At 41.5% G+C, this 63,378-nt stretch overlaps 1 protein-coding gene across 1 annotated transcript; it reads left to right on the forward strand.

Moving 5' to 3' along the window:
• The first annotated feature begins 2,928 nt into the window (after positions 1–2,928).
• On the forward strand, positions 2,929–48,904 carry LOC149322687 (transcription factor Sp7-like). Its single transcript, XM_089509040.1, has 2 exons — positions 2,929–3,079; positions 47,611–48,904. The coding sequence occupies exon 2, from the start codon at positions 47,644–47,646 to the stop codon at positions 48,892–48,894; it is 1,251 nt and encodes a 416-aa protein (XP_089365166.1). The 5' UTR covers positions 2,929–3,079; positions 47,611–47,643; the 3' UTR covers positions 48,895–48,904.
• Positions 48,905–63,378: the final 14,474 nt, after the last annotated feature.

The raw sequence follows: 63,378 nt of genomic DNA on the forward strand, positions 1-63,378 counted from the left end.
GACTCAACAAAAGTGTTAGCTCAAGATTACAGAGGAATTCCTCAAAAGCCGTTACAACCCAGCTCTAGTATACAAACCAAGTCATGTTTCAGGCTGCTGCCACACTGCAGAATTAATGCAGTTTGAAACAATCTTAATTACCATGGCTCCATCCTATGGAATCCTGTGATTTGCCATTTGTTGTGGAACCAGAGCTATCTGACAGAAAAGACTCAGTATCTTACAATGCTACAAATTCCAGAATTCCATAGGATGGAGCCATGGCAGTCAAAGTTGTGTCAGACAGCATTAATTGTGCAGTGTAGATGCAGCCTCAGACAGAAAACAAAATGACCCTCTCTTCCCTCAAAGTGGTTGAAGTGCATGGGGTTCAATGGCTGGGATCTTTCCCTTGGCTACTTGCTATTAATTCCAAACACTTATTTGTGATACATCTTCCTCAGTCACAACACATTAGATAGGTTATTTAAAGGAATTGCACGAGTTCATTGTATTTTTCCTGAACTAGGGAATGCTTCACATATCTCATAAAGTGGACTAGAAAGAAAGCTCAAGTCATCATAAAACATCCATGCATCTGAAGAAGTAGACCAAGTTTATGAAAACTTAAGCTACAACTCCTTTTGCACAGTCTCAAAGGTGCTACAAGATCCCTTTGCATACTGATATTCCAGACTAACATGGTTATGTCTCTGTATAATAAAATTATTATGTTCTCAGGGTGCCACCAGGGTTGTTGGTTGGTTGGTTTGGGGCTGGTGTCCATTTTCATGCTCCCTCCATTATCTGACACCTGGAAAACCTTTACCTGGCTATAAGGTTGTCTCTAAGACTCTCTGTCCTCCACTGCTTTACTCAGGTATTGCAGACTCATGCCTGTGACCTCCCTCATTGAATCTAGCTATCTGGCATGTGGTTTTTTGTCTTTTCTAATGAGCCTTGCCTTCTCATGATCTGTTCAAACTATGGCAGCCACAACTTGATTATTTTGGTGCCAAGGGAGATTTCAGACTTGGTTTGTTCAAGGACCTATTTGTTTGTCTTTCTAGCTGTCCACAGTATCCTCAGCACTCTTCTCCAGCACCACATCTCAAATAAGTTGATTTTCTTTTTATCTGTTTTTTCACTGTCCAGCTCTCACATCCATATGTGGCAACAGGGAATTCTTAGTGAAGCTCAAAATGGAGAACATTTTCAAACTCTTCCTGGACAGGAGGTTGAAGTATAGGATATGTCCTGGAAAAGGAGGGTGGCTGGTTACTCTGCTCCTGGACAGTCCTGATTTCGCCTCCTTTTCTTCCTCCTGGTGCTTTCTTCCTTTTCATCCCTCTCTTTCCCCTTTATCCACTCTTCTCTTAAATCTGAGGGAAAAGGGGAAAAGAAAACTCAAATCTGGAGAAGCTGATGGCTCTTCTCCTCATTTTTCAAGAAAAATGGAGGACATTACAACTGTCAAAGCTAAAAGTACTCATGGCAATATAAATTAATGCTTCTTAGTCATGCTCAAAAGGGGATGACATTTTTGAATTTCTCCTGGACAGAAGGCTGAAATGTAGGACGTGTCTGGGAAAAGGTTGGTCACCCTGCTCCTGGACAGTCCTGATTCTTCCTCCTTTTCTTCCTCCTCCCAGTGGTTTCTCCCCTTTCTCCCCTCCCCTCTTAAAATCTAAGGAAAAGCGGGGAAAGAAAACTCAAAATCTGGAGAAGCTGAGGGTTCTCCTTTTCCTCCTCCTCTCCATCATTACTTTTGCTCAGGGGACCAGAGGTCATAACACCAAAATGTGGAACATTCAAGAAAAAGGGAGGACATTGTCAAAGCTCAAAACACTTCTATAAATGTACATTCATGCTCCTTAGTCCTGCTTCAAAGGGGAGGACATTTTGGAATCCCTCCTGGACAGAAGGCTGAAAGGGAGGACATGTCCTGGGAAAAGGAGGAGGCCTGGTCACTCTGCCCATTGTAAAAGCTTAGAACACTCACAGAAATGTCAAGTTGTGTTTCTTAGTCCTGCTCAGAATGGGAGGACATTTTGGAAGCCCCTCCTGGACAGAAGGTTGGAAGGGAGGACATGTCCAGGGAAAAGGAGGGCGCCTGGTCACTCTGCTAAGGGCCCATTGTAAAAGCTTAGAACATTCAGCCTAGCCATGTATAGTTGTGTTTCTTAGTCCTACTCCAAAGGGGAGGACAATTTGGAATCCCTCCTGGACAAGATGCTGAAAGAGAGGCCATGTCCTGGGGAAGAGTAGGATGCCTGGTCACTTTGCCCATTGCAAAAGCTTAGACCACTCAGCCTAGAAATGTAAATTTGTGTTTCTGAGTCCTGCTCAGAATGTGAGGACATTTGGAATCCCTCCTGAACAGAAGGTTGAAAGGCAGGACATGTTTGGCAAAGTCCTGGTGTCTCTTCCTCCTCCTCCTCCTCCTCCTCCCAGTGTTTTCTCCCCTCTTCTCTTAAAACCTGAGGAAAAGGGGGGGGGGGAAAGAAAACTCCAAATCTGGAGGAGTTGAGGGCTCTCCTTCTCCTTCTCCTTCTTCTCCTCCTTGCTTGCCTCTCCCTCCTCCTTCCTTGGCTCCCAGAGGGCCCTCAAAGGCTCCCAGACTGTAATTAGAGGGTGGATCCTGCAAGGCAGAGGAGCTCTCTTTCCCCTCACAAACCCCGTCCCTTCTCAACTCCACAGACCAACTCCTTTTCTTTCTCTTTCCCCCTCCTCCCTTTTTCTTTCTTTCTTTCTCTCTCTTTCTCCCCCCCCCCCCTTTTTTTTTTTTTGGCTTGCCTCTTTCCTTTCCCCCTCAGAAATCTGCTGCAAAGCCCTGAGGCTGGGACAGGGATGGCATCCCCATGGCCCCTGCTGCTGCTTGAGGTAATCTCTCTGCTTGAGAGACAGACAGACTGCGGTGGTCGTGGAGGACCTGGGCTTTGAGATATCTAGCCATATCTAGAGATAGACAGCTAGATATATATGCATATATATATATTTATATCTCCCACCAAGTGGAAGAAAGGAAAGCCCAAACGGCCGGCCAAGGTGGGGGGGAAGGAAGAGAAAGAGTGAGAGAGGAACAGAAAAAGAAAGACAAGTAAGGAGTGATTTATTTCTCTTGCAGCTACTTCCTCCTCCCCTTCTTCCCTGAACCTCAGCTTCTCCTCCTCTGGCCTTTCTGAGCTCTCCTCTGTCTAGCCTTCTAGATAATAATAATAATAATAATAATAGTGTAATTAGGGAAATGGTAATTGAAAGCACCAGGGATGACTGGAGATGGAGGTAAGTTGGCACACATCAAAAAGTCTCCCAAGAGACCAAGGATGGCTGAGTCTCCATTTTTCTGAAAATGTCCATGGTCGAGGGTTTTGATGTTGCTGTGTGTTGTGTGCCTTGGTTTCTGGTTTATGGCGAGCCTATCATGGGGTTTTCTTGGGAAGGTTTCTTCAGAGGGGGAGTCTTCCATTGCCTTCCCCTGAGGCTGAGAGAGTGTGACTTGCCCGAGTCACCCAGTGGGTTCTATATGGCAGAACATGGCAACCCTAAAACAACTCTATCATGGGGTTTTCTTGGGAAGGTTTCTTCGGAGGAGGGTTTGCCATTGCCTTCCTCTGAGGCTGAGAATGTGTGACTGTCCCAGAGTCACCCAGTGGGTTTCTATGGCAGGGGAAATGAGAATTTGAGGCACCAGGGATGACTGGAGATGGAGGTAAGTTGACACACACACACACAAGTCTCCTGGAGGTGTGGAGGGTAGCCAGAAGAGACCAAGGATGTTTGGGTCTCACTTTTTCTGAAAAAGCCCACTTGGATGTTCGAGGATTCTGTTGTTGTTGTTGTTGTTGTTGTTGTGTCTACCTTCAAGCCTTTTTGGACTTAGGGCGACCCCTATCACTGGGTTTTCTTGGCCAGATTTATTCAGAGGAGGTTTGCCATTGCCTTCCCCTGAGGCTGAGAGAGTGTGACTTGCCCAGGGTCACCCAGTGGGTCAAGGGATCTTGTAACACCTTGGAGACTTAATAAAAGAAAGAAAGAAAGAAAAGTTGGCCAGGTGAGTTTTGGATAGCCTTGAGCCTCTTTCCTCAGTTGATTCTTGTAGGTTCACTTTGTGAGGAAGGGATTGAGACTCTCTCTTTTCCCCTTCTTTGAAAAACCATTATTTCATTTCCGTGTGTATGTTTTTGCTACCCGTCCCTCCTTCCCTTGCCTTGATTAGAAGAACTAGCTACAAAGGTTTCCACAAACTGAAGAGGAGTTGTGTTGCAGAGAAATTGACTTGTTTTTGGTCTTAATTCCCCAGCCCTGCCTTTGGAGGGTGGCTTGAGAAATAGACTGGAGAAAACCAACTTCTCAGCCACTGGATTCGCAAATATTTAGGTTTCGGTTGAGGACAGAATCCCAGTTCAGGGCTATTTTCAGATTTGTATGGGCCGCAGATATTTTCTTCCTTCCATCCAGCTGTCCTGTTTACAATCTTGTGCCTATTAGAAAAGGAAAAGGAAAAGGAAAAATAAGACACAGACATGATGTGTGGGATTTGAGGGTTTGAAAGGGTTAAGTTGATAACTAGCCATTTTAATTAAAAATGAGACTAATGGGACTGGAAAATAAAATTGCCACTTCAAAAAGTGGCAAATTGTTTGAAGTTTGGGGTTGTTTTTTTTAAGAAAAAGAAAGAAAAAGCATTCTGAGCATACAGGATGGAAATAGGTGCATTAATAAGGTCATGTTCCACATTAAAGAAAAGCCCAGAGACAGACGCCACTTCCTTCAGGGTAAAATGCGCAGCTTTGGAAAACTGAAAGGTGGAAGCAATGGTAACTAGTAAAGTAGTGGGATTGGGTTGTGGTTGTACTAAAACAACAGGCAAGAATTTGAGTGTTAGATCATCTGACTGATCTGAGCAAGAGGACTTATATTTGCACCATAGAACTTGAGGTGTTTGTATATGTGTTTGTTTGTGTGTGCATGTATAGATGTAGATAGATATATGAATATATTTGACTGTATATGGGTATGTGTGTGGATAAATTGTATCACATGAAATGACAGGAAAAAAAGGTTAATCGAAGGTTTCCTGCATGTTTCAACATATGCATGCACAAACACACACAAAAAGGAGTTTCTGGGAGATATCACACAGCAACCTTCCCTCTGAATGTGTTGGACTATGGCCCCCATGACCCAGCATGGGAGTGATAGGAGTTGTAGTTTATCACATCCAGAATGTCCCAGGTTAGGGAAACAGGCACCACATAACACATGCAGGAGTTCCGTTATAGTTTGCATGATTATGTTAATATGTGAGTGTGCTGCAATGCATGATCTAATTGACTGAAACACCTTTCTGCCTACCTGATTTACAGAGACTGTTCTGAGGAATCCAAATAGTGATTGCTTCTGTAGAGTGCCTCAGAGTGTTCCAGTGTATTCTCTAACTAATATTTACAACAGCCTTATAAAGTAAGCTAGCATTATTTTATCCCCACTCTGCAGACAGGGAATTTAGGCTGAGAGAGGATGGCTTTCCTAATGCTGAGGTAAGATTTGAACTGGCGACTTCTTGGTTTGCAGCTCAGCCTCTTGCCCCTTTGATTCCACAAGCTCCCAGATGAAATAGATCATAAGATTTAATAGTGAAAGGTCCAAATGGGAATATAAAACAGCAGTGCTGAATGGGGAGCCTGCAGGCTGCATCCAGTCCATAAGGAGTTTATCACACTGGGGCTAAATTCAGCATTAAAGAGAGAGTAAAATGCATTTAAAGCATCCCGCAAATAAAGCAAAAATGGCAAGTAATTGCGCGAATGACTACCACACGCAATTGCGCAAATAAAGTGATATTAGAAATGCATTGGTGCTGAAATCTTGAAAGTAAAAAGATAAACCCTAATGCTTCTTTTTGACTACTTTAATGGCGGGTTTTGTGTGACGTCTTGTGAAATTGTTTTGTGTAATTACGCAATTTTCCCAGGATATTCACAGGATAAACTCCTGATCTCCTTCATATGGTAAACTCCATGTGGGTTGCATGGTATGTTTGTCTAAATTTGGCCATTCTTATTTCATTAGTGCCTGTAGCACCAGAGTGGTTTTTACTAGAAAGTGGAACTGTACCATTGCAGTTGAGCAATTATGTTTTGAATAGAAGCTGTTCACTGATTTTTTAGCTCACCCTCTATAGCCAATCTTTACCAGATTTATGTTCTTATGGGGAGAGTCCATAGCTCAGAGCATGTGCTTTGCAAACGGAAGGTCCCAGCTTCAATCCATGGCATCTCTAGGTATGACTAAGGCTGCTGCTACACTGCAGAAATAAAGCAGCTTGACCGCACTTTAACTTCCATGGTTCAGTGCTATGGAATTCTGGGAGCTGTAGTTTGGTGAGCCACCAGAGCTCTCTGGCAGGCCAGGCTGAATACTTCACAAAACTACAAATCCTAGAATTCCATAGCACTGAGCCATGGGAATTAAAGTGGTGATAACAGCCTAGGAAAGCATCTTACTTGAAGCCCTGGAGAGCAAGTACTTTCAGCCAGTGTCAATAATGCAGTGGTCAATGATCAAAGCTGCCCCTACTCATATGCAGACTAAGACTTAGGTGGTCAGGTGCCGGATGTGGTGTGGAGGGGGCATTGCTGGCTGCCCCGTGGCTGTGTGTTCTAGGTAGGCTGCCCTGCACCAGAGCTGGGGACAGTTACATTTTTCACTACAACTCCCCAAATTCCCAGCTAGTGGCTATAAGGAATTCTGGGAAGAATAGACCAGCCCCTTCCATCTGGGATAGTAGGGGATGTTGCCCAATCACTAGTGTTGAAGTGGGATAGAACTGCTAGTCTGGTCAGGTTCTGTAACTGGAATGGAGCGGTCAGCCATTTTGTCCTCCTCAGGCAACATAAATTTCTTCATTGGCTCCTAAGTCCAATCCAGTATGAAGCAGCTTCCTATGTTCCTATCTAGATATCGAGAACTACAATTCTAATGCATTTTTCTTTTAATTGCATGTTAATATACTGCTGTAATCTGCTTGGATTCCCTGAGATTAAGCAGAATACAAATAAATACTATTATTATTATTAATGGGCCCTTGAGGTTTGGTCCTAAGACACACACACACACACACACACCATGGATATCAAAACCCATGGATACTCAAGTCCCATTACATAAAGTGGCACAGTAAAATGGTATCCATTGTATAAAATGGTGAAATCAAGGTTTGCTTTTTTGGAATTTATATATTTCTAAAATATTTTAAAATGATGGATGCTTGAATCCATGGATAAAAAATCCATGGATATGGAGGGCTGACTGTATATTGAAATCAATTATGTTGGAGTAAGATCTCAGATAGACTAAACTGCCCTTGTTGCGATGAAGTTAGAGTAGCTATAGCTGATATAGTCCAAAATGGCTTTTCTCCATTGATCGATTCTGGTTAAATTTACCCACTGTTTAAGGAGGCCTTGCTTTAGTGGAGGCAAAGTGAAGTAGCTCCTCTTTGTTCTTCAAAGATTAAACCACATTCTCTGTAGTTATAATTCAAACTGAAATATCATGAAAAAAGCTCTGTCTCAACTATGCTGATTTTCTGACAGAAGACATTATTCTCTTTCCCATGTTTAGGAATAGTGTGGCTTTTAAAAAAATAGTAAACACGTGTGGGGAAACCATAGAACGAGAGGATGACATCTTTAGTTTTTCTTCCCCACAATCTCAATCCAGAATGGAGGGACTGCCTCCTATCAGTGCAAAGTTACTTTGAAGACAACAGCTTTCAGAATCCTTCAATCGGCATCATTTTGGTCATGCTGGCTAGGAAACTGGGTGCTGTTGCCCAGCAAAGTTATTTTTCTAAGGTCTGATCTGATTTATAATGGAAGGGGAAACTGCTATTTGGTGCTACTCATTTAAAAAATTTTGGTGATTGGGAAACCATCCCCTAGCACAAGGGGTTTGATTTGACATCTCTTTGGGGAAGGAGTGGGATGAGAAAAGAGGTGAGCCTACTCATTCCCAGCATGCTAATGGGATTGTGCCACATAGGAGTTAAGAGATATCTCAGAAGTGATGGTGTCAGATTCACTTTCATTTGCTTTCTTTGTCTTGTTGCTCTCAAAAATCAATGGGGTTCGGATGCCCCAGCCATGAGATGCATGAAGGCTTTCTGTTTTCTATAGCGACATTGCCACCAGCAGCCTGCATTGCTTTGACCATTGTGTGCATCTGCCTGGATGTGGCTGCAGTAGTTTTTGCTCTGCTATGGTAACTTCCCATTGAGTACTGTTGTCTGCATATTCTGGAATGCACTGCTCCCCAACTTGAAAATTTGTAGCATTTTTAAAGAACACAGCAGCGGCAGCAACTTAAGGGAGATATTAATGGTTCAGAAATGACCAGCCCACCCCTTTTTATAATTGACAGTTTTCTTAAGAAGCAAAAACCGGCACAGGTATTATGAAGAGAGGACAACGTGATTTTTAAGGCAAAAGCCTTTCTGATCAGAAAACTTTCATTACCAGGAATCACATAAATGTAGTAAATAAATGAAAATAATTAGATTAATTGCACACACACACACACACTCCAAATTTGGATGAAATACATACAAATACACACATACACACACAGACGGATACAGAATGCTATTTCTAATCATGCTATTTTTATTTGTGGATTTTTGTCTTCTGCCCTGGAAACTTATTGACTGAAAGAATAAAATATCTGTAATAATTACAAATAAAATAAAATGTCATTTTTTCCATCCTCATCTTTTCCCTTCCTCCTCATAACACTTGAACTTGGGATCATCCTATGAAATTGACTTGTAGGAGATTCAGGGTATATAAAAGAAAATATTTCTTTACATGATGTATAGTTAAACTATGGAATTCACTACCATAAAATGGCCACCAATTTGGACAGCTTTAAAAGAGTATTAGACAAATTCCGAGAGGACATGGCTGTGACTGGCTACTAGTCATGAGCCTTATATATTACCTCTAACTTCAGTGGCAGTATGCCTCTTTATACCAGTTTTTAGGGAAAACAAGCAAAAGGATGCTACTGTTCTCATGTGGGCTTCCCAGGAGAGTCTGGTGGTTGCCCATTGTGGGAACAGAGTGCTGGCCTAGATTGATCAGAGATGCCCAGTGCCCACTGGTTGCTGGTGAAGTTGAGGACAGGCTCACCAGAAACAAAGGCAAGGGCTCACCAGAGGGAGAAGCAAACAGAACCCAGCATACTCCTCTAGAAAATATAACTACATCTTAATGAATCCAGCAGCACCTTTAAGGCTAACTGGGAAGAAGAAGTTTCTGGCATAAGCTTGTGTGGATTCCATCCACTTGATTAGACTGAAGCTGCTGCCAGACTGCAGAATTAATGCAATTTGACACTGCTTTAACTATAATGGCTCCATCCTATGGAATCCTGGTATTTGTAGTTTGTTGTGGCACCAGAGTGATCTGACGGAGAAGGCTAAATATCTCACAAAACTACAAATCCCAGAAGTCCATAGCACTGAACCATGGCAGTTAAAGCGCTGTCAAACTGCATTATTTCTGCAGTGTAGATGCAGCCAAAGTCCACAAAAGCTTAAACCCCAAATTTCTTCTTCCTAACTAGTCTCAGAGGTGCTACTGGATTCTTTTATTCCTTTTTATGCTGAAGCAGACTAGCACATCTATCTCTTTGCATACTAAGCACTTGCCACTAGTAGTTGGGAGGCTGTGGTAGAATCTGTAAGCTGTCCAAACAGTAGGATATACTTGCCTGTGGTCTGATGCAACAGGTCACCTGATTCCTGTTCTCTCCTAGCTATATGGTGAATCCACTCTGGATTTTAGCCTTAACCTTAAAAGGTTCTGGAGCTTTTTTGGAAGTTAGAATACTGCCCCATGGATAGCTCCTTTAAAGTTTGGACTAAAACTCAGAACACATTGACTGTCGCCTGACATGGAAGCCTCCAGCTACCAGTAGTTGTTCTTATTTTCTTGTGATACATGTGTGCAACTGTTTCCTGGATGTAGCTTCTGTGTGAGGTTTATTTGAAAGCAGGGAAGGAAATGTAGTGGTGGTGATTTCATCTGCCCTTCCAGTGCATTTTGTTATTAGATAACTTTTGAGAGAGATCTTCAGGCACAATTACAATACATTATTTTGTTGCAGGTGCTATGGTCTAGATGGTATGGTCTAGGTTGATAAGGGGGGGAATGGATATGGGAGTTGTGAAACCTGGGTGGTGGTATGGAAATAAATATCCAGAGTGTTCTCACTTGCTGGACAAGGCAGAGAAAACTAGGCATTATCTGCCCTGATTCTATGGACTGAAAGGGGAAATTTTGATTTAAAGGAGTGAGAAGCCATGAGAGTCTTGTGATCTCCTATCTGTTTGGGGGCAAAATAAAATTGGGTTAGCATCATGCTTAAACTCTATTCTGAGGCTCACACTGGCAGGATGGAAGAGAACTGCCAGTGTAGCTCAAGATGGAAATTAAGTGATTTAAAGGTTTCTGTGAGCCCAAACTATGCACCCACCAAGGAGGTTGCCCAATGTGTCCCCGAATAACTAACAGTTTTGCCTCCGTCAGCTGCTATTGGGGTCACACCATTTCCCCTACTTTCTGCATAAGGTGTATTGGAGTGTTCCATCTTCCTTTCCTGATAACAGAGACTAGCAAAATGTGTGTGTATTTGTTTGTGCCTTCAGGTCCCCTGTTGACTGATGGCAACCCAATACATTTCATGTTATTTTCTTAGGCAAGGAATACTCAGAGGTGGTTTTGCTAGTTCTTTCCTCTTAAAATTAGTTTACAGTCCCTCCCATTCATTGGCCATCTCCCATCCAAGTAGTAACTCTCCCTCAAAAGGACTGCCTGGAGGCATCTTTGCATGAACCACTACTCCAGGAGATGCTTTTCGTTAATCAGATACAGTATCTTTGGGAGTGAAATGTGTCTCCAGTTTTAGTTTAGAAAACAAAAGCTTGCTTCCTTTATCAGATGTCTGTGAAACTATGAGTTGCCTTCTCTGCCAGGGCTTTGCCACTGAGTGGTTTATCCTTTAGTTTGTATTTTAGTAATTAGTCATTGTGCTGGCCAAAGTGAGGACAGGAACTGAGGAAAGCTATTCTGGAAGCAAGTCCTGCTACCATTCAGGAGCGTTTAGTTCTCAGCTAAATATTAGGCTGTTCATTAGTTGTGCTTTTTTTATCCACTAATTAATTGCCATTACTGTTCCTGGCATAGTACAAGGACAAAGTTTGATGGGCCCCTGCCCAACATTGCCATATGCCTTCTGTGGGTCTTTGCTGACAGGTCCAGTGCTTTACAGCAATCATTGAATCACCCAGAAGATGTCGCCCATGCTTATGTCGCTAGACAATTCCTGCTTATTGGCATTGAAATGATTAACCTGTGTTGTTGTTGATATAGTGGCATTCTTGTGGCAGCCACCATGGAGATGCCCCTTGCAACAGCGTCAGTGGTTTGAGCGTTGGACTGTGACTCTGGAGAGCAGGGTTTGAATCACTCCTCAGCTATGAAAATCCACTGGGTGAACTTAGGCAAGTCACACTCTGTCAGCCTCAGAGGAAGGCAAAGACAAACCCCCTCTGAACCAACCTTGCCAAGAAAACTCCCACCTTAGGGTTGCCATAAGTCAGAAATTATTTGAAGGCACACAACAACAACAACAACAACAACAAATCTACAACATGATGTCTATAATGTGATTGTCATGCACATCACCAATGTCTCGTGCATCTCCACACAATGTTTAAAATTCCTTCCTAATTTACTTTCTCCTATTTTCTCCCACCCACCCCCCTTTTCTTGGAGCAAAGTGTAACACTGCGTGCTGTACTTCAGCTTTATCCCAACTTTCTCCTGATGTGTCCCTTATAGAAATGCTAAAACATGAAAAAGCTGAAAACCTAATAATAAGAAAAAATACAATTAAAAAACTTATTTGATTTAAATGCCACTTGAATTTTTAAAAGTGAAAAAAATCATTTTAAACACATAACCATAAAGTTTAAAAAACACATTCCCCCTGTAAGCAGTTAATTACTACACACCCTTTTTAATAGAAAGGACATTGATTGCTGGCATAAAGAGAACAGAGAGGTGGCCTATCTGGCTTCCCATGGAAAGAAATTCTACAGTCTGGGAGCAGCCACTGAGAAGGGTCTCTCCTGTGTCTCACGAGATTTGCCTGAGATGGTGGTGGGATCAAGAAATAAAAAACCTCTCTTGAAGATCTTAAAACTCCAACAGCTTCATATGGAGAGACATGGTCTTTCAGATAATCTTGATCTAAAAGGTGTCTGGAGCATTATACCATATATACTTGATTATAAGTTGATCTCGTTTATATGTCGAGGGAAGGTTTGGGGGCCAAAATTATGGATTTTCATATAACCTATGTATAAATTGAGGGTAAAACTTAGGGGCATGTGGCAAAGAATGTAAAGGATGAAGAAAAGGAAAACAATGCCAAAGAATGCCCCTATTTTCCCGCTCAGGCATTCAAAAAGGTCAGTAGTGGCACTGCAGTGAAGAGAATAGAGGAGGTCGGTGCTCCTTTTAGGCTCTGTTGGAATCCTTTTCGCTACTCTACTCAGAGAAGGAGATGGCTGCTATTTTGATAAGTGTTAAGATACAGTACTTGCATGGATAAGTAGAACCAAGGATTTTCGGGTCAATTTTTTTTATTAAACGTTCTAGACTTATACATAAGTATACAAGAGTAGGTCATGACTAGCACTTTGACTTGTGCATAGAAACAAATTGATAGCCAGTGAATCTATTTCATTAAGGGAGTTGTATATATGTTTCAACAAAGGACTTCTATGTTGCCTGCAATCTGATTTTCTTTACCATCCTCTCATTCACATGAGTCCTGTGCTCATCTGCTGTGAAGGTTCTCCCATTCTCACAAAGCATAATTTGAGTAGCAGAGGAGGGCTGCAAAGCAAGGATCTGATCCACTAATATTGTTCATCTCACTGGTAGACGACAAAAGTTGCTCAATAAAACTCACCCTCCATTTCCTTCTTGCTTTCCAAGGCTCAGTAATCCTTGTTCTGCTTAACAACTGTGCATATGCCTTCTAAAGCTAATATTATTATAATATTACAATATAATAATATAACAATATAACAATAAAAAGAACATGGTAGAATATGCAACAAAGGTAGTAGTAATCTTTTTGCTGGCTTCTTTCTTTTTATACATTTCATCTATTTAACACTTAACAAAACATTTTCATTTCTTTCAGAAAGACTAAATACATTATAACAAACAAATTCCTGTGTCCAAGTGTGTTTAGAATTGATTTCTCCAAAATTTCATAATGTGTCCAGGAGTTCAGTTTTTTAGCAAGCAGTTTACAAAGACGAGTCACCTCAATCTGTGGTCCTCTTAGATGGACTTTTAGTTGCTGACATACCCAAAGGTATATCCTCCAACCATCCTGATTTAGCAGGGACAGTCCTGATTAATCCTCTGTTGCCTCACATTTTCAGCTACTTTTAAAATGTCACAGTTTTGTTTTCCTTCTTTCACTTTCCCCTTTGTCCTCAGCTTACCTCAGTTGCTGCAAACTGACTTCAAAGTGCAGAAATAGTTTGCCCTCCTTTATATCAGCAGGGGAAAAGGATAGGACAGAATCTTGCTCTTCCCAAGAGGCTCAGGCAAAAGCAAACTGCTGCAGTTTTTCCTAGTCGTGTGTTTTTCCTTATTAATAACTTTTGTCATCTTGACCACACTCTGATGTCGCTTGGCCACACTTGTCCTCTTTTCCACCTTTTAACATTTTAAAAACAGCTTTAAAAAAGTAGAATGACAAAAATTAATCAGGACTATCCCTACTAAATCATGACAGTTGGAGGAGATAAACGCTGTCTCTAATTCTGTGTGTGTGTGTGTGGGGCAAACAAAGTGCCAACATGCTTCTTATCCTTGTTGCCATTTCCTGTTTGCTGAATCTTTGCACCCAACCCAGAAAGAAAGGGTTGCAAAGTCAATGGAGGGTGCTTGACTACTTTTCATGCATGGGTCACTGCATATTTGCTTAGAGAGAGCAGGACAGGCAGTGACAAAATGAAAGAGGGAAAGCAAAGAGATCAAAAGGGGGTCCGGAGGTTTAAAGTGTCTTTCCTGCTAAGCTATGAGCCTTGCAGTGTGCCCAAAGAAGGTGCCGCATGCAGCAGGGAACTAGGCACTAGTGTTTAGGTAAAGGATATATATATATTTTAAAAAGCAAATGTCTTGCCAGTTTTAAAATTGTCCCTGTTTTTATTTGGGACAGATAAAAGGAGATGCTTCTTCACACAATACATGGGAAAACTGTGGAATTCTCTGCTACAAGAAGCAGTTGGTATGACTGTCAACTGGAGGTCGTTAAAAGGGGATTGGACAAATTGGAAGATGGGGTTATCAGTAGCCATTGGTCAGGATAGTGATATGTGTGTGTGTCTATGTATTCAAGTAACCCCATGAATTTCTTGGGTTTTCTTAGGCAAGGAGTACTCAGAGGTAGTTTTTCCCATTCCTTACTCTGAAATATAGCCTACAGCCATGGTGGTGAACCTGTGGCCGTCTGTGGCACCTGAAGCCATTTTTGAGAGTACACGGAGGGAGGGGAAGAGGAGGAACAGGCTTTTATTAAACCAACCAACAAACAAGAGCCATCCCTATGGGGGAGAAGCCTCACTGCTGCTCACTGAAACCCAGAAGTGATTGGATATTCTGAAGAAAATGTCTTATTATTTGCCCTCACATTGGTTCCAACATATGACACTTATGAATGAAAGACCTCCATGAGCCCCTGTCATCAACAGACTTGCTCAGGTGTTGCAAACTGATGAAAAGAGGGATGTACATTCCAGTGTCCACCAAAGTTGCTGCAGTGTCAAGGGCAGCTAGGGTTGGTTTCGAGATGCAGATATAAATTCCTATGAACAGTTCAGCTAGAAAATGTCTCCCAAGATTATATTTAGGCTTTGTTCTTTTTTTCTTTCTTGCATTTTATCCTGCATTGATATCCTCAGACAAAAAAGAAGGGGGGTGAGAAAGACTTAGAGTAACTTATATATAATCAGTTTTTAACATTCAATCCTTTCCAGAGACTTACAGTCAAAAAAATAAAGGTGACAAAGAGGAACAGGGGAGAAGGAGCAAAATGAGCCTGTAAAATTCTGGGATAGTAGTACAGTGGACTATATCACTTCAGACAGCAGGGGAAGTGTGCAATTTTTGAATGGTCTCCTGCATATAAAAATAAACACATAACTCCCTGTATGTTTAAAACAGAAACTAGCACCTAAGGAGGAAAGGTTCACAGCCCAGCCGTTTCATTGTTGTGCTAGTCTTCCATTCACAGGGACAGTTTGTTTTGTTTTTTAAGAAAAGGGAAAAATTTTAACATCAGTTCCCTTATTTGGCAAGGTGCTGTTCATTCTGCCATGTCAGAACTTTCCCCACTTTATTCTGAGGAATGTATGGACTACTTTGAACTTGCCTTCCTGAAAGGTTTAAAGATATGATGGGGGCAGCTATTCCTTTGGAATGCTTTGGGTAAATGATAGCCCATCTAGTCAGCAGAGCCATCTCAAAATCTGTTAGTTGAATCAAAGGGCATGATGGCTGCTCTTAATCTATGAAAAAGACTGTATTTTCATCTCAAACCTTCAACTGTGGTGTTGGAACAGTGCCCACCACCACATTTGAGGACAGCAGGCTATGTTAGCAGGTGCAGGGCAAACACACTTTTGTCTTCCAAAAAATGGCAATATTGTGGAATATTGTGCCATTTGCCTCACTTTGCCTAATGATAGGGCTGGCCCTGCTACTTAAGGGGACACTCCCCCCCCCCTTTAAATACTGTCGTTAAAACAGAGGGTTGTGGTTTAGAAAATAATATGGAAGGAATTAGAATTGTGCACTTAAGTGTCCTGTGTCTTTTTTCACTGGATTTGGGAGATGTGATTGGTGCTATGTTAAAGTTGTAGGCATATATCATTGTGCCAGTTAGATAAGAAATAGAAATCATAAGCAAGGGCATTTCTCTCGAAGTGAAAAGCAAGTGTATTTTTCAAAGAAAAGTAAATAGTACCTTTTAGTACTTCACTTATTCTGGCCAGTACAGGTCATATGCTAAGTCAAGTGGGTTTTATTTCCTGGCTGGGTTTTCCCGTGTTAGAGAGGATTACTTTTTGGACTGCAACTCAGAATCTCCACCCAACATAGGGATTTGGGATTCTGTGAGTTGTAATTTTAAAAAGTAATATTCCTGAACTGTTCTCTAGACAGATGCAAGTGAGAGGGGAACCTCCAATTCCTGTCAAATGGATAGACCTAGGTCATCCACATTTTCTTAATTTTTTACATTTTAAATTTGATTTTTAATCTACTTGCAGGTAGAAGGACATTTTCTCTGAAATGAAATTGATTAGCAGCATATTTATTGGGGAGGTGTTTTTACTGGTTTAGAGCATGCCTTCTGCCGTTATTTGTTTGGCTTATTTGCTACCATAGTCATCTTATAATAAATTTGCTCTCTGCTCGTGCACACTGTACTCTTAGTTATACAGGCTGATCAGATTTGGAAGCTAGTATTTTAGGAAGGAAAAAAAACTTTGGGAAGAGGAGAACCAGCATTGTGTAGTGGAGACCAGAGTTCAAATCCTCACTCGGTCATGAAAACCCACTGGGTGGCCTTGGGCAGGTCACACACTCTCAGCCTTAGAGGAAGGCAAAGACACTCACACCCCTAAACAAATCCAGCCTATAAAATCCTGTGATAGATTTACCTTAGGGTTGCTCTAAGTTGGAAATGACTTGAAGACACACAACAACATTTTGGGAAGAAGACACTTTTTAATCCCTTCCATCTTTCCTCAATATCGTTATATTCATTCTTCCTGAAAGTAACTTTTCAAGGGAAAGCATTAAAACATGCATTCTGAAGAAGCAACAGTCCAAGCAGGGCTAGGCTCTGCTATATTTACGAATGGGTAGTTTGGTTTTTATTTCATCACGTAGCATCTTAAACACTAACAATTTATAAGGCATAAGATGTTGTGGACAGCAGCACACTTCATTAGATCTGCTCCTGATGTCTACAAAAGCTCATGATTCTTTAATATGATTATTTTGTTATTTTTGTTGCAACAGACCTACACAGTTCCCTCATCCCCAAACTTTCTTCACATGCAACATAAAGACCTGTTAAACCATTATTTTTACTCACTTCTTGGTAGTCCTATTAAGCGATTGCCTATACACATCCTATAAACGGTTTTCACTCACCATATTTGAATAGCACCGTTAGTCACACTATACTTTTGCTTTTCTGGGCAAACTGTGCCTATAGTTATTCTTGACTTTTATTATGTATCTTTATGTTTCTCTTTGATCTTCATCAAGATATTACCTAAGAGTACAGCTTTCATTTAGCCACTTAAATAGTCCCCTCTCTCCTTTTGTCAAAGGAGCTGGCAGTAGCTGCTGTAGCATCCATGGCTAATTATTCAAAAGTGATCTCAATCAGAGGTTCTTTTGTTAAGTAACTTTGTTCCTTATAATCATTAACAAAATCATCTTTAAAAACATGAAAAAGGGGGAAAACTATCATGGACTCTTTTTAATGAACATGGGGAATGTACAGCATCATTGTTGTTTTTAAAAAATCTCAAGCTTATGGTTCTATGGAATTCACTTCTGCATGATTTTGAGTTATATTTTAGAGGAAGGAACTAGTAAAACTACTTCTGAGTATTCTTTTCCCAAGAAAACCATATAAAATCCATGGGGTTGCCATAAATTGACAGGTGACTTGAAGGCATATACACACACACAATATACTTTCCCTGGATAACTCTTACCAAGAAAACTGTAGGGTAGGATTACCATAAGTCAGTGACATAACAACAACATTATAAAATATTTTGCCAAGGAGGCCACCAATTCTGTGGAAAATAATTGCCTGTTTGATCTTTAATCTCAGGAGACTGACTACTGTCTCAAGAGACCTGATTTATGGAAATGGCAATGAGTAAATCTATGGAAAGACATTGATCAAAATTCCATTTTGTTTGCTGGATTGTTTAGCTCATCCCATCCTCTTGTTTGTCTTGACTGAATTAGAATGGCTGGAGTGCTGCATAATTCTGTCTACTAGGATGCAAAACCTTTCTTTTTCCACAACAGTAGCTTGTCCCCCCCCTTCCTCCCCCACAAGGCCTCAGGGTGAGCTGTTTTTGAAGTGGAAGGGAGTTTCCATAACAATTTGCGATAAAGGCACAAAGGTCAGCTCTCCAATAGCAGGGGTGGGGGGAGTAAAAAGGTTTCAATGGTGTAGCACATGGGCCTTAGATGCACATGATATTTTGTTGTTCCCGTGTGCCTTCAAGTCGGTTCTGAGTCAGTGAACCTATGACAGGATTTTTTTCAGCAAGATTTATTCAGAAGAGGTTTGCCCTTAACTTCATCTACGTTTCTTCCTTTACGCTTTGCCCCACACCTTCCAACAGGCTTCCATGTCTTAGCAGGGATTCAAGTCCAGGCCTCCCAGCATCTTAGTCCAACATTCAAACATCTATATCATGCCGATTTTTATTTGATATTACAGTCCTCAAATAATGGAGCAGGTCATTTTCCCCTGTGCTTTGGTCCAGTTCAGCATTGACAGTCTTCTGTGTCCCGACAAGCAGCAACTGGTAATTCCACCCTTTTTCTGAGAGTGTCTTCTGGTTCACCTTTCTTTTGATTTCTTTTGGTGGAAAGCTCCCGGCTGTTTAGGAGGTCAAAGGCCAAAATGCAGGTGTGAGCCTTTTCTCCTCATCCCGCACCCCATCCTAGGCACATCTCCCTTTGATCTTTCTAGTGAATTTCCCAGCACAAAAAAAATCTCAAGGAATTCCTGTAGGAGCAATGATACTCCCCATTTATGTGAGTGTTTTACAAGCACTATGTCATTGGGTTTCTCGGCTCATGGGTCACAGACCAAAAGGGAGTCAACAGGATGTGAATTAGGATGGCAGTTGTATTACGTTTCTCCCAGCTCCTTTGACTGTGAGAATTGAACAAGGTTTTTCAACAACAAGAGCAACAACAACGACAGATCTAGATTCTAGGCAAGGGTGGGGATTCGCCCTTGTGTTTGCCATACTGAAAACTGAAAAGGGTTCCTGTACCTTTAATGGTTGTGTAGCAGAGGAAATTTCAGCAGGTTTTGCTTGTCACAAAACCAGGTAACATGCAACACCTACTGATATACTCTGAATGGCTGCCCTGCCCATTATTTATTTATTTATTACTACTCTGTTAACTTACCTGTAATTACACAGAATAAGGAAACATAAAACTGCCATGAAAAATGGCAAAATTCAAATATTCCCCCTAGCAGTGGAATATTTTAGTCCTGATACTTATTGATATAACCTGCCTAAATACTCTAAAGGAACCAGATGCCATCTGATCTTGGGAACTAAGTAGGATCAGCCCTAGTTAGTATTTGGATGGGAGACAACCAACAAATACTAGGTGCTTTTATATTTTATAGGAAGGAACTGGTGAAATCACCTCCAAGTAAGGCACACAATAACAAGAAGAAAACCTTATAGGGCCATCTTAAATTGACAGGTGACTTTAAAAAGGTAGAAGTAAAGCTTTCCCCTTTGACAGGATTGCCTAGTCATGACTTAAATGTGCACACACACACACACACATAAATAGAAGGGAATCTGAGTTTTTAAAAGTTACTTTTTGGATTAATTGCTTTTTTCTCCAAACTGTAATTTCAGAGTCTTGGGCGGGATACATACCGCCATATAGTACGTATTGTATACGTACTAGGGTTAGGAAGGGGCAGTGCTTCCGCACCCCCCTAACCCTAGTACGTATGCAATACGTACAAGATGGCGGCACCCCTTCCACATGGGCGCCGCCATCTTTATGTACTGGACGCATAGCGTCCAGACGTGTCGCGGCGCCTATGACGTCGCGAGTCCGCGCCAGGCGCCTCGCGACGTCATAGAGGCGCCGCAAGAAGAAGCTCCGAAATGGAGCTTCCTTTTTGCTCCGCGCGGGAGCCGCGCGGTTTGACTGCTGCAGCTCCCGCGCGGAGCAAACGGCGGCGGCGGGGAAGCGCCGCAAAGCGGCGGTTTGTATCCCGCCTTGGAATCTGGTCACCTTGAAGAAGACCTAATCTTAAGAGCTGTTTCTCATACAATGTTTTCCTGTACTGAAATGATTTATTTATAAGACGTGTAAATTATCAAGAAATCAACATTTTGAGAAGCTAATCTGCCCCATTCTTAACACATTTATAAAAATACAACAAAAGCTCAGGTTTTGCAGCGACTTGTATTACATACACTTCAAGGAGATAATAATGTAAAGGTATCACAACACTTCCAGGCACCAACAAGATACAACAATTCATGATGGGCTTCTGGTGTTTTTTTATCACCTGTTGTTGTTGTTGCTGCTGCTGTTATTGTTGTTGTTGTGTACCTTCAAGTTGTTTCCAACTTCTGCTGACCCTAAGGTGTTTTCTTGGCAAGATTTGTTCAGAGGGGACTGCCTTTGCCCTCCTCTGGGCCTGAGAATGTGACTTGGCCAAGGTCACCCAGTGGGTCTCCATGACTGAGCAGGGATTTAAACCCTAGTCTCCAGAGTCAGAGTCCAACACTCAAACCACTAACCATACTGGCTGTCTCCCAGCTAGGAAATGAGTATCACTCCCACCCAGGAAGTTGTCATCTGTATCACAGAAAACGGTAAGGAGACAAGCTCCATGTGCTCTGAGATGATCAATTGTTTGTTAGAATAGTTCTTTTAGAAAGCCCAACATGTTTCAGCCTCAATAAGAATGGGTCTTTTTCAGGGATTGAAACCAAAATCACTTGAGTTGAGAACACTCTAGTGTTCCCCAGTGATCAACTCCAGTGATTTTGATTTGAATCCCCGAAAAAGACCCATTCTTATCTAAAAATCTATCTAAAATTGTACATAGGAGGATGCCACCATCCTATCAATATTTTGAAATTATGGGCCAAGATAGACTGGCAAAAAACACTGACTCCGAGGTGGGGGCGTGGCATATGCATGGCGCATGCACCGATTCTGCCCCCAAGTTGGCATCATGCCGCCCCACTGATCACACAGCAGGCAGCATCATGGTGTTTCTGCATTGCAGCGTTTACACATATTACACCACAGAAACGCCAAAAAACCACCACCATGGTGTGGCTAAGGCACCTTTTTCCTGGTGGAAAAAGGAGTGGCTTTCTGCTGCTTCTTTTTGCACCACGAAAATGCTGGGTGGGAGTGTAGCATGTGGTTGCCGCAGCCCCAACCCAGCGATCAAAGGAGTGGCATTAAGCCACTATTTTATGGCCATCTGCTTTGACCCTATGTATGTTTTAATTAGGCATTGGTAACACTAGTGGTTCAGTTCTGACAATCTGTCAAACCTAGCAATTAACCAAATTCAGAAATTCAAGCTTCAGTAGCTAAAACTCAGAAAATCTTTATTCAGTAAGTATAGGTTACTATTACTAGAGACATTCATTGTCAGAACTGAACAGCAAGCATTAGCAATGCCTAATTCAAATACACATAATTTCAAAATATTGGCAGGCTAGTTATTCATCACATACTCAAAACAACGTTGGTTCTCTCCTTTCCCATACAGCCCTCTGCCCTTCTTGTTCTTCCATTCAGTTTCTTCCCAGCTGAATTATCTTGGGTGTTTTGGTCTATGCTTGCCACCTCTACTTTATCACACCACCTGTATGATAACCATTCATGCTTTACTTCATATCCCATCACCATACCTCAGCCTGCCCCTAAATTTATGGCAAGCAAGATGCAAAAGCAGCACGTGATAAATGCATCCAACCTCATCTGATTGTGGAAGCTAAGTATATACCTGTTAGTACTTGGAAAGGAGAGCGCCAGAGAATAATACCATGAATCTCAAGGCTGGATAAAGAGGGAATTCTGACTGATGCCCTGGAGAGCCACTGCCAGACTGAGCTGATGTTACTGGGTCAGATGGGTCAGTGGTTTCAGTATTTTTATTGTTGTCCTGTGCTTTCAAGTCAACTTCTGCTTAGCACAACTCTAAAGCAGAGCTGTCACAGATTTGTTCAGAGTGAGTCTGCCCTTGGCTTCCTCCACAACTGAGAGAGTGTGACTTGCCCAGACTGATCCTGTGGGTTTCCATGGCTGAGCAGAAATTCAGAGCCAGGTCTCCCAGAATCCTAGTACAGCACTCAAATCACTACACCATGCTGACTCTTCTCATAGTATACATTAACTTTCTATATTCCTAAATTACACCAGAAGACCTCTATGGATGAAAAAGTCTCACTGCCAAAAAAATCCCTCTCCCCACTTCCTGGAGAGCCACGAAGAACTTTGTGACTTGGGGCAGGGCTAAAACAAAGCTTGGGAAAAGTAGTTTATGTGGCAAATGGTGGCTAGGAGATTCTGATGTTGTAGTCCAAAACAGAAAGTTTCCCAATCTCTGGGCTAAATACATCAGCACTCAGTACCTGTATTGTTAGCTTTAAGTGTTGACTTCAAGCTAAATAAGGCTAAAGCAGTGACAGAAACTAGGTAGAATCAATTACATTTGAATCTGATTAAGACCAATATTGGATGGATGGATGGCTATCGGTCAACATTTCATGATGAACTCAATTCCAGAATTAAGTTATTAACTTAGGGGTCAAACATACTGGCAACCTGGAGCGGCCTCTGGCCTTTCTAGCCCTAATCATCCCCTGATTGTCCCAGGACCACTGAAACCAGATGTCATGGTCCTGAAGCTGGCTGCTACCATGATCCTAAATGGGCCACCGGCGAAGAGTGGGTTTTGCCGTTCATTTTCTGGCTGGCTTCGGACCGCTTTAGGCAGCCACAGAGCAGCTTTCGGCCAATCCGGGGGCATGCGTCATTTGCACATCACACCCCCGAACTGGTGGAAAGCTGCACTTTTTGGCCCATGTGTTTTGGACCTATGGTAAGTTACTATTTAGTTAAATGAGGAAAAGTGCTAAAGGCCCACAAAGTTTATGTGTTCCAGCCAGTTATTTACTCACAGTATAGTTCACTTGAATTTCTGCAAATCTATAAACTATCAAGTCTGTGTCAAATTGCCCTTTATATTTATGCTAAATGCCTACCCTAAAATATTTCCCAGAATGAAGTTGAAAGACACCATCCATGATTTTACGTTTCCAATATAAATATGCCTGAATTGGATTTTTTTAGTTTATTAATGATTAATGAACAATATTTAACTTTTTCTACAAACTTATTATCTCTGGGACTAAGGCTTGAAGCAGATGAGCAGCAAGGAGTGGTCTCTGGCTGCGATCGGCCCATGACTGCAGTGACCACACCTCAGTCCCAAAGCCAGCCGCTGGCAGGAGCGCTTTTTGGCCATTCCTTTTTCCAGTGGCTTCTGCCTCAGAGTGGCTTCCAGCCACTTTGGGGCATGCCTCATCTGAATGCCACATCCCCAAAGTGGTCAGAAGCTGCTTCTTTTTTGCCTGTTTTGGGCCTAAGTGATTAAACCACATTATTGGTAGTGCAGACATCAGCTATTCATGGTTCTTTTTGGTCCAGGAACAACAGAGCTGGATTTCTAGCTTTCAAAGCATGCTAGAGTCCTTCCTCAGTGCTTTGTTGTGAACTGTTGAGACTCTTAGCATTTTCTTCTCTCATTTTTACTTCTCAGACTGAAAGGAGACATTGTTCCTCATGTTTGTCCCCTTGCCCAGTTTTATAGCTATTGAGATGTGGTAGCCATCCACCTTCTCCAAAATCAGATTCACCCTCCTCCTAGTGCCATTGGCTTTGCTATGATTCGAAGTGGCCTATTTTTATGCTTCAAAACCAGCAAAAACACAACACAAAATAAATAAAGTCTGTTTGTACAGGGCAGATTTGGTTCCCAAATACATATATAGTGGGAGTGCAAGGAAGAAAGTTTGTATAGCATCCCAAGACAACAACAACAATGCTGACAGATTAAAACTATTCTGCCAAACTTGTGGCACCAGGCTTGTATGAATAAGACTGGCACTAAACCAACAAGAAGGTCACCTCCCAGGAGAGTCTGGAGCAGCCAGCACGATTTTATTGATCTTGTCTGTGGTGAAGGCAAATGGACACTAATTCCCCCCCCCCCCCCAACCCCACCGCTTAAAGCCCTGTCTCCACTCACTGGGGATCTCGAGTCTGGGATGGGCTTTCTGTCTCCTCTCTTGGTTGTCTCAGAGTCCAGGAATGTCTTCAGGACACTGCAGAAACCCACAAGCTAAAACTAACTCACAAAAGTGAAAGTGACCCTTGTGAGAATCGTAACTGGCTCCACTGCTGTTTTGGCTTTCCAAAGAAGGAGGTAGGGCCTGACCAGGGTCTCTTCAGATCTGTTGGGCTACAACTTCCATCATCTCCAGCAGGCATGTTGGCCATGCTGAGTGAGGGTTGCTGCCCAACACCTCTGGAGGACACTAGGTTGGAGAAGAATAGCCTAGATCCAATATTGCTCTCTCTGTGTTTGTCTATTTCATTTATTTTACTTGCTGCTCAAAAGAATGCACAGCCAGGGAAAACACAGGTCATCTATTCTACCCCTTCCCCTTGATGAGGACAGAAATTGTAGTGTCTCTACGTTAGTGCAGGATGCAGCTGCAGTGACCCTGGCAGTTCTGCCTCTGCTTACATTTTTCCAGCAAAGGAGAAGATTTGGGACAACATTTGCCTGTGGCTCATTATCTCTAAGAGTAAGAGCCCCAACATTTTCAATTTTCAATCTGATACTGGAATAAGCATTCCTCCAATAATTTCAGCATGAATAAGAGCTCCCAACACAGAGAAAAAAACAGCCCCAGGATTATTATCAAGCATTAAAATCCTTCTGAAAAATCATATTTGTTTCTCAAAAAAAGCCAGAAGAGAAGTCCTTTCCCCCTTGGTATTCCACAATGTGGAAGTTGCTAGCATTAAGATGGGATCCCTTCATACAGTCTTAGATGAGGGGAAGGCAAATGGAGGAGGTTGTGGGGGACAATTTTGGCTGCCAAGACTCATGGTTCTACCATTTTCCAAAAAACAAACTTGGAAGTGGCTAGAAGCCCACTCCTGTTTTTGAATTTTGTTTTTAATTCCTTGGGTAGTGGGGGCTGTGGTCTTGTTTTAAGGAAACCTTGAGGTTTCCAATGGGAGAAATATTTAACACTGATTTAAAAAAAGAAAACATTAGTGGAGTGGCATTTAGGCAGGTGCTTGGGAGCTCCAGCAAGACTCAGGAAGGTTGCATACATGCAACTCATAGGCCTCATGCTCCCCCTCACATACCTCTTATAGAACTTTAGCTTCCATAAAGCATACCCTGCAATATTTCATAGTTAAAAACTGTTGAAAATCAGAGTGTGGTCAAGATGACAAAAGGCATTAACACACAAGCTAGGAGAGGCTGCAGCAGTTTGCTTTTGCCTGAGCCTACTGAGAAGGCTCCTACAGCCTGCCCTTCTTATACACAGATTTTTTATACACGGATTCAAGCATCTACGGTTTGAAAATGTTCAAAAAAAGTATAAAGTTCAAATATCAAACCTTGATTTTCCATTTTTTATAAGGGACACCATTTTGCTATGACATTATATTTAATGGTATTTGAGCATACACAGTTTTTGATATACACGGGGGATCTTGGAACCAAACCCCAGCGTATAACAAGGGTTCATTGTATTTTGTACTTTGAACTAAAGTACTTTGTACTTTAGTTTCCAGCAACTGATGTACACTCAGGACAAAGGGGGGGGGGGATCGGGATATATTAAAAGCAGATAAAAAAATTGGATGTCAGAAGTTTAATCAAGACTACTAAATTGAGACAGGTGTGAGATACAGATCAGAATTCTCGGTCTTTGCCTTCCTTTTACATTTCCAGGCTATTTTTTGTTTAATACAGATACTTTAACATAAGGTACAACTGTTTGTACATATTTTGACATGTTTGTTTATACATATCTCCCCCTCTCCATCTATTTTTTAAAAGTTGCAAAACAACTTTGTATAATGCAAATAGTGATGTATGTTGACTGCTGTCAGAGCAACTAGGCAGTCTTCACAATGGTCAGTTTTTTCCAACACCGGAAAATGTAATGTACAAAAGAACGCTAATAATTGCTCAAGGAAGCAGATCAAATTCTGAGTGGTCAATAGCTTGTGGAGAGTGCAAGGGGATGGATCGTAACGCTAACCATAATGACACATTCCACTGTCCTTTCCAGCTGAATCTACTGAAATAAAAGGAATCAAGCCATAAGATAGTGATCCGCAAATTTGGGTTCTTAGATATTGTTGGACTATATCTCCCAGAATTCCCATCCAACATGGCCAGTAGTCAGGAAATCAGCATTTAGTGAGATCCAACTTTGGGAGCACAGCTATAAGAGAGGGGAAAAACCCTGAGACTTGAAGATGTTCAGATGAAGAAATTGCTACATTTATGTGCACTGAAAGCCACCATATACTTTATACAACCAATGACCCCTCTAACTGAGTTCTGTTGACACTGACCAGAAGCAGTTTGAGTGTCTTTCTCATCCCTACTTGAGAAGCTAGAGGATGTGACCAGAACCTTTTTGCTGAAATTTTGGTGTCTTGATATAGTTAACAACCTTTTTCCAAAGACAGATCTTGATAGTGCTATTTTCCAGAGCGTGGAAATGTTATTGCAAAAGCTAATTTAATCTTACTTTTTAAAAATAAAATAAAATTTTACCTAAGAAAGGTAAAATAATTTTAACTAAATAGTTAAAAATAATCATTTAAAAATACAACACATACACACACACACACATTTCCCCCTAACCTTTTTGGAATAATAAGTAAATGTTACTAACCATACACATTAAAAAAAAAACACCTTTCGTATGTTTCCCCCTTTGTACCTTTGTACATTTTTTAAATATGTAAAATAAGTAATTATTACTCATAATGCATTACTTCCAAGCTCTATTCTGTTTATTGCATCAGTAACAAAAGTACATTTAGCCTTAAATGCTATAGTGGGAAAGCTGACACTCCATGGTTTCTAAAAGGTATTTGACAAATTCGTGGAAGACAGGTTAACCACTGTCCACTAGCCATTTGCCCAATGGGACTGTTTGAAGCTGAGTATGTCTTGTTTATTGATTTAATGATGTTTTTGTATACTGTTTTAACTACTTTACGGTTAGTATGTGGGTGAGTCAACCATTTTATGAACCACACTGGGATAACTATTACAAAGAATGGCTCATTCATTTCTTTGATAAACAAATAGATAAAAGTACAATCAGTGTTCATGCTTCAGACTACCAGAAACTGAAGAGAAGCAACAGGGAAAAGCTGTTACCCCTGTATCTTGCTTGTTAGCTTCTTAGAAGTAGCTGGTTGTCTATTATTAGAAAGAGAAAACAGGAGTACATTGACCTTTAGTTTAATCCAACTGTTCTACAGGAATATCAGGTGCTGCCTTGGAATCTGTGAAGCTTTTATTGTTGCTCTGATTGCAAAACAATGGACACATTTCAGATTTAATTTAGTTATAGTGATTTTCATGGTCATTTTGGATTCGGAGACCTCCAGTCTTTTTCTCAACATCACACTGTCACAGATGACTGATGTATGCAGTAAGTCATGTGTCATTTAATCCGCTACATTAAATTAGTTCAGTTTCACAATGTCTCTTGTACAGATTTTGCACAGTTTCCTAAAATAATAATAACAATAATTTATATTTTCCCGCCTCTCCCAGATGGATCGATGCGGGATCACAACCTAGTATAAAATACAATACAAAATGAAACACAGCAATTCAATAAAATGCATAAAAATTAGCAATTAAAACAGGGTATCATAAGGCGACAGTAGAGCAAGAATGTACTCATCCTGTTCAAGGAGGTGGATCTGTGTCTTACATGAAATCAGGTGGGTATGCTTGCCGGAAGAGCTCCGTCTTAACTGCCCTCCTGAAAGTTTCCAGGGAGGTAGTAAGACAGATCTCTTCCAGGAAGCTATTCCACAATCTTGGAGCAGCTATAGTAAAAGCTCTTTGGGAAGTTGAAACACATTTGGTTGTTGTTACTTCCAGCAGATTCTTCCCCGTTGTTCTAAGAGTGTGGGGTGGTTTGTATAGGGAGATGCGTTCCCATAAGTAACTCGGGACCAAGCCATGTAAGGCATTAAAGGTAATAACCAACACCTTGTATTGTGCCTGGAAGCAAATTGGGAGCAAATGAAGATCTTTTAAAATTGGTGTTATATGGTCAAAATTTCAGTTTTCCACTCTTTTGTAATTTTTTTCAACTCAAGCTTGTAAAAACTTAGGGGATGGATGTTAGACCTAATATTAGCTTGCTCTCCAAATTTCATCAATATTGATTAAACATTATAGCTGGAAGTGCAAACCTCTGCAGTTAAAGAGCTTCTGCTTGGTTTTAGGGACAACCAGGAAGTATTATCATTTGACTACAGTCAGGATTCAAAATTATTTATATTTATTAATTACAAGTATTTATTAGTTGCTTTTTGGTCAAGTCTAGAGCATATTAAATACTATAAATAAACATTATAAATAGTAATAAACATACATGTTTGTCTCTTTGTCTGCCTGTTACACCATACAAATCTACAGACTTGATCAGAGAGTCACCAAACTTGGTTGTTATTTAATCATTAAATTCAAATGGAACCAAAAGGAAAATAGTAGTAAGATTTGAACCTGATTTATTAGCGGCTTTGGATAGCCCCTAATTTAAAAGTTTGGATTTCTGTTATTTTTGTTCTAGGTTGCATCTATTTATTTATGCCAACTTTCTCCCAACATAGAACCAAGTTGGCTTACTAAGGCTAAAAACAAGATAAAATAAAAAGCTGATAATAAAAAAAAGTGAAACTATAATTAAACAGTCATCACATTAAAATACCATTAAAGTTTAGAAATTGTCATGTTTATATTCATATCCCAATTTTCCCCAAAACTGGGACTCAAGGCAGCTTACAATTAAAAAAAAAATACAGGTAAAAACATACAAAAAGTAGACATTAAAATTGGATTAAATTATTGACGATAACACAGTGATTTAAAACCACACTTAAAAAGATAAAATGTCATTAAAAGCTGAAAAGCAATTAAAACAAGTCAGTGTAAAACAGTAGAGCACCCTCAGCTCTACTGTATAAAACGCTGACCCTCCGATTGTCCTGATTTGACAGGGACATCCTGATTACTTCTCTGTTGTCCCACTCTTTAAGCTCCTTTTAAAACTGTCCTGCTAACTCTCTGCTCCTCCCAGTTTCCTTCTTTGTCTTCAGCTTATTTCAGTTGCTGCAAACTGAGTTCAAAGTGCAAAAGTAATTTGCACTCCATTAACTCAAGAGTGGTGAGAGAAATGGAGGGGTAGAATCTTACCTTCTCAGTAGGTTCAGGCAAAAGCAAACTGCTGCAGAGTCTCCTAGCCTGTCTGTGCTTCTTCATTAATAACTTTTGCTATCTCAACTACGCTTTGATATTTATTTATTTTTTGGCACACACTTCCCAGTTTTCATGTGTAAAATATTGAAAAATTTGAAAAACATAATAATAAAATTAAAAATACATCACACACACACACACAATAAAAGTCTCTCTGCAACCAATGAATCTTTAAAATACTCCTTTATTTAAAAGGTCTTTGTCTTCTGTGAACAGGGATTGCACAGGCTGGGAGCAGCCACTGAGAAGGCTTATGAGAAAGCTTTATAACTAGATTTTGAACAAAACTTGTGCTAGGTTGACATCTCCAACGACATGAAAGTTGGAAATCTATTAGCAAACGTTAGCTGTTGGAAGAGGGATTGTTGGTTTTGATATATTTTGTTTGGAATGTGGTTTGAAAAGCATTGGAAGGGTTTTAGGTACAACCAGTCAAACTTCTGTTTTCTTAAAATCGCAGAGCAAGATTGTTGATATCGACCCAGATGATGCCTGGTAAATTTCCTGGTAAAATATATACAAATATTATTTAAAAACATATTTAAACTCATTTCAAAAGCTAATTTTGAAAACCAGAGCAGAAAGAAGTCCCACAATCAAGGTATTCCAGTTAAAACACTCAAGCAAATAAATTCCCATCACACACACCCTCCTCCCAAGAACCTGGGAAATCTACCAGACTGATGCAGATCTATACAAAACTCAACAATTGTGTCTCCGTGTGTGTGTGCCTTTAAGTCATCTGTCAGCATATGGTGACTCCATGAATTTCCTAGATGATGATGATGATGATGATGATGATGATGATGATGATGATGATTAGACCAGATAGAGATAGTTTGCCATGGCCTTCCTCTGAAGTATAACAACAGCACCTAGTATCTGTATAATTACTTTCAGCTATAAGCCCTTATCAGATGAGTCTGGAACTGGGGGTCTTCAGCACTGGGCGGTTCGAATTCACGTTATTTCTCACAATACCATCATACCTGGGAGCCCCTCCGAATTGGCATGATTCAAATTGGCCAATACGCATTCGCGCGAAGTGCATTCAGTGCAGAATGTTTTGTCACACCAGTGCTCAACATGAGGATTGGCCGATTCGTATCAGCCCCCTCGCACATGCTCAGTGGTGCCCTGCATGGGTTGCGACCTTAAACGCTTCCGGGGTGAAAGGGGAGGTCACGTCATGACAGCCCGGTAAACAGCTGGAGAGCCAGCTCATGCACATTAACAATCGCGATACAACGTGCCCTCTCTACATTCCTCTCTGTTTCCTCTCTACATTCCTGCTTGGTTTTAACGTTACCATGACCTTCCCTTGCAACAAATTAGCAATGCCCGGTTGTACGTGTGTGTGTGTGAGTGTGTGAATATGTATTCTGAGGGGGGGGGGAGGACCAGTTCCAGCGGCTGTCAAAGAGGCTGGATGGCCATCTAAGTAAATGGGGATGCTTTTTTCCTCCTCCTCCTCCCGGCTTGGGAGCCAGCATAAGCTGCATCCCAAGAAGGGAACAGGCGCGGGGCCGCTAGAATCGCGGTGATCGCCGCCGTTCCAGCGGCCCCCGCGCCTCTTCCCTTCTTGGGATGCAGCCTATGCTGGCTCCCAAGCCGGGAGGAGGAGGAGGAGGCTGCCGGAACCACGATTCCAGCGGCCCCCCGCGCCTCTTCCCTTCTTGGGATGCAGCTTATGCTGGCTCCCAAGCCGGGAGGAGGAGGAGGAGGCCGCTGGAACCGCCCCCCCCCCTTCCCTGGAACCGGCAAGAGGAAAGACCCACCGGAAGTTAAAATTGGAATCTGGGGGTCTTGCGATGGAATTCAGGATTGGGTAGTCACACCAGAGCCATTCGCACTGAGATCGAACAGAGCCCCAATCCAGGATATTGCCAATCCCCTTATCAGCGCACTGGCCAACACGCTCCAAAAAGAGGAGCCAGTACGCATTCAGTTCGGCATCTCGCGCATTCACGTGAGTTCGGATTGGGCCATTCGAATGCTGGTATGATGGTATTGTGCGAAATAACGTGAATTCGAACCGCCCAGTGCTGAAGACCCCCAGTTCCAGACTCATCTGATAAGGGCTATAGTTTGGGACTAACATGTTATAAGCACTGGATAAAGTGGGTATTCTGATGCTCAGTTAATTCAGTGCTAGTCAAAGTGATGGTACATGGACATGTGCCAGTCCATAAACTATTGGTTACTGGTCCATGGTAATTTTCAGGAAAGAAAGAAACCCTTGTAGTCAGCGGGCTCAAATATGATGCTGGTTGCTGGCACATTGGGGAGGACTCTGATGCCCCCATCAGTTAATTTAAGAAGCACAGTAGGTTGACCAACAGCCACAAACTTCTCATACCTTCTTTGCACAGCCCTGCTAGACTCCTTTGAGAGTCATATAAAATAATCCTTAAACTATGGAACAAGTAAGACTTAGGATAGGGGGAGCCCATTTGAGCTGCCTTCTCCAGATTCTTTTTACTGCAAATCCCATCATCCTTCACCTTTGGCTATGCTGACAATATGGGAGTTGTTGGTGCTAAACATCAGGTGGGCTACTATTTAACCAGGATCACGATCTAGCCTAAGTAAAGGACATTTCAGCCCGTTCTGTAGTTTAAGGAACATTTTATACGTACTGGTTAGTCTTTCCACAGTACATTTCCACTTCTATGTCCTCTCCCCCCAATTCCTTGTTCTTTTGTCTTTTTCCTACTACTTTATGCTGTCTCATTAGAGCAGGGATTAGAATCCTGCAACCCTCCATGTATTGTTGCATTGCAAATCCCAGCAGCCCTAACCATCATAGCCAACAGTGAAGAATGAGGGCATTGCAATCCAATGACATCTAGAAGATCACACAGTTCCCAATTCTACATTAGACAGGGAATTGGTTGGCAGAGCAGTGTGATCTTGTTCTTTTTAAACATGGCAACCAATTAGTGGGTTCTAATAAACATTATGGATTGTTGTTCCATTATGATTGTGTGAAAGAACACATATATACATTTCTCTCAGTGAAATCACTTTAACTCTAATCTTCATTGAATCATGCCCCTAGCTTTCAGAAATGTTTTAAACTTGTTTTGACCCTTATCAAAACATTCATCGACAAAGTTTTCATCTATGGTTTTCAAATGGCCTGTATCTTTGTTGGGAGAGATGAGCTCAAAGGATGGGTCTCATCTGAACTAGACTCGCCGCACCCTAAAACCACTAGCTTCAAGTAAGAGTTTGAAACACATTTTAGCAATACACACAACACATTTTCTAGTTTACTGCAGGCTCTGTTGACTTGTTATGTTTGGAAAGCACATCATATACTGTCGGCATGACCGGAATCCTCATAAAACAGCCCCAGCACAGAGAAAAAGAGAGAGAGAGAAAGATGGTAAAAACCACAAATAATGAAATTTGAAACATATAAAAACACAGTTTCTAAGATGGCAATCTCTCTTCAGTAACAAACAAATTCGGAGCCAGCTACACAAGGAGCAGGAACAGAAATTATGTGCTACTGCTCCAGCTGGGTAGGAATCTGTGCTTGACCTCAAGGCAAATCACTGGCTGCTTTTTGCAATATTGGGTGGATGACTCATTGTGAGACTTGTATCCGTAGCTTTTAAAAGCATATGATTCTATGATTGAGGCTACAGAAGAAATTGCCACTGGAGGGCCTTGTGTCCCATTCTCTTGCCATTTTCTGCCACTCTCCAGTCATCACCAAAGTTCTCTGTTTGCTATCTAGTAACCCTAGTCATTATTAAAACTGAGACAAAATATCAACAAGGATTTAAAGCATGACAGATTTTCAAATGTTGGCTAGTCAGACTTGGTGTGTGAAATTTAGACTTTGAAAATCTAATACAAATTCTGAAGTAACGAATTGCATTTCAAAATGTAAGTGCTTTATTGCAAATTTGAAGGTACCTCTTGGTTCTGTTTAATTTCGCAAGCACTGAGCTGTTATATTACTGTCCAGAAACTTCAATGGGTTCAAAATGCAGTGGCCAGAATGCTGACCTGGGGCTGGTTATATGGAGCATATAACTCCCTTGTTGAAACAGCTTGACTGGCTGCCAGCTCATTTCTGGACACAATTCAAAGTACTGATCATGACCTATAAAGCCTTGCACGGCTTAGATCCAGAATATCTGAAAGACCATATCTGCCCATACCAACCTGCTAGAGCTCTAAGATCCTTAGGAGAAGGCTTTCTCTTAGTCCCACCACCATCCCAGGTTCGTCTGGTGATGACATGAAAGAGAGCCTTCTCAGTGGCTGCTCCCACCCTCTGGAACTCCCTTTCATGGGAGGCTAGGCTGGCCCCCTCCCTGTTTGCCTTTCACCAGCAAGTAAAAATGTTTTTATTCCTGCAGGCTTTTAATATATGATCATTGTCAGGGGGGCTTTTTAGAGGGGTGTGTGCTCTACTAATGTTTTTAACTTTGGTATGTTTTATTTGATTTAATATTATTGTAGATCATTTTAATTGTTTTTACATTTGTATTGTAAAGTTTTTAAAACTTATTTTATCTGTGAGCCACTTTGGGTCCCTTTCCAGGAGAAAGGTGGCATATAAATTACATAAATAATATTTAAAAAATTAAAACATTATGAAATGTTTAAAGATGTCAACTCTTGACATAACCCACCTTAGGCTGAAGGTTAATAAACCTATAAAGATCATGAATTCTTGGCTCCTCCTCCTCCATTTTTTCTTTTGTGGTTATTCTGGGATTACCATCCCTCTTTAGATATGTGTACAACATATCCTCCACCATTTCAGAGATTAAACCTGGGACATTTGTACCCAAACAACAGCAAAGTGTGGTCAACATGACAAAAGTTATAAATGAGGAAGGTAGGAGAAGCTGCAGCTGTTTGCTTTTGCTTGAGTCTGCAATATTCTGGTTGCACTTCTCTCTCCTGCTGAATTAATTGAGTGCACACTTTACACTTTGAACTCAGTTAGCAGCTGAGAATTCAGCTCTGAGGACAAAAAGAGAAAGTGGGAAGAGAGAGAAATTGGGACATTTTAAAAGCAGCTGAAAAAGTGGGACAACATAGGATTTCATCAGACTGTCCCTGCCAAATTGAGATAGGCTTTGATACAAGTGACCAACCTATAAAATACATAACATGAGGGTAGAAATTATGTGTTTTAAGGACATGTTGGGTCCTCCCCCTCTCCCTCCATAATGTTTAATAGAGCTTACCCCCATGTCCTGACAATTTTTTACCTTTCTTTACCTTTGCTGGTGGCAGCTTATGATGTTGAGTAAGAGCAGGGAAAATACACAGTATAAAAATGTCAGGACTCAAGGGACATATTATAGAAAAGGAAGAGTGGAGATTAAAAATGGAATTTACATTTGTGGTGCTGAAATGCCTGGGAATTTCTTGCTTTTGTACACTTCTAAACTTTTAAGTAAATTGTTAGTAATGTATCAAAATGGGTTTTTAGGATTGTAAAAGTGGTAAAGTGAGCAAATACGGGTCATGGCAATCATCTTTCCACAGTATTTCTTTAGTTCTGGAGTTTAAAGAAACTCTCTTGAGATCATCTAGTTGTAAATCACCATGCACACCAATACCCAGGGTATGTGCTAAAGTAGGTACTTGAGAAAGAGCCTTTGGTGTAGCTTTTTCTAGATTATATATTTTATTCTTCCTACTGTTTTTAACTGTACATTCTCTCAAGTGCTCACTTGGTGGAGAATGTATTTAAAAAATTCTATAGTCATAAAGAAATAAAATGGAATTTTGTTGTTCTCGTGTGCCTTCAAGTTGTTTTCAATTTATGGCAACCCTAAGGCTAATCGAACCTAGCATGGGGTTTTTCCTGGCAAGATTTGTTCAGAGGACGTTTTCTATTGCCTTCCCCTGAAGCTGAGAGCATGTGATTTACAGGTCACCCAGTGGGTCTCATGACTGAGCTGGGAATCAAATCCAGAGTTATAGTCCAATACTCAAACCACTACACCATGCTGACTGACTGATGGCGACCCTAAGGTGGACCTATCATGGGGTTTTCTAGCAAAGTTTGTTCAGAGGTTTGCCACTGCCTTCCACTGAAGCTGAGAGCATGTGAGTTGCCCAAGGTCACCCAGTGGGTTTCATGGCCATGCAGGGAATCACACTCTGGTCTCCAAAGGTGCAGTCCAATACTCAATCCACTACGCCATGGCAGCAATTTATAGAAGTGGATTTCACATTTGTTGTTAACTGAGTTGACCCCGATTCATGGCAACCCTGTGGGTGAGACATCCCCAAGACCCCTTGTCCTCCACTGCTTTGCTTAGGTCCTGTCTCATGACCTCCCTGATTCAGATCTGTCCATCTAGCGTTAGGTCTTCCCCTCTTTCTACAGCCCTCCTCATCTCCTAGCATTATTGTCTGGTTGATGCTAGTATAGGAGATTGTGTACAGCTTGCACTGCCTTCTAAGGGTTCCCAGGCCTGGCCCCTCTCATCTGGTCCTCAGTGCAAGGGGAAGGAATCTCAGGGCAAGTCTACTACCTTAAAATGTATGCTTTCCTCACTTGTTAGACATGAACAGATGTACTGTGCAAGAGAGCCTAAATACCATAAGGCATCAGATCCCATCTGACCTTGGAAGTTAAGTAGAAGCAGGACTGTTTAGTACTTGGATGAGGAACCACTCTGGGCTATATTTCAGAGGAAGGAGATGGCAAAACCATCTCTGAATATTCCTTGCCTAAGAAAACTCAATGAAAGGTTACTTAAAGGTACACACACACTTATACAGGGTGCAACTGTGGTAGAGTCTTAACATATTCATGACATCACCAGGGGCTGCCCCTTGTTATATCACCTTTGTAACATCATCGCTTGCATCTTTCTGACATCACAAGGAGCCATTGCTCAGGTCTGAGGCTTAAAATCTTAGGGCCTGAGACAGTCCTATTCCACATGTGAATTACTTTTCTTTCTCTTTAGCTTCCTCCTTCACCTCTTCTGGGGTAACATTAATTAAGTCACATTTGCCCCTAGGAGAGGAGTGTGAGTGGAAGGAACAACTAATTGGTGGGAGATGCAACATTTAAGATAAAATCTGGTTATTGTCAACCCTTCAAGAAAGCAATCCAGTATAAATGGGACAAAATAGGTTTCCATATCACCACTTAACTTACAGCTAGCAAAAAAGTAGCATTCTTTTGTAAAAAGCTGAGATATAAATTCAGTAACATACTGACAAGATTTCACAGAAAAATGTGACATACGTGGCCTAGCAACTTTGGAGTGTCATCAAGATGGCCAAATGTATGAATGAGGAAGAACACACAAGCTAGGAGAGGCTGCAGCAGTTTGCTTTTGCCAGAGCCTACAGGGAATAGCAAGATACTGCCCCTCCTCCTCCTCTTTAGTTAACTGTGTGCAAACTCCTTTTACATTTTGAACTTAGTTTGCATCAGCTGAAGGAAGGCGAAAGGAGAAAGTGGGAGGAGGAGAGAAAAACTGGGCCATTTTAAAAGCAGCTGAAAAAAGTGGGACAACAGAGGAGTAATTGGGACTGTCCCTGCCAAACTGGAACAGTTGGAAGATATTCAATAAATAAATAAATATCGGAAGGCAATTAATGCATGGGTGTCTTTGGAAGGTATGTGTTGAATTAAATAGATTCTTAGAGATTCTTTTTCCTCACTGAAATATTCTAATTCCATGATTAAGGCATCTCCTGTATTCATCCCCAAAAGCTTTTCAGCACAAGCTTTGGTGACAAGATAAATGGACCTCAAGCAGTGAAGCCTCTGAATGATTAGTTGGGAACAGGATGCCTTTGGGGTTTGGATTTTTCTTTAAAAAAGCGGCACTACATGTCAGAGTTGGCAAACCCCGTCCTCCTTCTAAAGCAGCAGATTAAGAACATGAAGGGAGTAAATGAAGAGGAAGTTGTTCATGGAAGGGAAAGAGCAGGATTTAAAATGCCACAATGTAATTCAATTAAAAAGTCCATTTAAAAAAATCCTGAAGAGATTGAAAACAGGAGTTGCTCCAAAGCCACAATGAGCTTCTGCATACAGATTTCCAGACATCATGAGATGTGAAATAATGCAACATTCAAAAGCAAACTTTAGATGGGGTTAACGGGTTAAGCTATAAAGTTATATCTCTCCCCCACGCACCCTGTATTTACTGTATGCTAGCCAGAGCTCAAAAGTAACTAATTACAAATAACCAGATACCTGTTATTAACTCCCTTTTCCAACAGTGACAGTATAACTACATTACATAATTTAATGAGATAACTTCACTCCTTTTGTGGGCTAATTGTAGATTTTAATTACTTTTATGGTTGTGGGGGCTCACTAAATGAGAGAGGAGGAATCATCATATGGTTAAAGTGCAATTTTGAGCCGTTGCGTCCTGCTGTATTGAGGGTGTTGGTCTGGTAGATGTGAGGAGAATGTGTTTTATAACACAGGTCAGCTGCATTTAAGAAAATAACTTTCCAAGCTTTGGCAACACGGAAACATTTATTAGTGGATATTGACAGAGAGATGGCATTCTCAATAAACAAATGAAGCAAAATTTCTTTCTTTCTTTCTTTTCATGCTTCTCTTTCCAATGAGCACTTCAGGCAATATGCAACTAAAAATGATAAAATAATAGAATACAAAATTGGAATTTCACATTTTTTCCTGAACTGCCAGAAGAGCAGTATTAAATATTTAAAGTTCAACTAACTAGTGTTGTCTTAACCAGCTACCTAAAGCAGGAGTGGAAGAAGGTAGATTGGGACTACTGGTAAATTTGTGGGTGATCTGTAATAAATTGGCAAGAGTATTTTACTCTTACTTACTCTTAAGAGTAGCAGCAAAGAAATGAATTTTTCCAATTTAAATTAGGCTGCTGTAAGGAAGAAAACTTTCAGCAGTTGATGTTGTACTGAAATCAAATTCTGAGGCTCAGAAGGAAATATTTCATTCTATGCATTTATCTAAGTCTCCCAATATATGAAAACCAAGACTCATTTGGCCAATCAACATCAGAATGTGATCAAGATGGGAAACATTATCAATAAGGAAGAACGCGCAAGTTAGGAGAGGCTGCAGCAGTTTGCTCTTGTCTGTGCCTGCTGGGAAAAGAAAGACTCATGCTCTCTTACTATGTCTCCCTTCTGAGTTCATTGAGTGAAAACCACTTTTGCACTTTGAACTCGCTTTGTAGAGGGAAAGTGGGAGAAGGACTGAGAAAAAATGGGGCATTTTAAAAGCATCTGAAAAAGTGGGATGACAAAGGATTAATTAGGCCTGCCAAATCAGAACAGTTGGAGAGACTTTATGGCAACCCATAGAACACAAGAAAATAGGCCCAACAAATTGCCCCATCCCTAGTCTAAAGGGCAATAAAGGAAGATGCTAGATTACTTTCTCAGGAGAAAGAAGAGGGTTCCATGAGCAAGTGCTAGTATCCAAAAAGCCTTGTTTTGCACGGCTAGCATTTTCAGCACTTTAGGCAACATCAGAGAATGCCTATGAACATAAGGAGAGCCGTGTTGGATCAGTCTGAAGGCTTCTCTAATCCAGCCTCTTTTCCTTCCTGTGGCCAGTCAGATGCCATTGAGAAAACTGGCAGCAAGATGTATACATGCAAATGTATTCTCTGTGGTCCTCCTGACTAGCAGTGAATTCTTCAATGTAAGTATGTGCTATCCAGTCCTAGATGATGACTGCAGATTGTGGGAAAACTCATATGGAGGAAAACATTATTTTAGATAGGCAGGCTTAAGATATTTTGCTGGTGACAGTGGTGGAGGACAAAATGGCATCCCAGTCCTCATTCAGAAAATGACTGGATCACCATTTGAATAGTGTCAATAAAATACAGGGTTTCCTGGCTGAAATTTGGAGAAGGCTCCTGTACCTTTAATAGCTGTATAGAAGAGAGAATTTCAGCAGGTGTTGCTTGTCACACAATCTGGTAGCAAGCAGCTAAGGTCCAATTTAATAAATACCTACTAGGATTGTGAAGATGACAATGTGAAGATTTCTGGCATCCAGTTGCAAGTGCTGCAGCCTAACTTCCTCCTCCATATTTATTCTTATAGTTGCCCCTGCTGCACCTTCTGACAATTATTTTTACCTTGCTTATGCTACTACTATGTGGTTCTTACCTGTTGCTATTAATAAAGTAATGGCTGTACTACACCATGTGAAGGGCTGGTTCATCTTATCTAGGTCCTGTTCTGACTCCTACATCTATTAAATAACACTACATTCTTTCTATTGATATCTTACTTAGGGAGATATACATGGGGTCAATTGCCAAATATTAGGGCCTGGAGAACATCCAAGTGCTGACCTGAACCAGCTAGAGGTAGCTGTGGAAACCCTGTGTATGTGTCACAAAGCTGCTTTCCTCCTCCCCCTTCTCGATTATGGCTGTAGCCATCTTGAGGGACAGTGCAAGTGAAGACAAAGTGACAGAAAATATTAGGAAGTATCAGTGGTGATAGGTGTTGTGGGAACAATTTTCAAATAGCCTGACAAAACATCTTAATGAAATCACCCTAGCACAATAGCACAGTTAAGAAAAGTGGCAATGCTTGCAATATGTCATGTTATACCTCACTGATTCCTAAATCCAATTGATTGATTGATTGATTGATTGATTCCTAAATCCTTGGACACAGCCAGAATAATTGATGGTGCATATCCTCCACTCCATAAAACCTGGTAGACTGTGAAATCTGGCATCATTACAAAGAGTGGATCTACACTGTAGAAATACCACTTTTACTGCCATGGCTCCCTCCTACAGGATCCTGGGATTTATCGTTTTGTGAGGCACCAGCATTTTTTTATTGTCAGAGAAGGCTTAAAAACCTTGCAGGATTTCATTCAGGAGCCCATACAATGGAACCACAACACTGAAAGTGGTGTCAAACTGCATTATCTCTATAGTGTAAATGCACCCTTAAATTTCCATTATGATCAAAGATCAGACCAAGATATGGAAACTCTATAACTATTTCAGTTTCCTCATTGTTTACACTGAATTTGTGTAAATCCTCCATGATCATTATTATTTTTTTAATGTTCCACAGTAAGCCTGCCTTTGCACTTTCCTCTTTGATTTTCTTTAACGATTGCTAAAAATCTTTGCTGTTTTCTGCCAGTGCTATGGTATCATCTCTATAGCTTGGATTGTTGATATTCCTTCCTCCAGTCTTCACTCCTCCTTCTGAGTCTAAATCCACTCTGCATTCAAGTTGAACAAATAGGGTGATAGACTGCAGCCTTGCCTGGTTCCTTTCTGATTGAGAATCATTCTGTTTCTCTGTATTTTGTCCTGAAGGTAGTCTCTTTCCTAGGTACAGGTTATGCATCAGGACAATTAATGTAATGGCACACTCAATTCCTTAAAAGCATGACTTTTCATGTTCTAGGGGTAGTTGACTCAAAGGCTTTTCTCCAGTCTAGAAAGCACATGTTGAATTCTCTGGTGTACTCCATTATCCAACATATGTTTGCAACATGATCCCTGTTGCCTCTTCCTTTTCTGATCCCAGCTTGCATCTCTAGAATGTCTTGCTCCATATATGGTAGGAGTCTTTACTGTAGAATTGTGAGCATGACTTTGCTTGTGTGGGACATTAAAGCAGTAGTCCTGTAGTTACTGCAATCTTTTGTGCCTTCTTTGGAGATAGGAATGTATATTGATTATTTCCAATCTTTGAGCCATTGTTTTGTTTTCCATAATTGCTGACAGATTTTAGTTAGAACTAAAGTTGATTCTGTCTCTGTAGATTGTAGCAATTCTGTTGGTATATCATCTGTCTCTGGTGATTTATTCCTCGCAATTGCTCTAAATGCAGTTTTCACTTTACTTTTCAAAATTTGGGGTTTATCTTCATATGATTTATCTTCCCATGTGTTGTTGATCCTTTCGTCTCTTTTATATGGCTCTTCTGTGTATTGCTTCCATCGTCTTTTTGTTTATTGGTTGTATATTGTGTTCCTCAGCTGATTTAATGGATCTTGTGGAGTCTGGCAGTAACTCCTTTGGCTAATGATTTACTTTGATAACTGGTTACTTTCTGCCGTAACAAGCCGTAACAGTTACTTCCCTGCTTCTGATGGCCATGGCTTCATTACTTTTTAGTGGAACAGAATAGAATGGCTGTTATTCTTTATCGGATATGTCTGTTGATTCAGTTTGAACAATGGCAACAGAAGGAAGAAGGATCACATAGGTAGGACTCATTTGTAATGTCTTTTGTACTTTTCTCAGAAGTTGCAGTGTGCAGTATCTGAATTGGCCACATGGGGGAAGTAGATAATATTTTCTTGTGTTTTCCTAGGGCACATTGGTAGCAGTAAAAGTTACACATTAAGTTATCTTTCAGTACTGCAGTAACAGTAGCAATTTATTGGATGATCAGAATAATGAATAATGTAACTACTTCCATTTAAAAATTAATATTCCAAACCCTGATTACCAGTCTCTGTTTTTCATGATGCATGGCAAAATTAGTTCATGAGTAGTTTATAAAAATAATTCTGGTAGGCATAGGATTATTTGAAATTCAAAAGAATTCAACAGAAGTGGTAAATTAAATACAATTTGACCAGTTTGGAAACATTGAACAGTTGTTTGCTTCAAAAAGATGGAAAGATATTGAATTTGTTCAAAAAGAGAGGCTATTCAATTTACTCAAGATCAATTAAGATCAATACAGAGTTTCTCTTTCTCCTAGGGCATGCCCTAGAAGGGATTTTGTTGCCCAAGGTCACCCAGTGGGTTTTCATGGCCAAGCTGGGATTCGAACCCTGGTCTCCAGAGTCTTAGTCCAGCACTCAAACCATTATGCCATGCTGGCTCTAGAAGCCCACAAATGACAGCCAGGAAAAAAGATGAATGAGCAGGACATCTGCAAAGTTCTGTTGTAATTGTTTGGCACAATGTCTTTCAAGTATCTGTGGCTTCTGGGCACATTCATGTTTAAACTTTAAATTCTTGGGGCACTGGCTCCACCACCAGAGGCCAGACACTATACTTACAAGATGCAGTAGTGGAGGCACAGAACACACAGCTTTCAGGATAGCATTTCATCTAGCTGTGTTTGCCAGAGTATAACTAGAGTGTTTCCAAATGTTTCCATATTTCATTCCTGGAATGTTACAAGATTAGAACATGGGAAGGCTCCTTATTTTGGACTACAACTTCCCAAATCCCCCACCCAGCATAGCCATTGGGTATTCTGGGAGCTGTAGTCCAAAGAGCAACTTTTCCGGGCTCTAGTCCAGATGGTGCATGCATCTACTTGTAATCCTGTAGGATTGTTACCCCCATAGTTTTTTCCACTCCCACCTACTCCTCCTTTTCACTGAAACTCCATGAAATCCATTAAGGAGGAAAAGATGGAACAATTGTTTTTCTATGAGCAGGCAGAGGGTTTGACTCAAGCAAGCCTTGCATACTTTAAACTGATTTGTTGTTTACTCAAGTTCTGATTTAGTAGCTTCACTCTACATGCCCTTTTCATTAATTAGTTCTTTTGTGTCTTCAAGTCATTTCTGACTTATGTCCTATGGGGCTTTCATGACAAGATTTGTTCACCAGTGGTTTGCTGTTGCCTTTCTCTGAGGCTGAGAGAGCGTGACTTGCCCAAGGACACCCAGTGGGTTTCTGTGTTGAGGGGGGATTTGAACCCTTGGCTCCCTGAGTCCTAATCCAACAGTCAAACCACTGCACCATACTGGCTCTTGTTAACTGCTCTGTCTTAACTGGATATGTTCTAAATAATGCCAGTAATTTACATGTTTGCTGGGTTTTGTTGTAATTTTATAATTGTATTTTATTATTAGCAGAGCTTGAGAAAGTTGCTTGCTTGGACTACAGTCTCCAGAACTTTCCAGCTAGGGCATTCTCAGTGTAGTAGCCCAAACCAGTAACTTTCTCCAACTATAATTTTTTGCGGCTTGAGCACTATTTTTTTAAAGTGATATGACAATATAAATTTAATAAGCAAACCAGTAAACAGGTGGTGCACTTTAAATTGGTAGCAGAAGAAGCTGACTACTGGGATGTGCCCACAGTCTTTGTTAGGTTGCTCTACACAAAATAATTAAACTTTCTGACAAATGAAAGTTTAATACTTCCAGTTTGATAGCCAGCAGCTTCAAATGTACGCAAATTAAAGAGAAGGCAGAAATACTTTTCTGTGGCTGCATAAGTCAACCAAGGAGAGACACCATTTGAATAGTAAACATGGTTGCAGTGTTGGGTGCCAAGTCTTGTCTCACTGTTTGATGTTATTTTGAAATCTTGGGCTTGTGAAATGGAATGATTTTATATTTGTCTCTGTCTCCACCTTTCTGCACCCTTCTGAAACAGTACATGTCACCCTCTGCAGGGGCTGCTGCAAGCTTCATTATAAAGTTAGTTGTGCAAGACAGTTCATCTTAGAATCTCCCAATTATATTGTCACTCTTTTTTTAAAAATGTTGTTGTGCCTTCAAGTCATTTCCAACTTACAACAACCTATCATGGGGCTTTTTTGGCAGGATTTGTTCAGAGGAGGTTTGCCACTGCCGTCCCCATAGGCTGAGAGCATGTGACTTGCCCAAAGTCACCTAGTAAGTTTCATGACTGAGATGGGAATCGTACCCAAGTCAAACCACTACGCCATTCTGGCTCTCTTTTTTAAAATAGATATTACTATTATTTTTTTGGTTTTTAGAGTGCACCCACAGTTGCTCCCTGTCTTATGGGCACTTACTATAAGAATTGCCCTCCTGAACCGTACTTTATATCAGATCAAATGATTTGTTGATCTAGCCCAGGGTCTGAGTGAGCATTCCCCCCCCCCCCAATACCTGCTACCAGATCCCTTTTTAACTAGAGATGCATGGGTTTGAAGTGGATGGCTTTATTTCTTAGCTATGACCAGTCCTCCATCCTAGCAATCTGTTTTCACTGGTGGCCAACTAGAGTCTTGGGATAGTACATAAACAAGGATAGAGTCTTATGATGTTCTGATTATGTTGGCTACATATTTAGGTGCAGGCATCTAAGCTGGCCATAGCAGGATTATCTGCCCTTCTTCTTTCCCCTGTCCCTCTAGCCAAATAAAACCTGTACAGAAGATAGAAGAACCATGTTGAATGAACCAGCTGGAGGAGCCCTTCTGTTCACACCATTTGATAAGCAAAATTGGTAAACTTTCTGTGACTGTGGAGATCCCATTTCTATCTATGGGAGTTAACAGATCTATACCAAGATATTCCAACCAACATGGTATAGTTGTTTGAGTGTTGGAGTAGGACCCCAAGAAACCAAGGTTCAAATCCCTGCTCAGCCATGGAAACCCACTGAGTGATCTTGGGAGAGCCCTTGTGCTATAAAGCTACAGCTTTACTGTCCAAACAGATTTCATTTGTTTTCCTGTGCTATAAAGCTACAGCTGTACTTGAACCTGACAGTTCAAGAAAGCAGCTTATTTCTCCAGGTAGTCAGACAACAGCAAACCAAACTTCCAGGTTCGGTGACATAACAAACCAACCACAGACTGAAGGTCTGTGTTGAGCCATGCATAATTGTAGCAGGAGTGATGATGGGTCATTGTGCAATAGCTATATATATTTCTATTAAGTCAATGTAACTGTAATTTTCCATCCTTTTAGAAGAAATGTTTGAATTTCACCTTTGCCTGTGATGCCATAAGATGAGATCTGTGAACCAGCCAGCTCAAAATGCAAAGCTACTTGAATTTCAAGTTTTTTCACATTGTTCTGGGCTTCAAACCATGGTATAGTACATGAATTTTTCCAGTACAATGGAAAAGGTTAATCTTTTCTACTTCAGCCACTTAACAAGATACTGTACAGAAAAATCTGGATTCTCTGGACCTTATCAAAGTATTTCAAACCATCTGGTCATGAGTGTCCAGATTCTAACAGAAAATGAGACAACAAAGGGGAGATATGAGGTCAAAAATAATGTGTCCAATCATCTCTACTGCTGAGAAAACTCTAGGGCCTAAATCTGTATGACTAGTGCAGACCCACTGAATCAGTGGGATTGAATCAATTGAATCAAACAATTGTCTATCTAGATTACCACACTACACTCTTATAGCGCTGCTATTCCACCTTTTCTGATCTGGCTGCCTCCTGTTGCATTCTGGGATTAGTAGTTGAAGGAGTGGGCCATTTAGAATTCTCAGCCAGAGAGTTCTTAGGCCTCATTGAACTACAAACCCCAAAATGCAACTCATAATCATAAATCCAATAGGAACTGTAAATTGTTCTGAAAGCCCTGCATCCCACCTAGACTATACATGCGTCCCATTGGTGATATGTGTACCACTGGTTGAGGAACCCTGTTTTAAATCACAGCTCCAAGAGGTGGGCAGGTAACAGAATAACTTAATAGGCCATGAGCAAAGGCAAAATGTATTAGACTATTTTAATCTAGGTGTCAGAAATATTATTTAACTTGAAATCTGAAGAAGGAAAAGGAATGACTCCTCGATGGGCTAGGGACCACCACCACCTCAAATAGTGCCTCCTTCCATACACCTAACATCTTCTGTCGAAGCACCATCAGAGTCTGGCAATACTACGTTTTTGGACTATAACTTCCAGAATCCTGGCTGGGGGTATTCAGGAATTCTTAGTTTTTCAGAAACGTTTCCATGTTCCAAGTACCAGGATTTTGCTTTTGAAAAATGAAGTTGGTATTAGTTATCACAACAGGAGGTTGTGATTGGTAGCTTCCTTCTGGAGCTCTCCTTCTCAAACCATCTGCAGTCTTTCTTTCTGGATAGTTTTTTTAGAAAGTATGTCACCCCACTCCACCACCATTTTGTCACATCAGGCATTTGGCAACCTGTGGAAAACTGACTGTTCTAAGTTGTCTTCACATCTTGGCTGTTGGCTTCCTAAGAGGTTTTGGTTAGCCACTATGAGAAACAGGATGCTTTCTCTTTGGTCTGATCTAGAAGGGGCTTCATTTTAACATTCTCATGGAGAACTTGGGAAAGATTCTGGGAACTGTACTCCAAACAGTAACATTTCCAAGCACTGGGACTTTCTGTTCATGGTTTGTTTATCACTCACATTGCTATAACTAAATGCAGTCTCAGAGGAAGCTGTCGGGACTCTGCAGATTCACAAGAGTAGAAATAATTCTACAGAGTGGTTGTACTATTGGACAAGTGGGCAGTTTTCTGTGGTTTTCTGCTACCAGCAAGTTTCTGTTATTTCTTGTAAGAATATTTTTTACTGTTCTCAATATCTCGGTGTACTTTTCAACACACACACATGCTATACACATGGAGACAGAGACTGGGACAGCTCTTTGACCTCACAGAGGCCAAATATTAACTGTTTATGGGAAAGGAGCCCATTGCTTCTCCTTAGTGATGGGAAGAGTATTTGAAAATATTTGTTAAATGGTTAAAAAAAAACTTTCTCAAGTGTTAAGAAACCCTGACAAGTAGAATCATGGAATGATGAGAATCTTTGAAGTTCAAGATTTATTCTGTGCAAAATTCACACATAATTATTTTGCATACCACTTGTGAATCTTGTACAGAATAAGTTCCAAATCATGAAGTCTTCAAAAACTGCACATTTTTCGAACATCTTTTTCCAGTGGGAAGAAAATTAATAAAATTACTCATTGATTCCTTTGAGAAGAAAATGAGCAAAGAATTGCTTCCTTATTTCTCATAAAGAGTATAATCATATCCATGGATTTTTTTTAATTCATGGATTCAAGCATCTATAGCTTGAAAATATTTCAAAAATATATAAATACCAAAACATTAACTTGAATTTTGCAATTTTATAAGGGACACTATTTTACTGTGCCATTGTATATAATGGGACTTGAGTATCCACGGATTTTGTTGTCCACAGGGCTCCTGGAACCAAACCCCAGCACGTACCAAAGGCTCACTGTATGTTGATTGTAACACTCTATTTATTCCTGCTACTTACACTTTGGACAGAGTCTGAGTTTATAGTCGTCCTACCCTGTCCATTCAGTTTCCCCTTGTAATACTTCATTTTCTCTTTCTCTTTTCCACTCCACCTAGGAAGAAGTTCACAATGGCACCAGCCCCCTATCTATGTTGATGGACGCTTGCAGTAAATTTGGAAGTTCTAGTGTGGTTCAGGATTCATCTTCTCCTGTAAAAGTTGAGGACAATTTGGGGAAGAAGCCTTACCTTCTGGGAGTGGAGCAGCCCTTTGCTGCAAAAGTCTGGAGTACCGACGGCATGGGAGATTCCTATACAGCCACTTTCCCCAATGGGAACGGACTGATGTCTCCTTCGGCAAGCCCACAGGCTTCCACCACTTACAGCAATGATTATAGCCCTTTCTCCCATTCCTTCCCAGCATCACCCTCATCTCAAGACACATCATCCCTGCTGGTGTCCAAGGGGCACCCCTCCTCTGACTGCCTGCCTAGTGTCTACACTTCTTTAGACATGGCACACCCATATGGCTCCTGGTACAAGGCTGGCATCCACCCAGGCATCTCCAGCAGCTCCAGCAGCCCCACGGCTTCCTGGTGGGACATGCACTCCAACAGCAATTGGCTGAGCTCTCAGCCCCAGTCAGACGGACTCCAGAGTTCATTGCAGTCCATGCCCAGCCAGGCCCCCATCAGCCCTCAGCTGTCCAGTTATACTTCTGAATTCACCACTTTGAACCCTGCTCCATACCCAGCAGTGGGCATTACATCCTCATCTCACCTCATCCCCTCCAGCCAACACGTGCTGCCCCAAGAGATGTACAAGCCCAAGCCGGTGGCCAACAATTCCCTGATGGAAGGTGGAATTGGACTGAAGTCTGGGAGAGGTGGTTCCTTTGGGAGCACGGCAGGGAGGTCGACCTGTGACTGCCCCAACTGCCAAGAGCTGGAACGTCTTGGGGCCTCTGCAGCCAGCTTGCGAAAGAAGCCCATCCATAGCTGCCACATCCCAGGCTGCGGTAAGGTCTATGGGAAGGCCTCGCACCTCAAGGCCCACCTGCGATGGCACACTGGGGAACGCCCCTTTGTCTGCAACTGGCTCTTCTGTGGCAAGCGCTTCACCCGCTCGGACGAGCTGGAGCGTCATGTCCGTACACACACCCGGGAGAAGAAGTTCACCTGCCTGCTCTGCAACAAGCGCTTCACGCGCAGCGACCACCTCAGCAAGCACCAGAAGACCCACAATGAGCTGGGGGTCAGCAAGCCCCCTGAAGGGGACACCGAACGGGAAGAGGCTGCTGTCACAGTGGCTAATTCTCCCAGCACTGGCCTGCAAGATGGCCTACCTGGAGACGAGAAAGATGCCACCAGCCCAGAGCAGAGCAGTCTGCTGGAAATCTAGGCTGGGTGATATCGACCACATCACTGTCATTATCTTGGCAGCCATTGTTGTCATCACCCTTTCTTATTGCCTCTCAGCTAAATAATTTATTTCCTGGAGAAAGCAGAGTCTTGTGGCTTTTGGCCTTCTGGATGAGATATTACCATCATGTCCAATTCCTATCACCTTCTCCAATCTCTGAAGGAAAATTAGCTGGAATCCTTGGTGGCCCTTGACTTGGTTGACCAAACATATCAGAGGCAAATTTAAAACTGCATCTTCCACCATTCCACCATTCTCTATGTATTGTATGTTATTATATATCCAAAGGCTTTCCCTGCCTTGGTTCTTTGTATAATCTATCAAGAGAATGCACAATAAATATCCATGAACATGAAGGGCTAGCCAGTTAACAAGCTAAGCAAGATTGAAGTGGGTTTTTCTCAGGGCATGTATAGGACTCATTCTCCATCTAGCATAACCCACTGAGCATCTGATTTTGAATGCCTCTCCTGACTTCTTGTAGTGATCAGACGAAAGAAAAAGGTGAGAGGCTTGGACCTGTTTTGAGACTAAGGTAGAGTAAAAACGTGTCTCTATGGAACATGCCACACTGTTCCAGAAGTCATAAAGGAACAAATGCTATCTCTACTTTAAGATATAGAAAATAGATCCAGATTCTGAAAGGGTTCCTGTATCTTCAAGGACTGCAAGGAAGAGAAAATGTCAACTAGGTGTGGCTTTCCAGGTACACTTCAGCACTGGCGCAAAAAGCCTACCTACTGCCTACTCTTAATAGTATAGAAGCCCTCTCAGAATATGGATGTGAAATTCCATGAGTGAGCCTCCTTTTTAAGTTTAGGAGCCCTTAGTTTGGAAAAGAGGCATCTATGCAGAAAAATGCAAAGCTTTGCAGTTAAAATCATGTTCCATTTAAAGTTAATTACATTAGCAGGTCTAGAAAGTAGTTAGAGGACAGTTTTAAAAGGGGACAGGAGGGCACCCCATTGTATAGCCTTCATCCCACTGGTCCCACATAGCTGGGGGTCCATCCTGCCAACAGTACCTCTCCTGGCCCTGCCTATCAGTGAAATGCCATTCATCCCATCTGGGTGGCTAAGCAGCGATACAATGATACATTGAAGATGGTATCTGTGTTTTATTGGTGCCAGCTATGTCTGCTCTTGGACTTTGGTGCACATGCCACAAACCAAACTAAAAACATAGAATCAGACATTGCCGGGATAGATACTGCCATTTTTGGACATGGTACCCTGTATAGGATTGTTATGCCAGTGATATCCAGAAAATACACATGTTCTTCCAATGTTCTTTGCTACACAGAGGTAAAGAGGGCTGAGGGAAAGAACTAAGGGCAACCGCTCTGTAGGAGTCAAAAAAGGGGCACATGCTGTCCCATAAAGGTGCTATAAGACCCTTGGGTCCTCCTCTCCCTATGTATTTAATCTAGAAGTATATTTATGTCTTAAATTATGATGACAAATAAATAGAGGGAAGGAGGCAACTGAGTTCTCCTAGAGGCCTCTAAGTGCAGCATCTATTATCTATACAGGGTTGTTTCCCTGTTAATTGGGGAACCCTCTCTGTGCAAAACAACATGATCTAATTTTTTGCTGTTTTCCTTCCTTTGCTTCATATGGTGAAACAAAATGAAATATTTATAATCTTGTAATGCTTTTTTATTCTTGGGATTTTAAAAATATAAAAAGGATCTATCATCAGGATTTGAAAAACTGTGTTAATATTAGACTAAATGGAGGCAGGTAGTCAACTGCCATGCGCTCAGATTTTTTGGAAAAGATAAACTTTGGTTTGCTTTGGGAAGCTGACCACTGGCATAGGGCTGCCTCATCAGTGATGGAGACCCCTTGACAAAGGTCCCTATTATTTGGGGGCATTATTTTGCTTCCTAGAAGTCTATGCTCTATAGACATATATGGCTAATTTCCTTGTCCTTTTTTTTATCCACTTGCTGCTTCTGTATCCCTCTGAAGGCTGCTGGATGTGGGAAAGATCTACATGTTACACTTGACAAGAGGCTGCCACTTCAAGGTTTCCAAACTGAAAATGAGAGGGCTCCTGTACTCTAATGGTTGTGTAGAAAAGAGAATTTCAGCAGACAGTGCTTTTTATGCAACTGGGTACCAAGCAACACCTACTAAAATTCCCTCGTTCACACAACCATTTAATGTACAGGAGCCATCTCCAGTTTTCAGTATGACAAACCTAACTGGACCCTTGTGTTGCATTCTCCTCTTCTCTTCTGCAAGATGTGGTCACAGTTATTCATATTGTGACATGATGTTGCATATTTCCCTGTTCTGCCCAACTGCAATCTCAAATCATTTATTGGCTGCCATAAGAAGCACATAACATGGAGATGTCATAACCTGGAGAAGTGTTTGAGTTGGGGCACTATTGTTAAGCAGTAACAATAGGTATAGTTCAGTATTTGTCTGAAAACTTATCTCCAGAAGGGCAAACCAATACCCTAATTAGGTTGCCTACTCAGTGGAACAAATGACTTGGAAATTATATTGTTTTTAATAGTTTGAATTTTGCTTGTTTTTAATTTAATTAAGAATAAAATATAAGCTATGTTTGGGGGGAAAAATAAAAGCTCAAGAGTAATTTTTCCCCAATTTGGGAGCAATCACAGTTTAGCATTGATGTATCACAAACCACATAAAATTGTACTCCACGTTGCTTGAAATGTAGCTTTCTTTGGACTGAGCCATTGGTGCTCAACAGCATCAGGTCTATAGGATGAGTGTGATATTTATGTTTATTTCATTTCATAATCGCTTTCGAGGACAAGAGAGCTTTCCCAGAACATTTCACAAATGTTGAAGTATAGCAATCAAAAATTACACAGTATAAATCAGATCCAGCAAAGTACCACTGCTCATAAAATAGATTGCATAATTGGCACAGCTTAGTTATGCTTTCATCCTTTTAAGTATGCACTCTTGAGTGCTATTTTGTAAATTTAAGAAACATCAACAAACTTCAAGGATGGAGGAGGAGGAGAAATGCAATAAGACAAGTCTGAAATCAACCCAGTTGTATTCTAGGATATCCTCTCAGCCATCAGTTCACCCTGAGAACATTTGCTCCCTTAAATATGGTCTCCAAATGCTTGACAACATTACCCTTGTAAAATGAGAGGATTCTAAAGAGAAACACACATAGGTTCTTTGGTAGATGCTAGTGTAGGAAATGTTTGCTGATATTTTTTTTTTTAAGAAGAAAAATAATTCTGAAATGCTCCAAAATCCAAAGCATTTTTCATAGATAATTGAAATAGTGACCGCTTTGCTTTCTGATGGTTCTAGGTACACAAAAGTTTCATACACAAAATTGTTAAAAATATCATGTATAAAATTACCTTTAAGCTATATAAAAACTGTATACAAAATGTATGTGGTGTTTAGATTTGGGTCCCATCTCCAAGATATCTCATTATTGGGTTTTATCAAATTTCAGAGGTTGAAGAAGAAGGTGTTTCAGCATCTTTGGCTTGTCATGGAAGCTGTACTGACTAGAACAGTACCTTCTGTACAGTGATGAAAACTGCAAGATCCTGTCCTATTTTACACCTGGCCACTTGACCCCATGTGCACCTGAAGCAGCACACAACTCAGAATCCATGTTACCACCTCATTTGCTGTTTTTCTGGGCTAAGCTTCTCTAGGGTCCAGTGATGTTCTTTTGTGATATGTGTGAATTGTTTTGACTCTTCGCTATCAAGTAACCTTTTGGACCAGGGTAGTTTTCCAAATAGTTGTCCAAGCTTGCTCTACATACTTTCAGTGCAGAGGATGCTATAGCATGAGAGAGAAGCTGCCACAGCATGAGAAGCAGTGAAATGTTCTCTGTTCTACTACTTCACAAGATATGGCTTGAATCCTAAACTGACATAATTGGTTTTGCTTCTAGTCTACATCACACAGCCTGAACTGATCCTGATCCAAAAGCCAGTGAACACAGCACTACACCAGTCTGGTTGTTGGTAATCCTCACAAGGTGATGGGTAGGGGTCAAGGTGTTGAAGATTTTTAATTTGCCCATTGCCCTTCCCATGAAACCTCAAAGGTAGTTTACTTCATCAGTTTGAAAAAAATGAACTAATCAAAACAAAAAAGGGGACCACAAGACATAAAACCTACAGCCAACTAGAAGGCATTTACACAAAATGAGGGGAAAGGTGTCCAAGGTTGTTGTTTCTTTAAAAAGTCTTTACCAAATGCTGAAAGGCAAATATGGAAGGAACCAGCCAAGCTTCTCATAGCCGGGAGTTCTACAAACTAGGTGCTACAACCAAAAAGGCCCTGTCACACATCCCAGAAAGATTAATGCCAGTAGGTATGGGGATGAAGTAGCAACAAGGATGTATTACTCATACATCCTTCTGTCTAGTATATTTGTACTATAACATTTCCTCTGGGGAATTCAGAGCAATTTACATTGTTGAATCAGAAGTAATAGTGTCAGTCTATTCTGGCTTGGTCAGGCCTTACCTGGAATATTGTGTCCAGTTCTGGGCACCACCATTCAAAAAGGATGTTGACAAGCTTGAGCATTTCCAGAGGGACAGGAAACCATGCCCTATGAGGAGAGACTTGGGGGCTGGGTATGTTCAGACTAGAGAAGAGATGGTTAAGAGGTGATATGATAGCTCTGTTTAAGTATTTGTGAAGAGGTGTCTTTTGAGGATGGAACAAACTTGTTTTCTGCTGCTCTAGAGAATAGGACCCAGAACAATGGATTCAAACTACAGGAAGAGATTCCACCTCAACATTAGGAAGAACTTCCTAACGGTCATCGTTTTTTGACAGTGGAACACAGTCCCTTGGAGTGCAGTGGAGTCTCCTTCTTTGGAGGTTTTTAAACAGAGGCTGGATGGCCATCTATCAGGGGTGTTTTGATCCTGTGTTCCTGCATGGCAGGGGGTTGGACTGGATGGCCCTTGTGGTCTCTTCCAATTCTATGATTCTATCCTGTTTTGACCATATGTAAAAGTCTTGAAGATGTAATGATCTGTAATAGCAGTGAAGGAATTAGAACAGGAGCAGATCAGTCACAGAAATCCCTTCTACGTTGCTGTCAAAAGTTCCCAGAGGTCAGCTTTCTTTGGCATCTGGGAACCTTGTGTGAGGACCAGGGCCACCATGAGGCTGACTAAAGTGTCTGCATCTGACATCAGATTTTTAGTATGAAAGCACAGCTATCTATTTAACATGTTAGTTTTTAATGTCATGTCTGGGGAGACTGGGATTTTCTGCCTCATCTGAAAATAAACTTGCCTGGTTCTGTGCACTGTGTAGTTTGGGTTGGGCAGAGGGATACCATCTGCTGTTCAGGGATAGAGCCAGCATGGGGCAGTAGTTTCAGAATTGGACTAGGACTCTGGGAGACCTCAGTTCAAATCCCCTCTTGGCCATGAAAACCCAATGAACAAATTGCACACACTCTCAGCCTCAGAGGAAGGCAATGGCCAACCTCCTCTAAACATATCTTGCCAGGGAAAAACCCTGACAGCTTTTATACAGTTGCCATAAGTCGGAGACAACCTGTAAGCACACAACAACAACTCAAGTAGTTTATTGGCCCAGTTTTGTGGGGCCTTCCTACATGCTCCTCTCAAGTGACATGGTAACTAGACTACAGAGCTTACCAGCGACACACTGGGTTCCTTATTCTTAAGCAGGTGTTTGTGTATTTTGAGTTGATTGCAACTGCCCTGCCCCACTGGCTTTAGAGTCACTCACCTTGCCAGTAGTTAAGCCTAGAGATTTGAGACATGGCCTGTAAAGATGGAGGGAGACATGTGGGAGTCCTCCTATGTTCAGTTCCCATGGCAAGGAAGGAATCACACTTCTGCAGGGCTATTACCGCAAAGCCCCCAAGCTGTCTTTCAGAGAAATGGTGACTACTAGAGCTCCTAGCTCCACCACCCCCCTCCCACAAGTCCCCTTGGAACAAAGGCCTTCTGTCAACGAGGCTTTCACAAGGACACAATAGATCTTTGTGAACAGACAAGCTCCCATCAGAAGGAATGGCAATTACAGCTCACACCAGCCGGCCTGGACTTTAACTTCTTGGGATTCACAACACTGTCCTTGCAGGGCCCTTATGGGAATGAGACACCCATCAAACCTTCTTCCCAAACACTATTTTCTCTTCACTGGGCACACACAAATGATGGCTTCAATGTGGGCTCGAGAGAATTTGCTGCATGCTTGAGGTGAAAGCCAAATGCCACACTGGTTCCACCAAGAGCCACATGATCTGGAGAATGCGTTTGAAAGTCTAGCAACCAAGGCTCCTGTACCTAGAATAGTTGTGTAGGAGAGAGGATTTCAGCAGGTGTTTGTTGACATGCAAACAGGTAACAAGCAACGCCTGCTGAAATTCCTTCTTTTACAAAACCATTAAAGGTGCAGGAGCCAGTTATCACTCTGGCAACCCTAGCAGTGCTCCATAGATACTCTGTTTCCCCAAAAATAAGATATACCTATAAAATAAGCCATAGCAGGGTTTCTAAGCATTTGCGCAATATAAGTCATACCCCGAAAATAAGACATAGTGATAGGCCTGGTGCGGAATGGAAGGGGGTGGTAAGGTTCTAAAGGAAATGAAGTTGCAAGAAATTCAAGATGGAATTCCGGGTTTGGAGAGTTATGATGATGTTAGGGCGTGGAAAGACGTGCTATGTCCACCATGACCACCTACAGAGTTGAACCACGTCAACAGGATGCCAGGGAGAAAGAATCTGAAGAGATGTCTGCAAAGGTATTCAGGCCAAGAAGGAAGTATATTCCTTCACCACTGCAAACGGCCTTTGGCTCCCGGCTTGAGAAATAACAACAAGAGCACTTCAAGCCTTCACTCTACACGAGGGCTTTATTTTAATAAATAAGTTACTTTGCCAATCAAACAACCATAACAACAAAACAGAGAGGCAGTTACTCTAACATCAACTGTCAAAACTGCCACTCTCTCTCAGAAGGACTGACAGCATCAACATTCCATAATGCAAGTGTCAACTGCCACTGGAACTGTAATAGGTTCCGCTACAGCTCTATCTTGTGGACACATAAATGTCATTTCCTAACAGATGATGTTTCAGAAGAAGATGATTTAACTATATTTGAATAAATGTAAATTGTTGTGCCATACTTAATAAAAATGAGACATCCCCTGAAAATAAGCCATAGTGTGTCTTCTTGAGGAAAGATAAATATAATCCCTCTTTGTCTAGCTATCGTCCGATTTCTCTTCTTCCCTTTCTTTCTAAAATTTTGGAACGGGTTGTTTATTCGTGCTGTCTTGAGTTTCTTGAAGCCAACTCCATCCTCGATCCCTTTCAGTCTGGTTTCTACCCAAGGCATTCCACAGAGACAGCTCTCACTAAGATCTCCAATGACCTTTTACGGGCCAAGGCTAATGGCCTTTACTCTGTTCTCATCCTTCTTGATTTGTCTGTAGCCTTTAACACTGTTGATCACTGTCTTCTAGTTGATATACTTCCTGACCTTGGGTTCTCAAACTCTGTTCTCGACTGGTTTCGATCTTATTTGTCTGGCAGATCTTTTGCAGTGGTTGCAGGGGGCCAGACTTCATCTCCTGTTCCCTTATCTGTTGGAGTTCCCCAGGGCTCTGTTCTGGGTCCCCTTCTGTTTTCTCTCTACACACTGTCCTTAGGTAAACTCATTAGCTCTTTTGGTTTTTCCTACCATCTGTATGCCGATGACACCCAGCTGTATCTTTCCACCCCTGACCTTTCTCCAAGGCTTGAACAGCAAGTTTCGTTTTGTCTCACAGCTGTCTCGAAGTGGATGCGCCATCAGCGTTTGAAGCTCAGCATGTCCAAGACAGAGCTTCTTGTCTTTCCTCCTAAGTCCACCCTTCAACACTCCTTTTCTGTCTGTGTGGACAACATTTCTACACAACCAGTTCAGCAAGGCCGCAGTCTTGATTTTATCTTTGATTCTTCTCTGTCATGTATCCCTCAGATCCAGACCACAGCCAAGGGTTGTAGATTCTTTTTATACAATATTTCCAAAGTCTGACCATATCTCTCCGCCTCCACTGCCAAGATCCTGGTCCATGCCCTTGTGGTCTCACGACTTGATTACTGTAACGTCCTCCTGGCTGGGCTTCCTCTTTCTCACCTCCATCCTTTAATTTCTGTCCAGCATTCAGCTGCATGCATTATTACATCCGCCCACTGCTCTGACCACATCTTTCCTGTGTTGGCATCCCTTCACTGGCTCCCCCTCCTTTTCCACATTCAGTATAAGCTCCTGCTGTCGACTTTTAAAGCCCTCCATGGGCTGGCCCCTCCTTATTTATCAGACCTTCTTTCTCCTCACCTTCCCACTAGGGCCCTCCGTTCTGGTAGTCAAGGTCTGCTGTCTCAGCCCAGGATTTCCTCTGCCCCATCTAGGATTCGCCCCTTTTCACTCGCTGCCCCTGACTCCTGGAACTTTCTTCTCCTATGAGCAAGAGCCATTACTTCTTTAACCAGCTTCAAAACGGAGTTGAAGACCATCCTGTTCAGAGAAGCGTTCCCAGGCATTGCATAATTGTCACTTGCTATTTGATGTTCTTTTGTTGCCTGTTTATCGAACCATTTCCTGTATTGCTATGTACTGTACTGTATATGTATTATCCTACTTGAGAGTATGTATTTTCCCTGGAAGAAGATTAACCATCCATTAAGAAGCCAAGCCCTCCCTCCAGTCCATCTCCCCTGATCCAGGCCTCGGAGGTAGAGAAGAACTGCTGGACCTCATCCCCTTCCCCTCCACCACTCCCTTCTCCTTTTGTGTCGTGTCTTTTTAGATTGTAAGCCTGAGGGCAGGGAACCGTCTAATTAAAAGATTGTATGTACAGCGCTGTGTAAATTTACAGCGCTTTATAAATAAAGGTTAATAATAATAATAATAATAATAATAATAATAATAATAATACAGTGTTTTATTTTCGGGAAAACACAGTAGCCCTCCTGCTGCCTCCAAGAGTCGGCTTCATCCTGCTGTGACAGGATGGCAAGGGACCTCTTCACACCACACAGTTACAGTGCTATTCTACTTTAACTTTCATGGTTCCAACCTACAGTTGAAACAAGGGCCTCTGCCAGAGAGCTCCTCTAGTGCCCCCCTTAAACTACAAACCCCAGAACCCCATAGGATGAAATAATGGCATTTAAAGTGGAATAACAGTGCTATAATTGTGTTGTGTGAATGGGCCCCAGGAGCTCTTATTTACAAATAACTGGCCTTAATTTGATGAGTTGTCAGAGAACAGGCCCCTAAATGCAAGAGTTCTATATTCAAAGGGCTGTCCAGTCCAAATCCACTTGAAAGGCAAAGCATCCAAAGAAGAAGGTGGTCTTGAAGCTGCTCCTTCAGTGAGCACTTGGACAACAAGGTAAGCAGGAAAGTGGACAGGTCATCCCATGACAAACTTCATGATGAGCTGTGTTGTGTTTTTATTTAAACCACAGTAAATTTTATAATTATCCCTAAGTTTGCATCAGGGTCTGTAAATTAGTCGGTAATTTACCGTATATACTCACCTATAAGTCAACCTCATATAAGAAAAAGGCAGGTTTGGGGGCTGGAATTACAGATTTTGATATGACCCATGGATTCGTCAAGAGTAAAACTTAGAGGCATGTAATGAAGGATGTAAAAGATGAAGCAAAGAAAAACAATGCCAAAGGACTTACAAAATTCCAGCAGGCATAACAATTTGTGCTCATATAAACACTGGATGTATGAGAGAGTAGAAGGGGATCAGTTCTTCCAGAGCAAATTAAACTCTTGCCTTTCACCATATATATAGATGTGTGTGTGTCTGTGTGTTAAAATACAGTACTTACATTGACCAATGGATAAATCAACTCAGATTTTTTGGCTCAATTTTTTAACCTAAATTTCTAGACTTATACATGAGTATATACAGTAATCAGTTACATAAGGCAATAACAAACACTCTCTCCCCCCTCTCTCTCATTCTTTTTCTCTGTCGTTCTCTCTCTCTCACACACACACATATCTCATTTACACGTCTAAAAATATTTCTGCCATACACATGTTTATGCACGCAGACTTTCTTTTTGGGATGTTAAGATTCCAGCTAGCTGTCCAATTATGGGAGCTGTAGTCCAAAACATCTGCAGGGCACCATGTTGCAAGACTGACCCACATATTTCCATAACATTATGCTATTTGGCCCAGCCATTTTGGATTTGCTGCTGAATGAGTCCTCTTTCTTTATAGGTCATGCCTTGTCTGCTTAACTGTTTAAAAAGGAAAACTGCAGCCAGCCTATGTTTTCATGGGCAGCTGCTTCAGTTTAAACAATCCTTAAAATTGTTAAACTCCTCTTTTTGTGTCCAGTGGAAGAGGCATTAAGAAGAAAGAGGGAAATATCAGCACTCCACACAAACAGACAGACTCATATATACTAATATGTTGGTCTGTTTAGGCCCCTGAACCCAGTGAGTCCTCAGGAGCAGAGCTGGCTCCATCCTGGAAACATTACAAGATAGCAGTATTATCTTTAATGCATTATTTTGAGGGATAAACACAGAACAACAGTGGCCTTTGGTGAGAATCATCCACCAGCTGGTAACATGTATTCATTACTCCCAGAACATTGCTTCTAGGGAAGTCACTGCGAGGATTTGGGGCAATTTAACATTTTTCTAAGGGTAATTTTTTAATGGGAAGAAGTAAGAGCAACAAAAATTCTGGGGCTGGCCTTACCTGGGAAAGGGCAGAAGTAAGTTCCCTCAGAGAGGAGAAAGGGACCTCCCAAGCATATAGAAAAAGCTTTATTTTTTAAAGGAAAAACCCTCTTCCTCTCCCCTCATAGTCTAGTCATGCCAAAATCTGTACAAGCACGAGGTATTCAGAATTTGCAGTGAAAATCAATGCGCAGAATAAGGCTGAATGTTAGGCTGAGCCTTTCCTCAAGAGGGCGAATTAGATATCCCTTGTGAAATTGTTCTTCATTCTTTCCGCCTTTTCCTTAGAAATATGTGCCTCAGAAGTCAGACTTGGAAATTAAGCTTGTGTGTACAGTACCTTACAGTGACCAAGCACACAACCGATACTCATAGCAGAGGAAAATCATGTACAATGACAAACAGATGTCTTTCGCCACATAAGGAACATGATAAACATATTGTCATGTAACTCTTGGACACTTCCAGAGATACATGCCTCCGGAGACCAGCTCAATTTCTCTGTAGGATCATTTTGACTATTAGGGAGAATGCCTCTTTGCAGTTGACTGGAATGGGATGGGGGCTAAAACCAGCTTTCGGAAACAAGCCAAGTTTCACCCAGCAGTCCTTCCAATAAGATCTTTCAAAATTGCCATGGGAAAAAGTTCCTTACAATTAAGTACCAGCGATTCTTCAGAGTATATCGGATGGTAAAGTAAAAAGTACTGGTGTGTATGTGAGTGAAGGAGAGAAATAGGCATCACAATTCCCTTATATTTGTGATAGGATTTCCCATCTCGTTTCATTTTTTTACACACATTTTTACAAGAATGGGGAAGTGGATCAGGATAAGGTTTTGTGTTTGTTTTTTACAGACATTACCACGCAAGCCCCATTGTCGCAGCAATCATGTCAGTTTTAAAAAAGGAGACATACTGGTTGTCGCACATCTTGTCAGTTGTGCAACTGGGGCTGTTTCTGCCAGCACACTCTCTTCCTGACTCCCCTTTAACCCTGCCTCCTTGCCCTATGCCCTACCCAGCCTTTGGGTTTGTTTTTTTGTTTGTTTTTATTTTCACTTTTTCATCCAGTCCCAGAATTCTGCTAACGTGATTTAAGTTTTAAAAAGAAAAGAAATAGGTAAAAAAACTAATGGAAATCATATTGCTTGGGAATAGCAAGGGTGAGGGGGGACAGGAGAAGACGAGGAGACATGTGACTGCCAATATTACAACTGCCCTGGCAGCACCATTTCACACCTGAGGATTAGCATGATTGCGAGCTCATTGACAAGTTTCCCCTGTCAATGAAAGGGGATGCACTAACCACACTTTGGGGACACAGGCACTTCGGGTCAGAGCCATTGTCATGCAATAAGTATTGCCCAAGATGCTTTTTTCTGGCTGTAATCATGAGTTAAAAGCCATGTGTAATAGTCTTGTACATTCCTCTTGTGCCATTTTTCCTCAGTTTAACCCCCTGCCTTATCTCCTTTCGCCCCACTAGAAAAAACATGAGCACATAATAGAAAGTCTTTCTTCGGTGGCCCATAATGGCAGTTCCTAGAAATCTGGAAATAAGCACCTGACTGCTTCAGGACGTGGAGGTAGGCAAGGTGGAGTGAAGTGGTGGAATAGGAATGAAGAGATCAACATTTTTGGTGGGGGGTGTATTGCAGAAAGAAATGGCGAAGGATGTAACCACAGCAAGCAACATACTCTTGCTGAAAGAATAAACCTTGGAATGTGCTTGACTTCAAATGCTTGATATTTTGCTGAACCGATGTTGCATTACAGGCCAGAGAAGTGCTTTTTGGAGGGGTGCCTGTCTGCTCCTTTTTGTTCATGTTTGTAAATAAACAAGACATTACAAAAGGCGCCACAGTGATCTCTCATTCAAAAGGAAACCCAAAGTCTGCAGCAGCGCTGAAATATCTCACTACTGGGGGACGTGGGGGGCATGTCATGCAGGGAAACAACCCAGCTTGAATTAGGCTTCAGCTTCTCTCAGAAGAAGCTTCCAAGAAAAGGCCAAACTACATGTTAAGTTCAAATGCTGTCTGTTTTAAACAAATGTGGGGGGGGGGGGGGGGACATTGGAAAAGAATCACATCAAGACAATGGGATGCATGGTAATTTTTAAAACTCCCCATGCTATAGTTCTTGCAAAACCTACCCAGATTACAGCATACCTGAAGCTGCTGCTTGGCATAAGCACACACATCTCAGTTTTCATAACTGCATAAATGTCTGTAGCTCTCAGATAGCAGGTCTTTGAATCCCCTCTTCCAGTATCAGAAACCAAATTTTAAGTAAACAACATCCTATAGAAATAACCCACATGTTGACAAACCCCAGAGCAGGAACCCACAGATACCTTAAAAGAGTCAGACAATGTTCTGGTTAATGAAAAGTGTTCCTACTATGTGTTGCTTCTCCTAGAAACCTTCTGTTTTGGTTCTGAGTTTTATATGCATCTTTGAAATGCCAAATTTTTAATACCCAGTGAGGCAGATACCATTACACCTGTGAAGATACTGCAACATTTTTATTGAATCCATTTAATTTTTATTACATACACATTTATAAGTCCATTGAGACTGCTGTGGTTCTCTCATAACATAGCTCCTGCTGACCGTTTTTTGGAAATAGGTCCAGAGACTGCAGTGGTAGCTGAGGTTTCCCTGTTGTGACAGCACTAAACCTGCTCTGGGGTTTAATCTGAAGTCTGATAGAGTAATCCAAGATCCTGACCTCTATCTTCAAAATGGATTTAGTATTTTAGAAAGCTTCTTTAAATTTCTCATTAAAACCTGGAATGTACTCACTTGACATGGGAGCCTGTCTCTTCCACTGAATGACTGGTCCCCTTTATCATGAAATAATTTGGGGTGTGCTAAAAACATAAAAAGAACCACTATGTTAGATAAAAGCCTATCTAGTCTAGTATCCTGCTTCCCGCAGCAGTCACTGAAATGCTTCCGTAAAACCTTTAAGGAGGACAATAAAGTTATCCCACTGTTGATCCCAAGCAACTGGCATATATGTTGCTCCTAGACAGAGGTCTCTAAACACAAACAATAAAATGCTAGCATCTGGTTGGTGGCATATACAAGCATACGGCTGCATATGTCTATTTCTGATTGCTGCAGTGTTGGCATTCTTGCCTCTCTGTGTAGAGACCAAAGCCCACCCCAGACTTACTACAGAGCTGCTGAAGCCCCCTTCCCCTCCATTCCTAAAGAGCGGAGTATACATACAATAAATTAATAAATAAATAAAATTTCATGCCTGGCAGATTGCTGGGGAAATGCAGAAGTGTTGGGATGTAGTCAGATGCTTAGCCTACCCGGGTTCACCGTACAGCAGCAGGTGAGGCCTGGGGGGTGGGGAGATAGAGTTCCAGTGGTCTATTAGGATTCCATCTTTCTTACCAGGTGCCCTGTCCCACAGTCTACTGGGTATGAGTGTGTTTGCTTAAAGGTGGGTGGCCTGGACAGAATAAGGATCCTGTTGGTGTACCACCCACCCCGCTGCACAACAGTCTCCCTGCCTGAGCTGATGGAGTTGGTCTCTGCAATGGCATTAGAGTCCCTTGGCTTATTGTGCTGGGGGACTTCAACATCCATGCAGAGACTACACTGTCAGGAGCAACTCGGGACTTCATGTTTGCCATGACAACCATGGGGCTGTCCCAAGTACTATTTGGGTCCACCCATGTAGAGGGACACACTCTGGACC

The sequence above is a fragment of the Sceloporus occidentalis genome, unplaced genomic scaffold, assembly GCF_023333645.1.
Source record: "Sceloporus occidentalis isolate IW3139 unplaced genomic scaffold, rSceOcc1.0.p SCAF_1, whole genome shotgun sequence".
Taxonomy (NCBI): domain Eukaryota; kingdom Metazoa; phylum Chordata; class Lepidosauria; order Squamata; family Phrynosomatidae; genus Sceloporus; species Sceloporus occidentalis.

Excerpts from the sequence above, each read along its gene's own strand:
- LOC149322687 (XM_089509040.1), top strand. The coding sequence starts at position 47,644 with ATGTTGATGGACGCTTGCAGTAAATTTGGAAGTTCTAGTGTGGTTCAG.